At 41.2% G+C, this 72,089-nt stretch overlaps 1 protein-coding gene across 2 annotated transcripts; it reads right to left on the reverse strand.

The window, feature by feature from the left end:
• Positions 1 to 13,951: 13,951 nt before the first annotated feature.
• On the reverse strand, positions 13,952 to 55,842 carry DUSP10 (dual specificity phosphatase 10). Of its 2 annotated transcripts, none has more exons than XM_030936737.1 (4): positions 54,737 to 54,893; positions 51,861 to 52,714; positions 18,281 to 18,652; positions 13,952 to 15,234 (listed from the first exon to the last, which is right to left on the reverse strand). In XM_030936737.1, the coding sequence occupies exons 2-4, from the start codon at positions 52,669 to 52,671 to the stop codon at positions 14,969 to 14,971; spliced, it is 1,449 nt and encodes a 482-aa protein (XP_030792597.1). In that variant the 5' UTR covers positions 52,672 to 52,714; positions 54,737 to 54,893; the 3' UTR covers positions 13,952 to 14,968. The 2 variants fall into 2 exon arrangements, with proteins under 2 accessions (XP_030792597.1, XP_010364009.1); XM_010365707.2 differs by lacking the exon at positions 54,737 to 54,893 and adding an exon at positions 54,911 to 55,842 and having other exon boundaries at positions 13,953 to 15,234.
• Between the last annotated feature and the right edge of the window lie 16,247 nt (positions 55,843 to 72,089).

Raw genomic sequence — 72,089 nt, forward strand, 5'->3', positions numbered from 1 at the left:
AAATCCAGTATTACACGTTGTATTTAGTTGCCATATATCTTAGTGTGTCTTAATCATTAGCAGTTCACTATGTACATCATTTCATTTAATCCTCATAACTGAGGCTCAGAAATGTTTAAGAAACTTGCCCAAAGTCACAGAGATTGAAATCCCAGTCTATTTGATTCCAACGAGTCTTTTCTTTCCATGGTATCATCCTGACCATAATTAAAATATTACGTTCTTCTAACATGGAACCAACTATCTCTCAGAACTATCAGAGAAAAGGTTTGGTTTGTTGTCCAAGATGTATCATTTGTTAAGTGCATGATCTTGAGGTTCCCATAAAAAAAAAAAAATGAGCGTGTAAATGACTTTTGTAAATTGTAGAGCTAGAAACATAAAAACCTACCAGTGGCACATTCACACTAAGGTGTAAATGACTGAAATCAGACCCTACACTGAGTAATGACAGAAAAAATGGAGCAAGAGTTAAACAGAGTAATAAAATATTCACGTAGAAAGGTAAAAAGGCACAAGAATGGGTTGAAGATTTTGGAAGGACATGTTTCAGCTACTTCCTAACTTTTCTGAACCAATTCCTTCCCAGACCCAAGGTGCTATCCTAAACTTTTCCATATCTCTTTCCTGTGTTTATCTAAGATTCCAGAATCCATAGACTGCTCCCCTCGCCCTCCACCCATGCACACACTCACACTCACTCCCCCATCCCTGGGGAGAAGTTTCTTCCTTCTCCAAATATGTACAAAACCACCAGTCCCTAAGCCCAAGTGGGCTGGCTGAGATCAGGGCTATTCTGGGGCAGCCAGTTTGCACGCTGATAGAGGAGGATTAATGAGACAGTCTGCTCATCCATTGCAATTAGAAACAACACTGGAACTGTTCTGAGGCTATTTCTATGCAGGGAACTTGAACTGCTCATCAGCCCTCCTCACTCAGAGACCTGTGGGTAATTAGGGCCGTGTTAAATATAGGAGAATCAACCCAGAACAGCCCCATCTGTGCTGGCGCCTTGGGTTCTGAGGATACACTGTGCCCTCAGCTAGCACTCCAACAGCAGAAAAGGGGGATTTAGCTTCAACCTGGAGGATTTTGGTGTTGCTTAACTCAAGCTAAAAATGCTCCGGCCTTTTAGCCCCACATGGGCTATCAGATAAAATTCAGGAGTGAAAACCACATCAGCCCCAGGAAAGCACCTAACATTTATGGGCCCTATTTGCCAAGCCACAGGGTTGCCACCAACTCTTAAAAAGGACAGTTTAGCTTAGGATGAAGGCATGGAGGGAGTGCAGTGCGTCTGTAAACCTTATATCTGAAGAAGAACAACTAAAAAAACAAAAACAGTGGGTAAGGAAGGATGCCATGTAATTACAACACCTTCTGACTCCAAACAGTTGTGTGGACACTGGGTCATTATGCAGCACTTTTCTGTCCTTTGAAAAGACACTCATAAATAATAAGCTCATAGCACACAAGATTGGAAAATACTACACAGTCTTTATTTTCTCATGATGTTGCTCAGGGGTGGAGGTGGTGCTGAATATATTAGCTCCACTTTACGGATTTTATTTTCTAGAAATTATTGAGGGAGAGAATAAACTCAGACCCATAGGTAGAGCCCACAGTAAGTCCCAGAGAGAGCCATCCTGAGTTCCTGTGGCCACTAGTCTTCATGGTAATTACCTCGTTGCAAAATGCATCCTCTGGGACCTGCTACTCAAAGTGTGGTCCTTGGATTGGCAGCTTTGGCCTCCACTGAAAGTGTGGTAGAAATGCAGAATCTCAGATCTCATGTACTCAATCAGAACCTGCCTTTTAACAAAGTCCCTTGGTGATCCATATGAACTAAGAGAAATATTAAAGTTTAAGAAATATCCTCCAGGAGGCCCATTGCCTTGTTTCTGGGAGAGGGTGTGAGGCCATTTGTTGCAATGCCCCAGGTATTTGTTGTTTGCTTGTTTGTGGTTGGTTGGTTTGTGTTTCCTGATGTCTGAGGATTAGAAAGTCTTACAACTTCTCAGGCTTCCAGGATGGGTGCATTTGAGGGTCCTAAGGTAAAATTTTAGGCCAAGTCTTCATTCTTAAGCTTTTCCATTTCATCCATCTCATAAGGGATGAGGAGTCAAAGGTTCTAGACTGGGAGGGCCTGTCTCCTAATTGATTTAGGACATTCAGTTGTGTTTATGGTTACCAAATGTCATAGGGGCTTGTCCTGCACTGATCTAATAGCTCAGTGACTAACATCCTCAAGATGGGGAAGTGGCTTGGTGTGTTCCTGTAGCTATATACCTTGTTTCCACGGAGCCCATTTTTTATTCACGCTAAGTTTGCCTGGACTTACAAAACTTCTTGGGTGGTAGCAGGGGCCATTGTATCCTAAGCAGATCCACTGGAATCAATTTTTGGTGGAAGCTGGCTCCAGTAGAGGTCAACTTCCCCATATAAAAAAGGAAATTGCTGTTTTTCCAGGTATTTGGGGAGCTTGCTGGCCAGGCAGGTTGCTGTCAGGGTTTGCAGGCACTAAGACCTAGGAAGCAGACACTCAGCCCAGTTGTTGAGACAGATCCAGACTCTCCATCTCTGACAAGCCATTTGGACTGTCTTTTTTGAGTTCTTTATATTTTCCTAATTCATGGGCTTCAGGCAATCACAACCACCCATATGACATCCTCTTTCAGCTGCAAAGTACCATGGGAGGATGGACAGAGCACTACCCTGGAGACACTATTTCACAGGCAATTTTGCATCCACTTAGCCCCATCTGAAGCTGACTCAAGTGGACTAGTATGGGCAGCAAAGAAGCACACAGATGGTGGCATCTCTAGGAGTACTAAGCTACCCAGATGACCGAGAAGGACAGTTATGATAAGGTGACAGGCTGCATTTCTCCAATCCTGAGTAGGAAACATATTTTCATCCCACATGGTAACTCAAGTTCTATGGTTGTCAGGAGCTTCTAATGTCCCCATATTAAGAACCACACAATGTATTACACCACCAGCTATCTCATGACACATGGGAAAGAGTTTCAGAAGAATGTCTCGTTGGTTCTACTTCCTTATCCCTAAGTAATTCTCCTCTTGCCCATGGAAGCAACAGAAGTGCCATTTGCAGATTACCTTCCTTTTTGATTTGTTTCTTTGACAAAGTTAAATGCCCAGGCCAGACTATGTAAGTATTACAAGTATAGCAGTGAACAGGCAGATATACTTCTGCCTAATGAAACTTACTCCTTGGTGAGATACACAGACATTAAATAAGCAATCAGAGAATTAATGAGTAATTAAAATTATAACAAGTGTGACAAAGAAAACATATAGGATGCTGTATACAGTGGTTGTTGGTAAAAGAGCTTTCAAAAAAAGTCTGATTTGTAGCATCTGCCAATTTCTGCAGTGTAAATATATCCACAGTTAATTTCAAGTATGGGCAGATGCAGTTGCCAGCTCACACTGTTCTGGCATATTGTAGAATATTCAACAATCAGCTCTGGTTGGCCAGCATGAGCCAACTTCAGCAGACCACTGCGTCACATCAGATATTATAGAGAAGGACTAAGCTGAGCTATGCGGGGGTCAGAGCTTTTCTGATGAAGTGAAATTTAAAGTGAGCCTTGAAGGATCATTAGTAATTTGCTAGCGAAGAAGTGAGAGCAAAAGACTTTTCATGCATAAGGAATAACTTGTACAATGCATAAGGAATAACATGCATAAGGAATAACTTATACAATAGCTTGTACAAAAGAGGTAAGAAGGAACATGGTGTTTTATGTAATGGGAGAAGATCAGTGTGGGGAAGCTTAGTGTGCCTCCACACCAGATGAAATAGATACTATTATAATTATCCTCATTTTTAAGGAAACTGGGCTGCAGACAGGCTGAATAACCAAATAACTAGCTCAAGGTCACATAACTGTAAAGTGGTAGGGTGTGGATCTGAATCTTGGCAATCTTTCTCTAGAGGCTGCCATGCTATCACTTTGTGCTGCCTTTCAGCTAAGAATGAAAATGGTAAGCAAGGGCCCAAACCATGCAAAAGCTAATAAAATGACTATCTTCTACAAGCAATATCAAATTCATTTCTCAAGGCAGCTCTCCAGGCCAGCAGATCTTACTTAACCCATTTGGTTAGGAGACCATAGGAAAATCTGATGAAATATGTAGACACCCTCATCATAATGAATGTGTTCAAACACATACACAAATTTACATATTTTTTTGATGGTTCACAGATACCCTAGTCCATTTATAATCTCCTTAGTAGTCCAAACATTGCAGAAAAGCAGTCTCTGTGGGCTGCATTTTCCCCTCCTGCTTGCCTCCTGCCTCCTATCTTAGATACTTTTCTCGATTCAGTTCTTGCTCTCTGCCATCTTATAAGGAATTTGCAAGCTTCTCTTGCTATTCCAGGAACAGAAGATTTCATCTTTTACTGAAGCCCTGGGGCCATGTCATTTAAAATACCTCCAGCAAGAGTGTTGGGCTGTGGTCAGGAAATGTTGATTTTCATCTTAACCTGCTCTCTGATAACTTTCTCCTGTTTCCCTATCCTTAACATGGAAATTTATTAGCACCTGTATTTAGTGCTTTCCTTGAAGACCTGTATCCTGGCACTTCCTATGTTAAAATATGCCATGAAAATCCAAATGTATGTCTATAACTAAGTTTATGATAAGTCTACTTTTCACTGAATTACATTTGAGAGTAAAATTGTATTACAGTATTGAATTATATTTCGGAGTAAAATTCTAGTATAATTATGCTTTACTCTGACTTCTTCATAATTGTTTTTGAATTTATAGCTGATATTCAGAAAAGTGTTCTGAGACCTTTGGGAAAAAATCCCATGTAAATGCGGAGCATTGCAACTATAATAATAATTATTTTACTGCTATTTCCACCATTGATCCTGACATATTTTTCCCTCTACTTCCAAGCAGCTATTTTCTCCCTCCCATCCAAAATAAGGAGAGACAGCTTTAAATTAGCTAAAACAAACAAACAAACAAACAAAAACAGGTCCTTGAGGTACCATCTGCTGTGACAGCCTTATGAGGTAGAGGAGAGCTTTTTGATACCATCCAACACACCAGCTTATGAGAGCTGATTGTTAAATATCTTGGAGTTTTATAAGCTGACAACTGTTTCAGATATCAAAAGCCAATGGAATAAAAATGCTCTGATGAGTCAGTAATAAAATACTGAGCAATGGCTGGACACGGTGGCGCACGCCTGTAATCCCAGCTCTTTGGGAGGTCGAGGCAAGCAGATCATGAGGTCAGGAAATCGAGACCATCCTGGCTAACACAGTGAAACCCTGTCTCTACTAAAAATACAAAAAGAAAAAAAAATTATCCTGGTATGGTGGCGGGCATCTGTAGTCCCAGCTGCTCGGGGGGAGGCTGAGGCAGGAGAATGGCGTGAATCCAGGAGGCGGAGCTTGCACTGAGCCGAGATCGTGCCACTGCACTGCAGCCTAGGCCACAGAGCAAGACTCCATCTCAAAAAAAAAAAAAAAAAAAAAAAAAAAACTGAGCAATACTACAAGCAAGACACTGACCTAAGTGTCTAAGTGTTATAGGAAAGACCAAGTACATCTTTAACCTATAGTCTAAATAGATACATGGGAGGCTGTGGGCTCCTCCAGGGTAGAGTCTTCTTAGTAAACACTTGCCATAGTTTGGGCCACTGAAAGATATAAATGAAACACATGTTCGTTGAATGAACAAATAAATGGATAATGCTAAGATGCAGTGCTGCCTAGCATTGGGAAGATGACTTTCAAGAGAATCCCAGAGACTCATGCCCAGATTAGGACAAAGGAAATGTCTTTCTGATGACTTTCCTGAAATTGACATATATAAGGAATAAGAACTAATGAGTAAATACTTGTGTTCTGTTCTTTTCTTTGGGCCTTTTTCTCTACCTCTCTAACTTCTCTTCCTGACTTGGTAGACCATAATCCATTTGAAATACTGTTCAGTGGAGCCCCCAGCGGTTTAGTAGATCTGTGAAATTCGATATTATTTTCTTACAAAACTTCTCCTCTGGGGATAGTAACCTTAGTCAGTCTCCTAGTTTTGGCTTTGTTGAGCGAAGTGAACTATCGTGGATTAAAGATGGCCACAAGTTCTTTGCTGCTCTATGCGTTGAGAAGTGAAGTCTAATTACCCAGCCCTTGGATCTGGGCTTGCATTACTGATTCATTTAATATATAGAATTTGGCAGAAGTGATCCAGAACTTCAGAACTTAAGTGATTCAGAAGACTTACAACTCTCATCCATGCCTTTTGGAATATGTGTTCTTGGAAACTAGCTGCCATGTTTTCAGGAAGCCCAAACATACCTATGGAGAGGTCCATGTGGAGAGGATCCAAGGTATCCAGTAGATAACCCTGGATGAGTTCCAAGTCAACTATAAGAAGCACTTGCCAGTCATTTGAGCAAGCTATCTTGGAAGTAGGTTCTCCAGCCCCAGTCAAGCCTTCCCAGATGACATTTCTTATCTGCATGAGTTTATCAGAGATGAACTGTCCCTATTGAACCTGCCTAAAACAGATTAGTGAACAAAACAATTATTAAGTCCCTAAGTTGTGTAGTAGTGTATTATGTAGCAATAAGCAACGTGCCAAAATAGTAAACAAAAGGAATACTGAATTCTTAAAGGAGTATGAAGATTAATTAGAGCCACCAATAGGAACTGAAACAAAATGCGAGGATGGTGATTCCTACTAAATTTCCCATTTATTTTGCTGATTTGTCCCACGCAGAACACAGATGAATTTTGAAGAATGACAGTGAATTTTTAATATCTCAATCAGATGTTGGCTCTAATTGCGGCTGTTGTTCCAAATGTAGTTTCATTGATAGAACAAATCAATAGGGCTCCTGGCACCTGGTCAGGAGCCATTGCGCTGGTAAATGCTTATTTCTCTATACCTGTCAATAAAGTCCAGAAATTAGCAAATTCTAGCTCATGGGACAAATTCTGACTACTGGATTTTTATAAATAAAGTTTTATTAGAACACAGTTACATTCATCTATTTACATATTAGGTATGGCTGCTCTTGTGCTACAACAGCAGATTTCAGTAATTATGGCAGAGACCATCTGTCCTCCAAATTCTAAAATATTTATTTTCTAGCTTTTTACAGAAAATGTTTGCTAACCTCTGGTAAATACCATCTGAAGCAATTTGCTTCCAGCCAACAGGGTTAGTGATATGCCTCCACTGTCCTACTTCAGGGCTCTTTCAACTTTACAGCCCTGTGTTACAATCTAGTCCACAGGGACCTTAATTGTCTACCCATTCCATCAGATAACATGCAGGCACATTATATTAATGATATTATATCATGATTACTGTACCTGGTAAATAGGATGAAGTAACTAGTTCTAGATACGATGTTAAGATACTTGCATACCAGAGAGTGATAAATTCCACAAAATTCAGTTTATATCCAACTGAATGTTATTGAAATTTGTGGTGATCTACTTGTTTCAAGCATACCAAGATATTCCTTTCATGAACATGATGACAAGTTGCTATATCTGACCTCTCCTACTACTAAGAAAGAGGGATAATGTCTAATGGGCCTTTGTGGATTTTGAAGAGAATATGTATTTCATTGGGCATGCTACTATAATCCATTTACCAAGTAAGATGTAAGGCCATTAGTTCTGTGTGGGGTCCAGAACAAGAAAAGCCTCTACAGTAGTTCAAGGCTGCCATGCAAACTGCTCTTACGTCTAGATCCAGTAGATTCTATGGTGCTAAAAATGTCTCTGTGAGGCAGGAATCCTGAATGAAGTCATTAATTTGATAGATGAATCATAGAGCAGACATTTAGAATTCTGGAGTAAAACTATAACAACTTCTTCAGAAAAATTCTTCTTTTAATTCAGAAATTCCTCTTTTCTCTTCAAAATTCTTCTTTAGAATACCAGTTTGAAACTGGAAGTTTGATCATGGGCCATCAAATTATAATGCAACCTGAACTGCGCATAATGAACTAAGAGTTGTTGATCCATCAAGCCTCTAAGTTGTGCATGAATGATAGCATTCAGTGATCAAACGGAAGTAGGATATATGAGATCAAGCACAAGTACATTGAATAAGCAAGTGACCCAGTTACTCATGGTGTCTATTTGTGCAACAACGGCTTCAGAATCTTACACCCATGGCCTCATGGGAAGCACTCAGTGACCAGTGGACTGAAAAATATTTGGCCTTGTTTACAGAAATTTTTGCATGATATTCTGGTATCATCCAAAACCAAATGACTACATCATTGTGGCCTTATACTAGTGGTGTGGGGAAGAAAAATTTTCCCAGTAAGAACTTCCAACAGTGTACCTAATTGTTCATTTTGCCTCAATGGAAAGACAGCCGGAGGTATAAATCTACATTGCTTCATGGGCAGTAGCTAACAGTTTAGATGGATAATAAGGGACTTAGAAGAAACATGACTGGAAAATTAGTGACAGGAAAATCTGGGGAAGAGGTAAATGGATAGACCTTCCTAAATGGGCCCATATGAATGCTCATCAAAGCTCAACCTCAGCTTATAAGAATTTTAATAATGGACAAGAGGACACATTCTGCAGACCTCTATCAGATTTTTCTTTCCAGTTTCTTCTGTTCTTGACCAATGAGCTCATGAACAAAATAGCCATGATGGTAGACATGGAGGGTATGCATGAATTCGGCACATGAACTTCTACTCACAAGGCATGAAATGGCAGTATTTTGTTCTTGCTCCATAGAAACTTACTCTTCATAGGGATTTGTCTTCCCTACCTGTAATACCTTTGCCAAAATCAGTATCTGTGGACTTACAGAATTCTTACGTCTTATTTCCCTTCATGTTATTCCACGACGCTTTGCTTTTGACCAAGCAACTTACTTTACAGCAAATGAAGAATAACAGACTCATGCTTATGGAATTCATTAGTCTTAACTTGTTATCCATCACTCTAAAGCAATAGATAGGTGGAATTCTTCTTTTAACTATTTACTGTGCTAGATGGATGGAAACACTTTGCAGGGCTAGGATAATGTCCTGAAAGATGCAGTAAATTCTCTAAATGATCAATCAAGGCATGTTGCTGTTTCTCTCTTATCCAGATTTCATAGATCCAGGAATCAAGGGAGAAAAATGGAAAGGACTCCTCTTACTGTTACCCATAGTGATCCACAGCAAAATTTATTGTTTCTATTCTCAACTTTAGACTCTGCTGGTCTAGAAGCTCTGGTCCCCAAGGGAGAGATGCTTCTACTAGGATATACAGCAATGATTCCATTAAGATGGAAGTTGATACTCCCTGCTGCCAACTTTGGGCTCCTCACGCTAAAGAAACAACAAACAAAATAGGTTATTGGTGTATTGGCTGGGATGACTGGGGAAATTGGATTACTACTAGACTATAGAAGTAAAAAAAGTGTGCCTGGAATTCAAGATCATATCTTATACTCTCAAGTCTTGTAATTACTTTTGTTGCTGTAACGAACAAAGTAAGTGGAAAGTAACCCAATGCAGGCTCAATTGCAAAAGCTTGGATCCCTCAAAAATGAAAATTGACATCACCCCAGGCAAGAAACCATGACTAGGTGATGTGCTTGCTGAGAACACAAGTATATGGAATGGGTAGTGAAAGAAGGACGTTATAAATACCAGCTATGACCACAAGATCAGTTATAGAAATTAGGATGATAAGAATTATGAATACTTATTTTTTGATATAAATATATTTGGTTGTATATTAACCAATTCTTTTTTCTCCCCCATCTACCATCTAATATAAAATGGGGTAATAATGGTCTTTGTATTAGTTCCCTAGGGCTGCTATAACAAGGTACCACAAATTGGGTGGCTTAAAACAACAGAAATTTAATTTACTGCAGTCTGTATGCGAAAAGTCCTAAATCAAGGTGACAGTGGGGTCACTTCCTTTTTAGAGGCTCTGAGGGATAATCTGTCCAATCAGTCTCTTGTAGGCTCTGACGGTTGCTGGTAATCTTTGGTGTTCCTTTGTCCAATCTCTGCCTCCATTGTTACATGACATTCTTTGTGTCTGTATTCAAATTCCCCTCCTCTTATAAGTACACCAGTCACTGAATTAGAGTCCACCTTAATCCAGTATGACCTCTTCTTGATTATATCTGCAAAGACCCTATTTCCAAATAAGATCATCTTTACAAGGTCCAGGGGTTAGTACTTCAACATGGCTTTTTGACAGACACAATTCAACCCATAATATCCTTGTATCTCAGTATATTTATATGACATGACATCGAAGGGAAAGTGGATCTCAGCTAAAAAAGGACTGAATATCATTCCAAAATGGACAAAGCAACCTATGAGACTATGTATCCTTTTTTTTTTTTTTTTTTTTTTTTTTTTTGTGGCATCGTCTCACTCTATAGCCCAGGCTGGTGCCATGGTGCCATCTCGGCTCACTGCAACCTCTGCCTCCTGGGTTCAAGAGTAGCTGGGATTACAGGCATGTACCACTATGCCTGGCTAATTTTGTACTTTTGGTAGAGACAGGTTTCACCATGTTGGCCAGGCTGGTCTCGAACTCCTGACCTCAAGTCATCCACCCACCTCAGCTTCCTAAAGTGTTGGGATTACTGGTGTGAGCCACCGCGCCCGGTCGTCTTTTAAGTGTGTTTTCATCTGTAGAACTGAGAGTTGCATCATACTAGATAGAAGCATCATTTTGCTAATGTCTTCATTTGGAAGTTATATTTAGTTAAGAGAAGTGGACACGGATGCCAAGTTGGCAAGGGATGGATTTTGGTAGCATTCTACAGTATCAACTTAGCTAAATCAGGAGCTATATTTTCCAGAATTTCCTCTCCTGATTCACACTGAGTTAAGGTTAGCCTTAAAGGAAATTTGCATGAGGTTGGAAAAGCAGAACTGAAGCGGCAAACATTTGAAGGGAGCACCAAACTCTATGATGGCAAAGCACACATTTTCCCTGATGTGGTGACTCACCTGGACTTAGCGCAGCAGCCGTAGTTGAAGCTCCCAAAGCTCCGACTTCAGCTTTGCCAAGTCCTATGCGAGGAACATGTTCAGCTCCATGGCAGAGGGCACTAGATCCCTCCGGAAGTCGCCCCCATTGAGGTTGGTAAAAGGCTGATGTGGGTTCCAGTTTTTCCTCCTAATTCCAATTCTTTGTTCTCCTCTACTTCATGCCCAGCTTTTGTTACTGATGGCTGTGCTGACCCGGAGAGTTCAGACCATTATCAGACAGATGCAACAGACTCCCATTGACTTATTCAACAGATCTCACACTTGCCTGAGGTCTAATCCCTGGAATAAACCCCTCATTCTATGTCACTGTTTCTGCTTCTTATTAAACCCTGATACATGTACCTTCTATCAACACTGACAAAGGTTGTCACGAAGGAAGAAAGCAGAAACCACAGAAAGCACTGGTGTTCATATTCCACCACCTCAAAAAGGTGGGAAGTCTTCTACAGACAGGTGTGATTTGGGGCACTTCTGAATTATGACCCATCCTTCTGGGTGCCAGTGCTAAATAGTCATTTTCTAACACCCTTCATCTGACCTCCATCCATATGCCACAACTGTCTCCAATCAGAGCTTGAAACCAAACAGCAACCTATATTTCCTGAGAGTGCATGTTTCATGTTTGGGGGAAAAAGCATAAGATAAAATGTGTTGTGGCCTATTTACAAGAGCCTGTCCCCAAATAAGGTGAAGGCCATCATTGATTGGTCTCTATTTAACTTGGCTCATTGGACTTCTTACCATCAGAATATCTAGCTGAGCAATTTATTAGCATTCTATCTTAGTCAGCTTCTGGAGTGTCATTCCGGTCCTAGTTCTTTACTCTGACACAGGCTTTTTTTCTTTTCATTTTAGCCTCCCATTTTCTCCTGTTTCTCATATTACAAAAGGCCATCTTTCCCCTTTACTGCCAGCATGTGATTGTGGGGTTGTGCACGTTTCTTCTTGCATATTTCTCCTTGTACATGTTTTTTGTCAGCTTCCTTGCCCTACCTCCCATGATGCCTTTCCTTATCCAGAAGAAACTGGCACAAACTCTTTCAAGAAATGAAAACTCCCTATCCTGGTTCACATGCATTGATTAGGAAAGTATTAACTATTGAAATAAATGTAATATATAAAGCTGAAGCTGCTGTTTTGTTCAATCTAAGATAACAATGCTTGCTATATTTTTTAAAATTAATTGCAGATTCATTCTACTAAGTAATTAGATTCATTTAGTATAAAACAACCCTTTCTGGATTCTGAGAATGGTTCATGCATTGGTCAGGGACTCGGCTTTCTTGGGGAGACATAATTATTTCCCAGGGCAGCCCGATACCTCCCAGACAGCTAGTGAGGCCCAGCAACCTGTGCAGTCTGGTTTCTAGAGCTATGGCTTGGTTAATCTGTATTATTTTCATGAAGTGGTTAACATTCCTTATGAAGAAATTGAGGCTAAGTTACTCACAGCAGATTAGTAGAAAAGTCCTGAGTCCCTCTCAGAATCCTTGGTATTCTGGTTGGCAGGATTACTGTTTGCCCCAGGATAGGCTTTTCTCTCAAAATCATAAATTTCCAAAAACATAAATCATTTCAATGTGGATAAAGATGAGAAATTGTACTGATTTTTCTGTTTTGTTAGAAAGAAAAAAGAGAGAAGGAAAGTGGGAAAGTGGGAAAGAGAAAGGAAGGGAGAGGGAAGGGAAGAGGGAGGGAAGAAAAGAGGGAGGGAGGGAGGGGAACAAAGGGAAAGCAGAAGGAAAGAAGGAAGGGAGAGAGGGAGGCAATATACCTTACATGCTATCAGAAATTTAATATTTAGACTTAAAATAACAAAAAAAGTCTGATAAATTACCATGTACTTTAAATCACTAATTATATATCAACCTGACTCCTTAAACCAAGGAAGTTGTTAGCCTGAAGAGTAGAAAGCACAGAGATTTACTTTTCACCTGATTAATACTTTGTATTAAAATAATCCAAAACAGCTGTTAATTCCTGTTAAATTTAGTCTCCACTTTTCTATAAAAGAAAACTTTAAATTATTTTTGGTAGAAAAGCTATTTTTTTAATGTCAAAAATATTTCCTTATAACATTTTCAAGCCAACATACACAAAATTATTTATGTCAAATATTGTCACATAGAATCCAACATGCCAGATTCTTCAACTCTTTTATTCACCCCAGGCAAATTTCAGTTTGCCATAAATCTTCCTTATGGCCAAGTCCCACTAGACTTTTAATTTAATTAAACATTGAAAATATTTGCATTGTGTTTTTCCCATACTCCGAACCCTCCAACAGTGAATTGGGAACCCAGCTATGCATTAACCCAGAGTTATAAGGAAGCTGTACATAGGTATGGAGCTGAGTTTCAGTTTGCTGGGAAGAGTAGGCAATAGAAATTTGCTGCAATGCATTCCATGGTTAATGTCACCAAAGATGTCAAGTGAGCAAGTGACAATGGGGCGGTTGTAGGGGGAGGGGGAGAGGAACAGCAAGATCCCTAAGTGGAAGATTGTCCTAAGTTTTTATCAAATACCCACTAGGGAGATCACTGAATTCTCACCAATCAATCTGGCAGTGATTTGGTCACCAAGGCGCAAAGGCAGATGGGATCCCCTTAAGTTCACTTTATGCAAGGCTTCCCCAGTCCAAAAGGAATTATATTTGCAGAAGAGGATGACAGCATTGTGAGAATAGAAGGGATAGTGACTGGGCAGATCAATACTGGAGCTGTTTCACTTCCTTGCTAATTCTGTTTCACAGTAAGAAAACTGGATATGTTTCCTTCCTCATCTCTCTTTCCCTATATAAAAATCTGTGTTTTATTTCAACTTTATTATATATGCAAATTACCGGAGCTAAGAAAGGCTTGAACCTGAGTTAAGGTAAAAGAGGGGGGAAAAAAGACACATCCCAAACCAGTTTCATTTATGTAATGAAAATAAATTTTTACACAATCAACAGAAACACACCAAGTTTTTTTTGCGAAAAATATTTTTAAATAAATTTTTCTTTTTTTCTTACATTCTGATATACATATGTAACAAGGTTTATGGCACTGTAACCAGAATCAAATCAGAAAAAAAAAAAAAAAAAAATAGGTAAAAGGTGGGAAGGAAAGTAATTGATATATTGTTGAATTCCTTTCTACCTCCAAGCTGGCAAATTTGCACTATTTGTCTACCATTCAGCTGCCAGCTCTAACTTGTTTGCACACTTAAAACATCATATTATTGCACAAGAAGCCAGTGAAGGCATATGGTATAATGGTCAGTTCCTCACTATTTCAAAAAAAATCTCTTAAACCCAGAGAAGGAAAAAAAAAAAAAAAAAATCCAGAGCATGAAACACACAAAATCAAAGGTATCCTTTGTCTCTTTAAAGAATGCCTGAAGGATTCTTAGACCACTTAAGCTGCCCTGATCTTCTCTTTGCACCAGTGAGCACAACAGGGCTTGGTTTGGTTGGGTTTTTGTTTTCTATGTGGACAGCCCAGGTGGGTCCCAGGCCTTGGTGATTCAATGTCTTTTCTATTTACTTTTGGTTCTTTTTAATTGGTTTAAAGTGTGTAGTATCTTCGGTCTATGAACCTGCACAGACTATTTAGTCATAAACTCTACAAATAGCTTAAAAGGATAAGGGGGACAAACAAGTTGTATTATATTTTTATTGTTGGCTTTAAAAAATTACTTCTTTAACCTCCTTAATTTGTCAGTTTGTGGGAGGTGAATCTCAATGGCGTCAAAAGTTATAGTCTTCTCACACTTGTTAAAAATAAAGTGTTTAAACAAGTTTGTTTACATTCACAAACTTTACTCCCAACTAAGATAAAAGAAGAAGAAGAAGAAGAAGAAGAAAAAAAAAAACCAGAATCCATCCTCCTTCCTCATTGTCTCCTAATGGAGAGCAGCCATCCTTTCCATCCAGACCATTGTCACACAACCGTCTCCACGCCCATCAGCTTTGGTGTAAGGATTCTCGGTGTCACACCGTTGTTTAGGTCTTCCTCGAATTCTAGCAACTGCCCCATGAAGTTAAGATTTGGGGAGATAATTGGTCGTTTGCCTTTGACAAATTTATAAGCATCAGTCATGGTCATCCGAGTGTGCTTCATCAAGTAAGCGATGACGATGGTGGCAGAGCGGGACACCCCAGCCTGGCAGTGGATGAGAAGCCCCTTCCCACACTGGTGAGCTTCCTCTGAAAAAAGGGAGAAAGACAAGAGATGAAGGGCAGACGGAAGGGAGAGGCACAGAGAGAGAAACTTTTATCTAAATTTTGCAATGCCTTATTTTGTAGAGAAATAATGAATTAAAACTCTTTCAAAGCCAAGTATAATCTACTAGTTCATTATATATATTTATGTCACAACTTCCAGAACTGGCTAAAGTTGATAGTAGCATGAACAAGAAGCTATACATCTACATTTAAAGAGAGGGAACAGTTTGCTTCACAGGTGACAGTGGCCTGAAGCCAGACCTATAACACAGTTAACTTTCACGCTGAACAAGCTACTGATTAAGTCAACTCTAACAGTCATTGAACCTCTCTCTTAAATGTCTTGTTCTCTTATTTTCTGGGATTATACTACTGAAAAAAAAAAAAGAATGAAGGAAAAGGAGAGAGGGAGGGGAAAAATTATACCAACACATGAAAATATACACTTACACACATATATGTATATGTAATTGTATGTGTGTATGTATGTGTGTGTATATATATGTTATACATATATATAACAGTTCCTTTTTGGATTAAGGATGTTAATTCCAATTTTCGGTTGTGTGACTTAACAAACCTAAAGCTAGTAACAACAACTCTCTCACTTGTAATAGAGAAAAAACACTTTCTTTATTCTATAGAATTGCTTTGTACAGGAACGGGCATTAAATGGATAAGAGTTTTAGTCTTACTAAACCCTGATTAAGGTTAAAGGAATAAAGCTAAACTAGAAACATGCTATGTTCAGCTTCTCCCCAGAAAATCCAGTTGTTGCAAAGTTAACTAAAGGCCAGTAGTATACAGGCCCAGGGTGTCACCTCTCAAGCGTTCAACCCCATTTGCATCCACGTATGACATTCCAATGTGGCAATAATGAAGAAGATGGAGGAATCCCAGCAATGGCTCAAAATCCAGAGCAATTGAAAGAGGAAGACTTGCTAAGTTTTCGGATATATTAAAAGCTCAGGACAATAGCGTGTGGGCACTGCCTGAACAGATTCTTAATGACATTTCTAGACTCTAACGCATCCCTAAGCAAGCTTCCTTGAAGGCACACCAATTAGATAAACAGGTAGGGAAGGAGAAGGAGTAAAGAGAATAGCGATTTCACCTAAACTACATCTACTGGCTAGCCACCAGTAGACCAAGGAAAAAAAAAACCTGACGTAAAGTTTCATCTTAAAAGTTTACAGATGAGGTTTACTTCTCATAGTCAACAGTATTTCAAGAAAAGTAAGCATCTCTCTTTTTCAACCTTTTCCCTTCAGCACACAGTATTTAGCTCCAAGTCAAGACCAGAAAGCATGGTGGTGAGAGAATGAGCTTCCAAGTGCCTGGCTGGACCACTGGTTTCACTACACACACTTGATTCAGGAATAAATAAACTGGCATAAACACTAAACTTAGATGCTGCTTAATTTATATTAGACTCTCAGTGAAAGCTATTGCGTTTATAAAAAACAATAGCTGCTGTGTTTTTCCTAATGCAAGACTGTAAGATTTCAGTTTATCCAATAATATAACGATGAAAATAAAATTGTGCCTACGCAGGTTGTGATTTGGAGTTGTTCTTCAGGCTGAATGCTATTTGTTATTGGTCTTGTTTTCCCTTAAAAAAAGAAAGAAAAAAAAAAGGCAGGTAAGCCTGAGTAATCTATAAGGAATGTGAGAGCTTTGGTTGAAATCCTCTTAGAACAAGTATATCTTACCCTAGTCATTGAATAGAATACAATTTCCTAACTTCCTCCAACTGGAATTAAGTCAGATGGAATCTCAGTCATAACATCATGTATCAACCAGAAGTTCCTCATCTGCTTGTTGAGAAATTTTTCTTCCTCAGAGTTCCAGGTTTGGCTCAGATTTTATTAATAAAGAATCTGCAGTATCTCTGCATCCTCAGTGTTGCCAGTTGGGAATTACTTAATAGGGCATCATAAACACCACCTTAGTGTGTTGTGAAAAGGCCTTAGGCTTGGGTCAAAAACCCTGGATTCTGGCCCCTTCTTGGACACTAGAATTCTTATGACCTTGGAGAAGTCACTTTCCTTCTCTAAGTTCAGCGATCACCCTGAATTTCCTTTCAGACTCAATATTCCATGGTCCTGTGCTGACGGCATAATTAGCAAGGAAAACAGCTTGGCAAAATGGCCGCAGGTGTCAACACTACAGCAAATCCACCAGACCCCAGTGGCTGTTAAACCTAAGGCTGTTTTTTTCCTCTGGCAAAGGAACACTCCGCTCCACTTAACTGTATTCTTCCTGGAATAACAACCTGCTGTAATATTTAGGAAAAGTACTAGACCACCCCTTTACAGTGATAAAAGTTGAAGTTACTTAAATGATATTTTGAGTCTTCTAGCAGTTTGGGGCTATAGAAGTTGCAAAAATTAGGATTAGGATTAAGCTGATAGTTGCTTCCTTCTGGGGATTAAAGCCTGCTGTTGCTAAAACTTCCTCCTAGGGAACTACTCTGTCTACACAACCTGATCTTTCCTACTTCAATGAGTTTGGGGCAGACTGTCAAAGGAAAGCTAGTACCATCTCCTCTTACGCTGGATGAATAAGGATTAGTAGGGTGACCGGAAGGCATGGGTGTGTTTGGAAGGGGTGTCATGTTCACTAGATGTTGCTTCCAAGGTGCTGAAGGGCGCTAGTAGATCCAGCAGCAGTAGCACCAGCTCTGACCTCCAATTTCTTACTTTCCATCCATTTTTCTGGTTATAGAGCACATAAATGCTATCTCCTACCACTATTTCACTGAGAACTTGAGGGATGAGGATTTCTAGTTGAATGGATCCCAACAAATTCAATTACTGCCCTTTTATATCCATCCTGATGGCTTGGATACACTCGACAGGCTACGACTTAGGAGAATCCTTAGGCTGTTTCAGTTAGCAGAGCCCTTTGAAACTCCAGGACAGCTTTTTTTTTGCAACACAGGAATAAACCTTGAACTTGATATCAAAGCAAGAGCCGGAGGGAAAAGGAAGGCAGAGGATGAAAATTCCCTATGGGAGACAGTTACCAATGAACTCAAAAGCCTCTTCAAAGTACTGCCGCAGGTTCTGCTTGTTGCTGTCAGTGGCCGGCAGCCGCTTGTAGTTGAACAGGCCTTTCTCATAGTGGTAGAGGGGAAGATGAGTGGTGACATTGATGACGTAGCCAATGTTCAGCCGCTGCATGGTGTCCAGGTCCTGAGCATCCTGCTCATTGCCAAGGAACAGGAAGGGCAAGATGGGGGTGAGCTCAGCGTTCTCGATGTCAGGGGTGGTGGGGATAGGCTGAGGTAGCAAGCTCGAGGCCACGGATGCGCCGCCCCCCACCTCCCGGCACTCTTGGAGCTGGAGGGAGTTGTCACAGAGGTTTTCATGGTTCTGCTTAAAACTACTAAGTCCACCTGGAACACAAACACAGAAGGTGAGAGTGACTGAGATTTCAGAGCTGGCAGAAAATGCCATCTCCCCATTAGAATGAGTTTGCATTGTAGCTCAAGCATATTTTAAATACATACATAAATATGTATTTAAACAAAATAAAAATAAAAATAAAACAAAAAATAAAGTCCATTTAGAGACCCAAGACAAGCTTTGGGGAGTATCACTGCATGAAGCACTTTGGAAATGTGCTCTTTCTACAAATGAGGGCATGTTCCCCTAGAAAGAGTTCCACGCAGCATCAGGCAATTTCCTCAGCTGCAAATGTGACCTGCCTCAAAGAGCCATATGCTCAGTGGCCTACATAGAACCCTGCGCTTTGGGAGCCAAGAAAGGCACAGATGACCTCCTCGGGTGGAATCTCAGCACCACGGGAGCACGTCTTGCACCCTTCATAGCTCACCTCACCCAGAGGGCCAAGTTTGCTCCCAATACAGTAGAGTGGCTACAAGCAGGAACGTTGGAAGAGACAGGTTACCTTGATTATACTCTGGGTACCATCATTTCCTGACACTATGACTTAAGTTCATTTACCTCTGTGCTTCAGTTCCACCATCTGTAAGCTGAGGGTGATGGCGTCTCCCTTTGAGTGCAACTGTGAGCCTCAGATAAATGAGTATGTGTAAAATACTTAACACATCTCCTGGCACACAGTAGAGCTCAGCAAGTCGTCACTATTTTAATTTATATTATTTATATGATTGCCCACAGGTGAAACCAGCAGAGAAGTACTTGGAAAGACAAGCCAGGGTGGGGTGGGATGGATTGCTCTTATAATCTTTTTTCATATTCTCCATGTAGGTCCCTGACATTTGTCAACCCTGACTTTCAGCAGAACAGAATGTGAGAGCAGCACAGTTGCTTACTCCTCAACTTTCCAAGGCTTGTGGGCACATAAACCCATCAAGAAACCTCTTGTGGATGTGTGAATGCATACTTTTGAGCTTACGGCTCTGCTCTGCCTCCCAAGCGTTATGGGTCTAGCATAAAAAGCTTATAAACTGTGCTTGTTTCTCCATTTTTAAAATGCAAACCTTCCCCTGAACAAGTGCAATCTCATTTTGGGAATGGATCTTAGGGAAGTCATCTAACCAAAGATAGTTAGCTAGATACATGGAGATGGTCACTACAATATTATCTGTTTTACATATATTTAAAAAAGGCCACGTAAAACACAAAAACAAATTAAAAGAAAAAAAAAGTTATTACATTCATTCCATGGAGTATTATGTGGCCTTTAAAAGAGTAGTTGCAAAAAGGATGTGAAAATAAATAAAATATTTTGGTTTAATATTAAATTTTTAAAAAGCTAAATAAAAAACATTCAACAAAAGCTGAAGGACTGTACAAAAAATGAACAATTGTTTACGTTAGAGAATTTATGCATCACAGTTTATTGTTTAAATTTTCTGCTAATATTTTTATACACAATGATGTGCTCAGATAAACCCAAAGGATTATTACAAAGCTCAAAATACCTAATATACATGTAAGTGCTATAAAATCTGGATTGACATTATTAGTGCCAACTGAGCTCTAATTCTAATCAAACAGAACTAGATACACTCTGGCTTTCCCTTTGAAAAGAGGGGGAAGTGGAAAACTCCTATTAGCTGAAAGCCACCAGAACACATCTACCCTCAAAGACAGATGGCTTGTGGCTGTCTTGATAGTTCCAGGAGATAAGGCAGAAAACCCAAAGCATGAACAAGAGACGATTATGTTGCAATAAGGACAGGAAGTCTATCTGTCCACTAGTCTCTGAGCCTAGCATATGTTCTTCTCCATTTCAAGTCTCATCTTTGACAAACCACAGCGGGAAACTCCAGACCATAACCTAGACCGAGTCTCACGACTTCTCATAACCAATGGAGCCGGAGCTGGCTGCGTGAAAGAGAGAAATCATATTCTCCTTAAGGTATGGTTATGATCCAAAGAAAACTCAAAGGGCAATACTATGTTCACTTTACTCATCGCAAGTAAAAAGTCAAAACCTACCTCAGCTTTTTGAAAAGAAAAACAAGAGCTGTATACAAATTTCAGCTGATTTCTAGAATTAACCTCTGCCCTTACATAAGATAGTTTATTCTGCTAGGCAATTATGATAATAAACTTTGAACCTGAAGAGATAATTCTGAAGTAGAAAGAAAGAAAATATTGAAAATAACTTCACCAGTGAAGACTTAAAAAATATATAAGATAAAAACTACCCATTGTCATCATCACAGCCTCCACAAAAGGGATTCTGAAGAGTTAAAATCTGCTCAGCTTTGCCTCCACAGAAACCCAAATTCCACACAGATTCTGTGATGGGAACCTAATTCACTTTTTTCTTCAAAGAAGGCAGTTGTTACATTTTTCCATATAAGATGAGAGAAAAGAACAACAAAACAAATTCAAAAGAAGTCTCTAAAAGCAGGGAAACCTCTCTGTTGTTATTTAGGGTACTCAAGCTGTAATTTTTCTTAAAAGCAGCTAGTTTAAAAAAAAAAAAAAAAAACCAACACATGCTAGAAAACCCCACACACAGAAAAAAGCAGCGTCCAGCTTTTTAAAATTCTGCCTCTACACCTCCTTTCTCAATGACATCAGCTGGAGGCTCCCCACCTGCCCAGTTGCCATAGCAGTTACACAAAGACATACAATGACATCAGTTGGCATGATATCAGCTCTTTGAGTGCAAACAATACAAGAAGAACTACTTTGTTTAAGGCCTTTGGTGCAACTGTGTTCTGGGGAGCCAATGATGTAATGCTAACAGGTGGCATGGGCCTTCCATTTGCCTAATGGGGGGAAAAAACCGGGGGGAGTAGGGGGGAGGAGGGAATTTGAGACAGACATGCAGAATGCTCCAAATCACAGAGCATGCTTATGTGCAAAAGTATGTGTGTATTGTATGTTTAAGCCATGTAGGAACTCTGTTCATATACTATTTGGAGGTGGGAGGGGTGGAGAGAAAAAGGAGATATTACAATTTAAACATATAAGGTAAACAAGGAAATTCTCCTTGAGGGGTCTGAAGAAATAGTCTCCTGTTCAACTGCCAGTATGCTAATCAACTTGGGCATCAGTTCTCCATAAGGCTTATGCACAGCTACGTATTGCAGTTAAAACTCTCTCTGTGGACGGTGCTGAAAGTAAAACAAACCAGTGGAAGCTCACAGTGGTGGCTTTTTCCAGAGAAGTCTGCAGGAAGGATTGTTTTCTTCTCTTGGGGAAGGGTTGAAATTGAAAGCTGGAGGGGAGGGGGAAGAGTAAAGCTAATCTGGTTTTTCTTTTCCAGTTACTTTCCCCCGACCCTACCCCATCAAATATCACCAGAGGCCAAAGTGACTGATGAGGAACCTTGATGATGTTATATTTATTACTATTTAAAAATATTATAACATGATAATTAACAAACAAAGCAGAAGCAGTGTAGTATGGAGGTTAAGAGCAAAGGTCAGAGAGAAACACACCTAGCTGCAGTTATGATTCTGCCTCCTAGCAGCTGTGAGATCCTGTGCAGGTCAGGTTGCCTCATTAAGCCTCAGTTTACCAATCTATTAAGTGGATGTAATGTCATCTACCCAACAGGGTCATAGTTCAGGAAGGCTATGTAAAGGTTTTGATACACAACCAGCTATTCGATAAAGAATGTCTTATTACCCCCAATATTATCACCTTTGTCATAAATTCCAACTGATCTAGGCAAAAGTCTAGTCCATGAGAGCCCTATGTGCGGTGCAGTCATTCAGCGCAGGGGTAGTGAGGCTGGACTTACTGGGTTTGAATCCCCAGCACAGCCAAACACTAGCTATGAGACCCTGGGCAGGTTTCTCACCTGTCTATTCCTCTGTTTCCCTGTATACAAAATAGGGATAATAACAGTACCTACCTCACTGTACTGTTGTAACGATTAAAGTGGTTAATACAGTACTTTAAAACGACGTCCAGCACTTTGTAAGTGCTTTTTCTTTCCATCACTTTGGGAAACTACCATTTCAAAGTTCTAAAAAAAAAATCTGCTTGCTATAAAGACTCTATATAAGTAAGCTAATGTTCCTGAGTTTTTACTTTTAAAATTTGATTTAACAAAAAAGAATTAGGAACCAAGGTATCTGAGCAGTTGGAAAGTCTGCATAACATCCTTTTAACATAAAGAAAGCAGCAGCTCCCTATTTTTCCTAAACAAATATATCTGATTTTACTTTGTTGGTGCTAGCTTTCCTAATAAAGACTATGTCTTTGCACTTTTGGTTTTTCCACAGGATTGGATTTTGAAAATAAAACTGTTCTTCCCTCTTTCTTCCCTTCCTCTAATTTCTACCAAGGTGGCTAACTTCTCTATGTGCACAAGAGCCTGCAGTTATTAGTGCAAACATATTGTAGCCATGAGCAACAATGCTGGGGTGGGGTGAGGCAGGGCAGGGTGGGGGTGGGCAGCAAACATTTTCAAAGCTTATCTCAAAAGTAGGTTCTCTGCCAAAATGAGTATGGTCAGTACATTGATTCTAAATGGCAGCAACAAAGAATAGCTAGCATCCCTAAAGAACTGTATGTGGAAATACTGCCTGCCAGTTTCTGCTAACACAGGGTCAGTTCAGTGACGGTCCTACTGAAGCAATGGATTCTAGTTTTAGTGGGAAACTTCTCTTTATAGATGCATTTCAGCTCCTGTTGCTGTTTTGGCTACTGCAGTCCTGGAAACAGAAGAGTCCTCTGTAATGTGATTCAGAAGCAATGCACGAGGTGGTGAGTTAAAGAAACCACATCCAAATGCAGAATCTATAAGCAAGAGATTTTTATATTCTAAAGGTGGACAGCACTTTTTGGTCTTACGCTAAGCTAGAAAGTGAGTTGTTTCCAGAAATTTAAGGAACACTCTCACTGAAGGTCAGCAAACAGAAGTAATGTCCAAAGACCAGGGCGAGGGGTGTAGGCTAAAATTGGACTCTTCCACAGTTTGCTATAAGCATATTGATCACCTCTCTCTGTTGCCTAGTTTTTCTCACTGAGTAACTAGTCTTTTAAAGTAAAACAGTACCTTGATGATAGCGGTTAAGATCATAGACTGGAGCCAGACTGCTTGAGTTAAAAATTCTGACTCCTATCACTTACCTTGTAACCTTGAGCAAGTTATTGATGTCTCTGCATTTCAGTTTACATATCTGTAACTTGTATATAATAATATCTATCTCACAGAGTTCTCAATATGGACACAATGCTACATGAGAGTTAGGTGTTTTATTGTAAGTGGGAGAGACATTGGTGTAAGTTGGATGCTATTTTGTTTATACCAAGAATAGATGGATGCTATGATATAGTCCATGGAAACAGTAGAACATCAGAGCCACTCAAGATTCTATAAGCACAAGAATCTTGTGGAAGAACAAAGCCTGGATGAACTGGAGCTGATGTCAGGCTGCCAAGGCTGAAATATTCTTCAAAGACAGGGTCAGAGTCACTTCATAAGTTTCAGGGCAGAACATCACCTAACAGGAGAAACATGTGGTGGCAGGCGGGGGTGGGGGGCGGGCGGTACTAGCTCCATCCACAAAGATTATTTCTACTTCTTGTTTTCTATGAAATGTTCTTTATACTCCATAGATGTGATTGGGTATTTTACAGTAGGAATTGGGTATTTTACAGTAGGGTATTTTCAAGTTCACTTGAAAATCATTGCTACTGTAAAATACCCAAGGCAGTGTTACTTAAATTTTCTTATGATCTTGTCCCCACGGAACTTGTATTTCTTTCCCAAGAAGAGTGAAGGGAGGCCCTATCAAACAGAGGCAGAGAGAGTTGAATGGGAGTGTTGTCTCACTAGGTGTAAGGTATGAAACAAGAGATAAAGAAGTGTTTCTCTTACTCACGGGAAGAGAGAGATTTAGGAGGCTATGAGTCAGAAGTCTTCTTATGATCACGTCATTTGACTGCTTCCCTCAAACCAGTGTGGTCTGGCTTACATGTGAAATGCCTTATGTGTGAAAAGACATAAACAAGGAGGTATCACAAGCTTAAAATACACACACATATACATAAAACTTCAGATATATACATACAACATACTGGGATCTTGAATCCCATTGAGTATCCATCCACATTATTTGGCTTGCTGTATTATTAAGTCTTTTAGGAAGATGTATCTAAAAATATTTTAGTCCCTCCATTCAGGGGTTTTTTCCTGTGTGAAGGAAGCACAGTTATCTACAGATATATCTTAAAAGCCAGCTCTAGAAAAGACAGTGGATGATATACAAAGCAGCAAAAAAAAAAAAAAAAAAGAGCTTTGCCTTAGATTTAGAATAGTGGGTCTACCACATGCCAAGTGTGTGACTTTTTGAAAGCTATTGAAGTCTTCTGGTCTATCTTTCCCTAACTATAAAATAGGATACTACTACTTAGGTTTGTCATAATGATTCAATTATTTTGTGTGTACAACAGCCATCCTGGTATTTTAAAAAGGCAGTCAAACCCTGCAGCTATTTGAATGATTATCAAATGGAGCAGCAAAGCTAACTAGCACTGGAGATAGTCAGATGCAGGAAGATGACCAGAGACTACAGTGGTCAATGTCAGTGTTGCTAGAGATGAACTTTTGATGCTGGTACAGATGCTTCAGAGCAGTGGGGAAAAGGAGACCATCCTGCAGAGGCAAACCCATACAAGGGCATCACCAGATAGACAGAACAAAGCAGGAGCCATGGGGACAGCCTACTGTGGCTCTGCTCTGCTAAAAGTGTACTTAGTGTCGTTAGCCTAGTCTACACTCCATCACTGCTGGAGGAAGTGGCATGCAGAAGGGGGGTTGGGGCTGGTGGTTAGTGTGGTCGCCCTTGAAAACCTCTTATATTTAGTTCTTTATGTCTATGATTTTTAGAAGACTTGAAAAAAAAAAAGACATTTTTTAGGCGTATCAAATAGCCAAAAATACATTTCTGGTATATTTTCTAAAAATATATGTATATTTCTAGAAATTTTAGAAATGGACATATAGAAAAGTTATCACACACACAACTTTTTCATACCTCAATTTCCTCAATAAGTTGAGGTGTTTACAGTTTTTCTCAGTCATTCTATAAAAACTTAGTTTCAACAACTTATTATATGTATACATGCAGCCTCACTCTACAACTATAACTGCATTATTAATACATATTCTTTTAAAATATACTTTTCTTTCTGTGTATTTCCAAATTAAGAGCTTTAATAGAATTTAGATTCTTAGAGAGCAGGACTAGTCTTATTTAAATCCCTTTGTACACAGGAATTACCCCCAAGTCACATGAAGACAGGTGACTGCTGATATGTTAGATAACAACAGGAGCTACAGGGAAAGAGGTATTGAGATAGGTGGTCAATTTCTTTTTGGAAATAATTTATAAAAACTTAACAATAAAGAGATCTTCCTGGTGTTTTCCTAGTGATAAACGATAGGCTGAAATCACTTCCAGAATAGCCCTCCCAAAACAACCTTCCAATAATAAAAGTTGTTCATTTTTACTTAGTTCATCTAACCAAGTAGTATTTAGTAATGTTTTAAGAGAAAAAAAAAATTCTGAAAAGTTGATACCAGAATTTGCCTGAATTTTGAGTTAACAATAGTCTTTTCTTTGGATTGTCTGGACAAAACAGCATAATATAGAATACTGATGCTTCCATGAAATAGACATTGCTTCTGTTGTTGCCGTGTAATAACTTTGGTATCATAGTGATACGGGAGTTAAGAAGAAATTACTTAGGCAGATAGTGAGGGTAAAGAAGTCCTAAAGTTTTCCTTTTAATGAAGAGCAGCCCCAAATCATTTTCTAACAAAGAGTAGCCTGTAAAGTCGAGCTGCAGACACAGACAAGCAAACTGGTAGCCTGCACGGGTGGATGCCAGCAGGAAAGAATTACCTGGGACTAGACATGTTCAAAATGGAGGCTCCATCTTCCCTTCTCTGCCAGCCACATGTAAGGTAAGGAGCAGACAAGATGGCGCCAGGCAAGGGGAGAGTTCATTTGCATAATAACTTTAGGGTGGGGTGACCACCCTCCCCAGAGTGCTGTGTAAACCTCACACCTGGACAAACCAATCTGTGAGCCCTACATAAATCAGACACCGCCTCCACAAGCCAGACTATAAAATCCGGTGCATCCACCACCAGCCGGCGTTTTTCCTCTGGGAAGTCCCCTCTCTCTCACTAAAGAGCGAGCTGTTTTCCTTTCTCTTTCTTTTGCCTATTAAGCCTCTGCTCCTAAATTCCTGTGTGTCCATGTCCTAAATTTTCTTGGTGTGAGACAACGAACCCCAGTTATTTAAGGCAGACAAGGTAACCACTTCAACAGTTACTGTTGTTTCTCTCAGATCATGTCCCCTCCCTCCCACCCCAACATTAAAAAAATCCAGCATTCCAGAAATAAGCTAATACTTGATGATGACACTTACTAAGAACTAAAACAGTCACTTTTGCTCCTTCCTAATCTTTGTATAATTAGCAATGTGCTTTCTTCTCGATTTGTTGTTCCATATACTTCTACTTTTTCCAGTCATTAACTTGTTTATCGGAGGGGTCTTGTGGTTTTTCTTTTTTATATTTTCGAATATACTGTTCCCTTCCTTTTTTGAAGAAAACCTTTGCCATGCCCTCAATAGGAATAATTTTTAAAAAATTCTTGCCCACATATTTACCTCAAAAAAGTGAACTGAGTCAGAAACATCCAATGATTTAGGAATTGTGATTTATGAAAATTGAAAATAAAGTTTAATTGGAGGCCTTCCAAGAAATGCTGACCCTGGAAAGTTTTTGTCAGAGCTTTAAAGATTCCCCTCTGCTCCCACCACCCTCCCCTCCTGGCTCAGAAGTTGCCTCAGGACAGAATTGGTATAGAAAAGAGCTGGGGATTCTATTTCTGCAGGCTGGAGTAGCTCAGTCCACACAGAAAAGTCAGCCTCTGGTTCCTACCCCCTAAAGGGAGGTACACTTCTCTTGCCCCCCTCCTACCATTTCGATTTTAAGGCTTTAATGAATAACCAATGTTTGAGCTACCACAAGTTTAATTTGTGTGTATTTGAATAACACAGGCAGATTGTTTTGAGAGGATACCTCCAAGTATGTAAAGACTGTTTTGAGAGGATACCTCCCAGTATGTAAATACAGCCTGTTTCTTTAAATCTGTTACCTCATTTATTTACATTAGAACAGAAAGCACTGCCAGAAGCAACAGCTGATGACAGTCATGTAATTTTCCACAAAGACAACAATTAAACAGCTCTGTGTTATTTTAATGAGCAGATGACTTTTATGTGAGCCAGATTTGAAGTGTTAAGATCTCAAGAGTTCCCAGAGCCAGGAACCCCTCAGGTTTTGCAGAAGTCAGTGAGACTCTACGAGTCTGGTTTCTTCCCCACCAGGGCCTTGGGTTTGGTCTCTGTCTCTATCCCTCTTGCCCACTTCTCCTTTCTTCTCTCCCTCACCTCTTCTCCCAGGCTCTTGCTCCTCTACCCTGATCCCTCCTCCCTCCCCTCCCCTCTGCCTCTTCTCCCTCCCTGTCCCTGCCATCTCCCCTCTTCTACCCTTCTCTCCCTCTCCCTCCACCTTCTCTGTCTCTCATAAATCCATCAGCAGTAGATGGGAAGAAAACATGAGAGACATTCTACCTGGAATACATTTTGATGCTTGAATTTCAAATGAATCCACAGAATATTTGTTAGACCTATTTTTAAAAAGTCAAAGGTGGGCTGGGAAGAGTGATTGAGCACTCATTCCTGCCAGCCAAACACACAGTAAGGCTCTGCTAGTGCAGAGAATACCATCTTCAACTCACCCTCCCCATTCTGTCTCACAAAGGTTTCCGTAAGAACCATCTGAAGACATTGTGTGGGCATGGTTGACTTCAAGTCAGTCCCTCTGCCAGAGGGGTAGGGAAGTTCCTTCTGCTTTCCCTTAAGCCTAGTCTGGAATGGAAGGGTCAGAACAGATGTTTCTGGTGGATCCAGTTGTCCCCTCCATCCACACACCCTCCTCCCAGCCTGTGTAGTCTCATTTTTTTTTTTTTTTTTAACCAGGATTTTATCTACTTCTATTGAGCTCCATTCTCACTGACAAAAATGCCAACTAAAGAAAATAAGAGTAAGTATTTTTGCTTTCCAGGAAAGGGTTTTGGGCTTCAATCAAGTGGATGGCTAAGAAGGGTACCTACCAAGATCCAGTCTGGGGGTGAGGGGTCAGGGGCTGACAGAAAGACAGCCAAGTTCCAGCCCCCATGTTCCTGAAAACTTGCAAGTTCAGTTTTCTTTCTGGTTTCTCTAACTGTACATGTCTAAACTTTACCTATGCTAGCACAGACCAACCAGTTCCCAGGGAGAAAGACACACCATAAAACACTCATATCAAGTCTGGGATTTGTTAACAGACATGCCAGTTACATTAACACATTTTTCACTGTTATAATCTCTTGTATTTAAGATCAAACCCTCCCCAAACATTCTGGGAGTTGAGGAGGTAAGTGACATGCTGCAGAGACCCCTTCCCCACCCCTCCCCACTCCCTCAGGAGGAGACAGATGAAAATCATAAACACAGATTCCAGAAGGCAGTCACAAATTAGGGTAAGTCATAATGGAAGCTGCTCTCCAGTTCCTGGGTGCTATGAGAAGGGACTAATTAGATTGGGGTTCATGGACAGCCTCTCTGAGGTATGAGAGGAGACGGAATCCAGGAGAACAGAGGGAGAGGGAACACCACAGTGGGAAAGGCAGAGAACTCAGGGGATCTCTGAGTGACTCAAGGGAGCCACATGTGGGGAGGCACAATGACTGGGCAAGACGTGGGTGGGGAGAAGGGCTAGGAGAGGGGGAGGCAGGGAGGCAGGGACCCTCCTCACAGGGCCTCTTAGGCAGGTTTTATTCTGAGTTCAGTGGGAAGCTGGTGAGTGTTCCAAAGTCCACAACAGGTGATCAATATGTGTTTGAAAAGAAAAGAGGGGGGGAGGGGGAAAGAAACAGAGAGAGAGAGAGAGAGAAAACGCACTGATTTACCAAATGGTGCAACTTACCTACACTCCAAATCCTGGGCAAAACTCATACCCTTTCCTTTTATGAATGCATTTTTTGTGGCCGCTATGGACTGATTGTATCTCTCTTCCCCACATTCAAACACACACAAATTCGTATGCTGAAGCCCTAATCCCCAGTGTGAGGTCGTGAGGGTAGGGCTCCTGTGATGGGAGTAGTGCCTTTATAAGAAGAGACAACACAGAGCTTGCTGTCTCTCTGTCTGCCTTGTGAGGGCACAGCAAGAAGACAGCTGTCTGCAAGCCAAGAAGAAATCCTTCACCAGAACCCAACCATGCTGGCACCCCAATCTTGAACTTGCAGCCTCTAGAACTGTAAGAAAATAACTTTCTGTTGTTTAAGCTCTCCAGTCTATGGCATTTGGTTAAAGCAGCCCAAATGAATATAGTTCCACTTGTAATTCCCAGTGTAGCTTACTTTTAGAAATATAACGTATAAAACTTACTTTTGAAGAGCAACACCAAAACTTGTGGGCTGCCTGAGAACAAAGCCCCTGAGAGCCAGCCCAACTTGGTATCATACCTTAAAGCCAAGCCAGAAATGGTCCAAGATCAGAATGGGGGTGGCAGGGTGTTGGGGGTGGGGGCTGCAGGGGGTGGGGGTGTGCTGAAAGGACCAGCATGCCTATAAAAGGCAAGCCTAGTAAGCTTTGCAGAACCTTAGTTCCATGAACCAGCTGCATGCATGCACAGAAGCCCACTCCTCTCCCAAAGACACTTCCCTCCTCATTAGATATATACCCTTCCAGATCAGCACTGGCACATGACCTCCATGTGGCATCCTCCCGGGCAGAAGAATATTTTAGCTGGAGACATTCTGTGTACTGTGGAGGCTACTCTGTACCATGTTAGGGCTCCACCGTTTTTGCTCACTGGTTTCAAACTTAATACTGGTTAATCCATCAAGACAGATTAAAGGAGGGGGAAAAATCCATGAGATCATCCTGGGAGGCTGCAGAGAGAGGAATGTTAACAGGAGGAGAGTGCTATAAAACACAAAGCCATATTTCTCCCAAGAGCTCAACCAGATATTCTGCATTATTGTTTCTCTAAAGAGAGGGAAAACATTCTTGCCTTTCAGTGCAGAAGTTTAAATAATGAAGCACTGCTAAACAAACAAACAGAGGAAAGCCCGGTAACGCTATTCATTAAACAAGCCCGCTGTACAAAAGGAAAACTGTTGCTCAACCATCTACCCCGAGGACCAACATTTATCCTAGACCCCAAATTAAACACATCACAGCTTCACAGCAAAAGTATGTTTCCCAATGGGATTTAAGTAAAGTCCAATTAAATAAATCTTCAGAAATGTCACGCACGAGCCTCACAGGAGAGCATATTTCTACTGTGAAACATTCCCATTGGAAGTTGCATTCACAAAAGGTCCTCTAGACACATCTGTGACAGGAGGGGTGGGAGAAAGCAGGAAGCTAGCAAAGTTACAAAAGTGAAGCCTGGATAGGGTTCCATTGCTAAAATCATGTATGGAAGTGCCCAGCCAAAAATGCTGCATCTGAGTTTGCTTTGAATGAAACCCCCATGTCCAACAAACAGCATTTATAACTGTATATTTCAGTAGGATCTGGAGGTCAAGGAGTTGTGGCTTAGGGAATTCAGGAAGTGGTAGGGGAAAGGATCAAATGTCAGTATCGAAATTTGAATTGTTTTCCTGAACCCATGTTTTCACTTCACAAAAGACATAGCAACAACTTCCTCAAGTCACTGAGCTGGATTCTATATTTGGCGAATATAATGAGCAAGGTTGAGTACTAAAGGATCAACTTCCAGAAAGAAAAGGCATGGGCTGTCCTTAAACATGGATTCAGCCATGTCCAGTGATCACACCATACCATGAGAGCTGAGCTTCGACAGGTCCACCCGAAGGAAGGTGAGGTCTCCATGCACTAAGAGACATACAAAGTTACATTGGGTTAAAAAAAAAAAAAAAAAAGGCTAGCATGTCCTTGCCTGGGTGACCACCTTCTGAGATTAGGGGCAAAACAAAACAAAAACACTGCTTGTCTCTGAGGAGGTGGGCTGGAATTGCATATTGTCAATGTGGACTTGAGGCTAAGTGGAGGACCAGCCAAGTAATGGTCAGTTCAACCTGGGGCATGTGTAATGAAGCGCTGACCTGGGATGCACCCCATATCTGGCACCATCAGACTTTCGACCATTTCTCCTGAAGCCATGTCTAACTTTGCGCAGGGTAACAGAAGCCCTGACCGCAAGGACTCAGAGGGCAGCCCTTCCTTCCACACTAAAGAGACACTGGGTTCTAGCTCTATGACCTCTTTTGCCACCTCTATACAATCAGGACTTAGGGTAATCTTTAAGTTTTTCCCAACTCGGGTGTTCTATAACTTCAGTATAGCCTTGATAAAGTATATGATATATGATATATATGATATGATATGGTATGATATGACATGAACAAACAATGGCAAGAACAAAATCAGCTGTCAGAGGGTGTGTAAAGTCTGGGTGCTCTGCTTCCCACTTCCAGGCCTTTGCATTTGCTGTTCCCTCTTCCGGGAACTCCCTTCCTATAGATCCTCACTGTGACAGTGTGATATGAAAAAAATATACATTTGATCTCTGCCCCTAGTTCCTGTAGCATAGCTTCTAAAACTCTTGGAATCTCTGAAGTTATGAGTGTTTTTTGAATGCCAATGAGATGACTAGTGGCTGGGGGCCCCTAAATAGCTCCAGGAAGGGAGCTGGTCACCAGAAAGAAAACAGCTTAATTAAAGGGTTGGGACATTCAGCCCCATCCCCCAAACCTCCAGGGAGGAGACAGGGACTGAAGGTTGAGTTGATCACCAATGACCAATGATGTCATTAATCTTGCCTATGTAATGAAGCCTCCATAAACCCCATCCATCTTCTTCATCTGACTATCCATCTAGATTCTTTGTAATATCTTTTATAATAAATGTGTAAACACATTTCCCTGAGTTCTGTGAACTGTCCTAGAAAATTAATGGGACCCAGGGGGGCTGCAGAAATATTGACTTATAACCAGTGTTGGGAAGGTGGGGTAATCTTGTAGGACTGAGCCCTCAACCTGTAGGGTCTGAGGCTAACACCAGGTAGAGTCAAAATTAAGTTGTAAGACATTCTGCTGGTGTCTGCTGGAGAACTGCTCTGTGTGTGGGGGGGAAAAATCCACAGAGGTGTTCTGAAAGTATGGTAGGAGAAAAATTTATTTTTCTTTAGACTCACATAGGTGATTCAGACCTCAGACCAGATGTGTTCTCAGAAAAGTCTTCCCTGACATTCAATTTACAGCCACCCTTCCCATTCTCTTTTTTCATATCATGAAGTTTTTAAGAGTTTCATTGTCTTCAGAACACTTATCACTATCTGAAGTTACCTATTTATTTCTTCCCTGTTTATTGTTCTTATTAAAATGTGGACCCCAAGAAAGTCAAGATGTTCTTTGTCTTAGAGGAAATAGAGTATAATGGTTTGGTGCACTAGGGCCAGACTGTCTCCACAACTTTCCAGTATGATCTTGACAAAGCTGTTTAACCTCTTTGTACCCTGAAATGGAGCTAATAATAGTACTAACAGGCAACAATAGTTATTGCAAGAATTAAATCAGCTACTACATTGTAATTATTAATAGAAATTCTAAGTATTCACTGTTTAGCATTTGAATTGTATATAGTAAGTGCTCATTAAATATTTTTAGATTCAGTGAACATTGGAATGAGATGAGAGAGGACCAGTTTATTGTAAAGCATCTGTTATATGCTGTTCAGCATTATGCTATGTATTTGCAAGATTTGATTGAAAAAATTATCCCCAAAGATAAATCTAATGAGGGACAGGAAAGAACATTAGGGAAATTCAGTGACAGGACTGGCAGAAGAAACATTTTCAGAACACACTGAAGATTGATCTGAACAATGCCATCCAGCTGTAACTCACACAGGCAGGTGCAGGACTGGCCAGGTGAATTCAGCACAAGGATTTAGAAATCCTGGCATTCCAAGGCTGGGAAGGAGGGCTGACTAGGCTTATGAGGAAGAGGCAATTTACAGGGGTGCTGGGCCTCCCTTAAATGTGACAAATAGGCACCTTCCAGGGAGGGCTCAGATCCAAGGCAAATCACAGTTGGTGGCCTCTTACCCCTTCTCGTCTCTCCTCGCCCCTACTCCTTGGACATTCTATATGAGTGATGAATGGTAGAGATGGATGGAAGGTAGTCACGAAAGAGAGAAGATGACTCAGGAGGGAAACTCACCCTGAGGGATGTCACTGGGCAGTAGGAGGGGCCCTCAATTCAGTTTAATATGCATTTATTAAGCACTAAATATGAAATGGAGGCACAGTACTCAGTATAGGGTATACACTAGCCAAGATCTAGGTGGGCCCTCCCAAGAGCTTGCTGGCCCTCTCACTTAAATGTGGTAAGCAGTAGCAGATGATTCCAACAGTATCTTCACCACCCCCAGGTGGCCCTGTTTCTTCTATCTCCTTTTGAAGGGATACAACACTGGATCTGAAATCAGTAATTTGGGGTTCCTCTTATCCCTCTTACTAACTGTGCACCTTTGGGCAAGTTACTTGACCTTAAGACCATGTGAAACCACACGATCATATCATAAGAGCTATTTCTTCAAACACAGGAGTTAGTTCTCTCTTTTCTAAAAATAAGGGCTGTTACAGCCCTAGATCTCTCCAAGAGCAATAGCACACTATAATGCTCTTGAAAGGTAGAAAAAGGGCCTTGAAGCCTCTGGTCTTCTGGAAGGTGAGACACTCAGGGACTGTGTGAGAAGTGAATGCCTCATGTTCTGTACCTCTTCGGCTGGTTCTGATGAATTTGCTCTCCCCCTGTCAGAAACTGGGACTGAGACTTCCAGTCATTGAGTGGCAGAGAACACTGCCTCATAGTTATCTGGTGTGCACTGTTCACAGTCTCAAAGCTGAACGCCTCTGAAGAGCAGGTCTGCGTGGTGGCAGATGAAAAGTGCCCAGGGCTGGCCCATGTTAGAAAAAACAAGTCATATGGATTTCTTTTCAAAAGAGGCCTCTTTTATACATTCCAAAATCTTGTTTTATTCCTGGTTTTCACTGGTGAAGGAAACTTTCTTCCCAATAACCACAGAGTTCATGTTGGACTTTTCTTAGAAATCTGCATTCTAAGGTGGCCCCAAGAGGTACGCATAGGAGTCAACTTTCTAGGAGCTGGTGGCCTAAGAGGGCCTTGCAGAACATGGGCCAGGCCTGACTGAGCAGGAAACAGAAGAGTAGTGGTTACCAGGACCACAGACAAGAGGCAGTGTCTATTTTAAGCAGGAATGAAGAAACTAAACCAAAATAAATAAAACACACGGATCTTGGCTTAAAAATTCAAACAAAAGCCCCAAAAGAAAAAGCAACAATTGAATTAAATACCTTGTTTATGAAATGCAATAGGACATACCACAAAAGAGTAATTCCAGACAAGGCAAATGATAAAAAACACAACAAAAAATCAAAATATTCCTTACCCATAGTATCACCCTGTGTCAGCTTCCCATGAAGATCTCAATCCCAAAACCAACATTTAAGAATCCCTGGTATCAAAGAGGGGCCAACACATATGTTTGTCACCACCACTAACATGATGCTAATTGGGAGATGAAATAGAGAGGTCCAAGAGACTATAGCCTGAAGGGTTTTGAGTATGAAGGTCTCAGAGGCCTGCCTGCCTCCCAACTGATCCTAGTGGTCAAAAGCAGTTGCTCAAAGAGTGAGTCATTTTCCAAGTCTAGAATGCAAATGGCCATTGTCACCAAGGAAATGGTGTTACAGAGATAAGCAAGTTAAGCTGCAGCACTTAGCTCTCTCAGCTGCTGTTTTCCTAATACATACATCCAAATAAAAGGCAGTCTATTCTTGCAATACTGCAATATAATTTTGAAACTGACTAAGCAGAGTCAATGCAGACTCCACAAGTCAAGGCCACAGTCTCAATAAGAATGCTCTCACTTCCAGATGCTAGCCACAGGTTCAGGGGTTCCCAGGCCACTTACATTTCTAACCAGCTGGTTATAAATTCTGTGGCTTCTACAATGCTTCAGGTTTGATAATTCACTAGAATGACTCACAGAACGCAAGCCCTATCCTTATGATAGCTTTATTATAAAAGCTACAATCAGGAAGAGCCAGATGAAGACACACACAGGGCAAATTCTGGGAGGGTCCTGTATATGGGACTTCTAGGCCCTCTCCCTGTGGGATCAGGACATGTTACCCTGCTGACAGAGCAATGTGTTCACTAACTAGGAAGTTTAATTGAGCTTCGGTGTCCAGAGTTTTTACTGGGATTTCATTACTTAGGCATAATTAATTAAATTATTGGCCTTGTGATTGAACTCAATCTTCAGTCCCACTCTCCTCTGCTGAGGAAGATGAACTAATACAAAGCCCTGACCTTCTAATCATGTGGATGTCTTTCTGATGACAAACTCTTGTCCTGAGTCATCGCATTAACATAAACACAGGTGTGATCCAAGGGGCTCATGATGCATAACGAAGACACTCCTAACATTCGGGGAGTTCCAAAGGTTTAGAAATTATTTCCCAGGAACTGAGGACAACAGCCAGACAAATTCTCTATTATGCAACAGTTTCTTAATGATGAAGAGTGCGGGCTCTGGAATCAAGCAGGTCTGAATTTGGCATTCTGCTGTGAGACCTTGGGCAACTTACCTAACCTCTCTCAGCCTCAACTGCCTCATCTAAAAAGTGGGGATAATAATAGTTATTACCACATTGAGATTGGCAACATTTGATAGACAAGTGATTCAGGCTACTATAATAACAAGATTTTTTTTCCAGTAGCTGCATTCAAGAAAGTAAAAACAAACAGGTAAAGTATTGCTAATATATTTTTCTTAACATATCCAAATATTATCATTTCAAGAGTCAATATTAAAAAATTACTAATGAAATATTTTACATTATTTTCTATATAAAGTTTTGAAATCTACTATATATTTTACATCTACAGCACATCTCCATTTGGACTGGTCCCATTTCAAGTGCTCAATGGCCACGTTTGGCTTGCAGCAAGGCTACTATATTGGACACTGCAGTTAGATTTAATAATACTATTGCTATCCCCATTAAATGAGTTAATGCTCAGTGTCATAATTGTTCCCATTCTACAAATGTTAACTAAAATATGCATTTGTTTGCATGTGAATGTGTGTGCATGCACGAGGAGAGGTAGTGACCAATGACTAAAACCTAAGGTGCTATAAGCCACACTACACCAGATGTCATGCGGTTCCCATGGAACGTCATCAAATAGCTACTCTTTTCAGGAAAAGAAACACTTCAGCTTGGGGAAGAGAGGCTCTCTGATGGATTAACCACAGCATGCTCTTTTATTTCAGCACTCCTACATCTCCCAGCACATGTTTTAATATGAGCCAAATCAAGCAGCCATGACAAAAGCTTTGAATGAGAAAAGACACCCCAAAACCAGTGCGCAGATACATGGGGATGCCTGAAGAAACTCAGAATGGCTTAAGGAGTGGAGGAAAGAAAAACTGCAGAGAGGAGCTTTGACTCATTGAGTCATTGAGCTGTTCCATGCCCTCTCAGGCTACCTCCCACAGCCACTGCCCAGCCAACAGCTAGCTGCACCCAGCCAATCACTCACTCCACTCCCTGGAAAAAGCTCCACATTGGGAAGCCAGAAGAATGTCACTAGCAAGAGATTGATTTCAAGGTAATTATTTAGGCAACTTTGTAGCATCTCATTCTCAGACCTAAAAGTGTTCTCAAAGTTTGTTTTAATAAGTGCATATATTAACATGAAATCTCTGTGTCTTTTAATAGTGATATCCCACATTCATCTCCACCCAATCTTTGTAAGAGAGGGCTTCATGGATGCCATCACCACAGCATTCATCCAATTCTTTCTATTATCACTGGAGGAGAAATGGGGCTTTCTAGCCACCCTCAAAGTAGGAATGAAGAGACTCACCTAATAAGTGTACATGAATAGATTTTTACATAATATGCAAAATTAATTATAATAAACTCAACCAATTCATGTATTTTATCAAGGAAGACAAGCTAATTATCTGTCAAAGAATTATCTCCTATTTAAAGGGCACTTTACCTCAATTTGGCAAAAAGAACTAATGGGGATTATCTTTCCATTCTGATGTGTTTTTGCTGCCTGTGTTTGCTTAAGCCCCCAGAAGACTTCAGCACTGCACAAAAACCTCAGGATTTAGAAAAGCTGGGAGGGAGGGAGACACAAACACATCTACTCAACATCTCACTAAGTCTACCTCTTGTGGTTTTTATTGTCCCTTTAAGAGTGTTTTGTCTACAGTGTAAAACTAGGAGTGACTCATATTTATGAAACAAGGAGCTGTTGTTAGCCTTGCCAGATCATTCACTTCCATAATAGCTTCTGATTTTTAATAGTGCTGAGTGGTGCCTCCACATGTCCTCACTCTGCCCACCAAAGAGGTCCAAGATCTGCAATATGTGCCTTACAGGACATGTGGTAAACACACACATTCAGGATCAGTATCAAGACCTGTGGTCAAGGATAAAGATGTCCCTACAAACTCACAACTTTGATAGGTAGTTGAATCTTACATTCAAGAAAGTAAAGCAGAAGTTAAAAAGTGAAAGAGAATTGGGAGGAAAAATAAACTCAAACTGGCAACTAGCACCCAAAATGGCAGCTAGTACCCATTTCTCTAAATGGGGAGTGCAGTTAGGTGGGAAGGTGGAGAAAATTCCAAACAAGGGTTTCCTGCAAGAGGTTTCTCTTGTCATATCAAAACGTTGGAAACAATCTTAATTTATATCAATAGGCAAGTAAGTAAAATGTGGTAATAAGACAGGTTACAGCATTAAAGAAGAAAATCTATGATGACAACACAGGAAGCAGAAGTACATGCAATATAAAGTGAAAATGAATTTCAGTTTCTATATGAGAAAGCCTGCAAAACATGCACATATATGGGTAAAGAACAAAAAGAAACATAAAAATGAAACTAGGCCAGTCAGGGTGGGATTAGTAATATCATGTTTTTCTTTCTAAAATGTTCTTAATATCTTAACAATAAGTATACATAAAGTGTTTCTGCTAAGACTTTTATAAGATTTCCTTACAGAGAAATAGTATATAATTTTTCAGCACAGCACTATTTCAGGGGGAAACAAAAAAAAAAACCTACGTAGTTATCTATCCACCCCACAAGAAACGTTGGGTTTTTCCAAACTTTTAAACAAAAAGATCTACTATGCACCAGAAAAGTATTTCCTACTTGTACTGCATTAGTGGTGACATCAAAGCATTTTACTGAACTATACCACTCATATGTCAGTTGAATATAAGCAGATTATGAATTATTATTGTAGATATTCAATATTATTATGGTTAATTTTTAATAAATGTTAGCTAGTATGCATTAGTTATTGTCTAAAGCACTTATACATATCTTACCTAATTCTCAATTGAGCACATGAGAAAAGAGCCATTACCCTCCCCATTTTATAGACAAGCAAACGGAGGCACAGAAAAGTGAACTTGTCCAAGTTCAAAATTATAATAATTGGCAAAATCAGAATTCAAACTCAGCAGCCTGGTTCCAGAATCTGTGCTCTTAACCTCCAAACTATACTCCCTTCAGTAGAAAATATATAAACTCCTTATAGGAAGGCTGAATACAAATATAAGGGAGCATCAGCCAGCTCATTCAATCAGTCACTAAATACTCTCATAAGAAAGGTAATGAGAAAAATTATGGAATGACCTGGCTGAATACTTGCACCCACAAGATTTGCTTATTTAACAACAACTTAGATACTAATCCAAAGGATTATATACTGGTTGGGCTTTTAAACATTCTAAACTGAGTGTTAGGAAACATGAATCCTATGCCAGTACTGCTACTAGCTACTTATATTCTCTTGGATAAGTAATCAGTTTCCATGTCTGTAAAATGGAATGTTTAGATCAAATGCTTGATAACATCTCTCACAATTCTGCGACACCATGTTCCTTGAAAAATGTCCTTCCTTTCTTTTTTAATTCAACATCGAGTAAGTGAATGCTTGCTGTGCAATGGACTATAATTCTGTGGTTTTTTCAACATTTCTAAAGTCATCCTGGGGTGGTTGTGGTTCAGAAAACTCCCCTTGCCATGTAAATGTGAGAACTTATGATCAATGAAGTTAATCTCCTTGAATTTAAGCTTTCTTAAAATTGATTACTCTTACATTTCAGAATAAAAAATGCTCCGAATTTTGTTCTCCATTCACTAATTCTATCACCTTGATCACCCATGTCCCCCACCCTTCCCCTCTTACTGGAGGACCTGAACGTTTGGGGTGGCCTGACTGCTATGGTTTGAATATGTCCCCCAAAGGTCATGTATTGGAAACTTAATTGTCCCTGTAGCAGTATTAAAAGATGGGGACTTTAAGAAGTGATTAGGTCATGAGGGCTCCACTCTCAAGAGTGGATTAAGGCCATAATCACATGGCCATTCCATGGAGCGGGTTATCACAGGGGTGGGTCCTAAGAAAAAGGATGAACTCTTAGCCTCCATTTTCTCACTGTCTTGCACACTTGCTCATCATGTGATGCCTTCCACCATGGGCTGATGCTTGCCAGATGTTGGCACCCCGCTCTTGTACTTCACAGCTTCCAGAACCATAAGCCAAATAAACTTTGGTTCTTTATAAATTACTCAATCTCAGGTGTTCTGTTTTAGCAGCATAAAATGAACTTAGACAGTGACGAAACTTTATAGTTGATATCTGAGAGGACAGTCAGATACTTCCACTGTGTGAAGCTGGGTGCTCTGTCAGAAGACAGATTCTGCCTCCATGAATGCTGCCCCAACACAGGATTCCAAGGGGTCCATCCTGCTGTCCCTTAAATTGTTCATTATTATTTTTCCCAGAGTCTGTCCTTGCCACACCCCCAGATTACCTGAGCTATATTTGTAGGCTTAGACTGTAGAAGGGAAGAACAGAGATAAGAAAGATTAGGAAAGGAGAGGAGAGAAACTAAACAGTAAATGGTTTGATAGGATCTGTTCACTTATCCCTGAGAATTAACCTTCCCAAAGGGCAATCATAACCTGCTAGAGATCCTTTCTTCACACACTTGAGGGAAAGCAATCTATAGTTTTCATTATCATCCACACTAATAAGACAGATAATGAATATAAAGCATAAACAATCAAACACCTTTGGCATTAGAGTCTTTAGGATGTAGTCATCATACTCATCACAGATTCTTTCTTGCTCGTTATACCCAACTTTGTACCTGTACTTTTCTTTACATTCACTCATCTACTTCCTACTCTAGAAAGTGGGTTTATTAATGTGTGCAAAAGCAGGAAATATCATCCTTCTATCCACAGGCTACTAGGAGAATGAATTCTAAGTTTCCAGACATCAAAAGCACACTAAGCAGAAGTATACCAGAGCTACACCCAGGATCCACTAGGCACCAGCTGAGTGACTCTGAACAGGTATCTGAACCTGAGTTTCAGTCCCTCATATGTAAATTGGAATGTGATCACGAGACATAACACTTGTAGCACTGAGTGTGGTATGTAAGAAATACTTCATATACGTTAGAGAGAATTATCACAGTTTCAAAGGTTTGTTTTGCTCAAATTGTTACTCCTTAAAAAACTGTCATGACCAAAACTTAAAGTATCCAAAAGCTGGGATATAATTTGAGGCAAGGTTACTGGGAAGCCAGTCTACTCTAAGGACACAGCATAAGCTACTCACCTTAGCACTGGAATTTTTATTTGAGGATATACAAGAAAAATGGGGAAAGAAAGATGGCATTATAACTAAGGCACTGCAGAGGTAAAGCACAACTAAAGCCACCATAAGGAATGAGACTTGCAAATAGATATGGCCAGCCCGAAAACAACTTGGGCTTTGAAATCATAAGAACTGGATTTCAATTCTTATTCTCTCATTTGCTAGTAATAACAAGGGAGAAAATATTTAATCTGTTCCTCAGATTCCTTACCTATAAAACTCAGGATATAAAATGACGTTCACAGAGCTTCTCTGAGAACTAAATAAGACACATATATATGACAGCCCAATGCTCAGCATCTAGAAAGCATTCAAGAGCTTTTAACTTTTTTTTCTTCCAGACTATCTGGAAAATAATTTTCTAATTTCAGGGATGATAGGTTAGTCAGAGCCAGAGTAGTTCTATGTGATTAACTGATGTTCTGCTGGCAGATTAAAATACCACCTCATGAGAACCATAAGATCCGTTCCTTTAAAATCTTATCATAAAAATACAGCATTTCAATAAGAATGTAAATTGAAAGAAAAGATTGAAAATATCCCCTATCTCTTCAAGGAAGGCCCTCTTAGAAGTTTGTGTCTAGTCTTATTATTGTAAGCCAGGAAGAAACACTGTAATGATTGAAGAAAATGACTCACAGTCTTCAATACTGGAGCCCAGAACTCAGGTCTGGGAGCTAGAAGATGTGTTGCTGTCACCCTGAGACCCTCTACGCTCATGTTATTCTTTTCTATCTACTCCCCCACCCCTCCTCTTTCTCCTTTCATTTTTTGCTTCTCTCTTGCCAGTAGCAACAGCTGGTAATATTTAGCTCAATGGTAGTGAAGCTTAGGGCTGTGATACAAATAATGTAAGATTATTTATTCCATAAAATAAATATAAGATATGAAGGAACCGGATAGTGATGCTCTGATGCAAAATGGTGACTGCCTTCTTACCTCAGCACACAAAATAAGATCAGTCGAGTTCACATTATAACACGAGAGGTTTAAACTCCTCAAAGGGAGGACAGGCCTGATGCTACTCCCAGGCTCAGGCAGTTTAATCTGTTTACTTGATATGTGCAATGGACAGCAGATGCCTGACGGTGGTCCTATCTGAAGTGGTAAGCAAGAAAGCAAAATCCCGTTGTGGAAGCACTCAGGAAGAGTTGTGCTTTGTTTTGTGTTCCATTAAATTCAAGTCAGGGATCCAGGGCTGGGGGCAGCGGCCTGAGTAGGCCTTTACCACACATAAAACATTAAGGGCGGCCGGGCGCGGTGGCTCAAGCCTGTAATCCCAGCACTTTGGGAGGCTGAGACAGGCGGATCACGAGGTCAGGAGATCGAGACCATCCTGGCTAACATGGTGAAACCCCGTCTCTACTAAAAAAATACAAAAAAAAAAAAAAAAAAAACAACTAGCCGGGCGAGGTGGTGGGCGCCTGTAGTCCCAGCTACTCGGGAGGCTGAGGCAGGAGAATGGCGTAAACCCGGGAGGCGGAGCTTGCAGTGAGCTGAGATCCGGCCACTGCACTCCAGCCCGGGTGACAGAGCGAGACTCCGTCTCAAAAAAAAAAAAAAAAAAAAAAAAAAAAAAAAAAAAAAAAAAAAACATTAAGGGCCATGCAGGTAATTTGATGCATCCACAAATCCTTTTCTTTCTGTAAGTGATTCTCTACTTTGCCAGAGGCAGAGCGTAGGGTAATAGCCTTTCTCTTATATGAAAGCACTAGGCCTGAATAGCTCATTTCCTGATCCAAAAACAGATGCTCAAGTTTTCTTTTAAGTTACATAAAATATGGATGTTGCTTGGGTGGGGGACTGGAATGAATAAAAAATTACATATATCTGTATCTCTCTATATATCTATATATCTACATGTAACTCCAACTTTTAAGTAATAATAGATGATGTACACATAACCTGGAAAAAAGTGATGCCAAGATCTCGTTCTGGGGTTATGGATGAAAACATCTAAAGAATCGAAGACTTCATAATTAAAAGATTACATCAATTTTAACATAAAATGTACATTTTAAAATCTTTTATAATGAAATTCAGGCTACAGGTCATACTCATTTTTCTCTTCCTATATTTTTCTGAATTAGTATGATTACACTCGTGAATACAGAGTCTACAGTATATATAATAGAAACATAATCAATGAAAATTTGTTGAAGAGGGATTCAAATCTTCCTCGAAGGGGATTTAGGGGAAACAGCACAGGTTTGAAATCTTGGAGACACATTTTCATCCCACCCCTGTCCCTTATACTGGTTTTTAATTGTACTTGCAAACATTTTGTTTTAAAGCAGGCCAAAACCTTGCCTCTGAAATATTGTTTACAATGCTTGTTTGCTTAGCACATCCTCTTTCCTTAGAGAGTATGCAGTGAAGATAAACAAAGCCCTTATTCCTATCAGCAACATGTACAAAATTAGGGGGGTCAAAATTACAAAGTTTCACTCTCCCACACAGAGGAGACTTGTCAGCCCTGAGTTTTTGAGGCAGAGAGGGCACATATATTTATTTTTTCATTAAAAACCAGCAAATCATTTCTTTTCAGATCAAGACATTGGAAAGAAATCCTATTGGCCCATGACGTATTTAGAAAAGGCCAGGCTATTTCTTTTTATTTTTTCTTTTTGATATGGAGTCTCGCTCCGTTGCCAGGCTGGAGTGCAGTGGCACAATCTCGGCTCACTGCAACCTCCACCTCCCAGGTTCAAGCAATTCTCCTGCCTCAGCCTCCCAAGTAGCTGGGACTACAGGAACGCACCACCACACCCAGATAATTTTTGTATTTTTAGTACAGACAGGGTTTCACCATGTTGGTCAGGATGGTCTCGATCTCTTGACCTCGTGATCCATCTGCCTTGACCTCCCAAAGTGCTGGGATTACAGGTGTGAACCACCACGCCCGGCTGGCTATTTCTTAAAAAAGAAAACAGAAAAAAAAAAGTACAAACATGTGCTTCACAGAACAAAATTTCCTGAAGATGAACACTCCCTAAATAAGATTGTGTGGTGGAAGAGGATGAAGAATACAAACATGAACATGATTTTTGAGATAGAAAGGATCTGGAAGCCTGGTCCCATCCATATATGTTGTCTTTCTTGTATTTGAATGAGCATTGTGATACAGATTCCCCAGCCTGCAGATTAGTGCCTAGCACACCAAAGGCATTCAACAATATTTATGGAACAAACAAATCAATCTCCTCTACCTACAAGTTGGTACATCTGTGGAGACCACCTACCAAAAAGTCCCTAGAAGCCTAAGATGGTTGGGCTTCTTTGATACCTGTTTCGAAACCTGTTTTGATAGCTGTTAACAGCTTAAACCACTAGATTAACAGCTTAAACCACTAGGTTCCCCAGATGAAGAGATTAAATCAACATTAATATTTGGTCCATATTATAATATCCAGGTAAATATATAGACCATGAACTGCTGGTTTTGAAAGTCCTCAGACTTTGGTCTTTTTAGGTCTGAACTGAAATCTCAAAATTCAAGAAAAAAGGCATCAGTACTAAAAAATGTTAATTATCTTATATTTTATGCTATATATTAGATTATGATGTTATTAAATAATAATACATACAAATACATCAATCTGTTGATAACTGTTGAATCTATTGAACCTGGCAAGACCTACTTTAACATTAAGGACCAAATCTCTAAAATCAATCATGCATGTGACCTTGGACAGGTCATAAACCGCTCCAGGCCCCTTTCCTGTAGTGGCATAATGAGAATACTTGACTAGATCAATGGTTCTCAAACTTTGCTACCTGTTAGAATCACTTCGGGAGCTTTAAAAAAATCTTGATGTGCAGGCTGCACCCCAGACCAATTTAATCAGGCTTTCTGGATGCAGGAACTGGGCATCAAAGGTTATAAATCACCTTCAGGTGATACCAACGAACAGCCTGCAGTGAAAACTACTGGATTAGGGGCCCTCTAAAGTTACTTGCTCTTTTCAAAGCTGGGATTCTTTGGTTCCACAAAGGTGAGATGACCTCTTCTGGAATTAGAATTTCTCTCCTTAGTATGTAGTCTATCTTTTTCAACCAACTTGGATTAAATTGCCTAAGCACTCCGATATATCACACATTCATGCCCAAACTGCTCTTCAGCAATGCTGGGGCTTGAAGGTTCTGGCTTCTGATAATGCTGGGTTTAAGGAACTAGATTTTGCTACTGGTCAAAAGCTCCCACCTAGTCCCTGAGGGTGTATGCACCAGGAGTATGTGATGGAAAGTTTTTCTGCTCCTGTAATTTTGTCAGACCTCCAGATGGGTTTGCCCAAAGGACCAAGTAGGAAAGTGTACATATTCACCATTCTCCCTTCTCCTTTCCCCCATACACACGTTTTGAAAACAGAATTAGGCAAAGTGCTTTATCTATTCAGTTTCCTTCCCCTGCTTTGCTTTTTCTAATCTGAAATCATATCTACTACTGCCAGGAGAGGAGTTTCTTGAACTTGTCCATGACAAGCTGAATGTTCTGAATTGGTAAGGGCAAGAGTATTCATACTTAACATGCTCCCACAGCACTGTGCTTAGAACGACTTGCCCATCCTCTCCAACAACCCCGGTCCCTGCAATGTAAGAGGTTCTTACATTAGGGCATGAGAGTAGGAGAGCAGGGTCCAGAGGCTTGATTTATTGAGAGCCATCAAATGCCAGGTACTTTACATCACCTCATTTCATCCTAGGATGCTGGAGCTGTCCCTGTTTTGTTTTGTTTTTTTTGTTTGTTTGTTTGTTTGTTTTGTTTTTTTGAGACGGAGTCTCGCTGTGTCTCCCAGACTGGAGTGCAGTGGCGCGATCTCGGTTCACTGCAAGCTCCACCTCCTGGGTTCACGCCATTCTCCTGCCTCAGCCTGCTGAGTAGCTGGGACTACAGGCGCCCTCCACAACGCCCGGCTAATTTTTTTGTATTTTTAGTAGAGACGGGGTTTCACCGTGTTAGCCAGGATGGTCTTGATCTCCTGACCTCGTGATCCACCCGCCTCAGCCTCCCAAAGTGCCTGTTTTACCATGAAGAAAACTTGGCCTCTGAGAGATCCCCTGATTTGCCTAAAGGCATACAGTTGGTCAATGGAAAGGCCTAGATTTGAACCCAGGTATGAGTGAGCAAAATTTTACTCTGCTGAGCACATTGTGAATGAGGAACAGATGAAGCAAGAACATGGCTGGGAGAGAGAGTTCATTTCTATTATCTGTTCACCGACACTTAAATTAGGAAGCAGGAGAGTGTACCCGAAAGCTCAGAAAGAGGACAGCCAACAGTGTAGCAGTTCAGAAAGAGGTTTCAGGACTTCTTGAAAGATAGGAGCAGGCCATTCAACTCCTTCCCTCCTTTTTCCTTCACATTCCAAGCTATCACAACCCCAGGCTCAGGAACCAGCTCACCCCTCCTTCTATCTACCCTTTTATATTCAGTCCACAATCCTTATTCCAAAATAAAATCCTCCTGATGAGATGATGAGAAGTAACAAAAAGCAAAGCTAAAAAGTTTTATACTTTTGTTATGGGACTTTAGTTGGACAGATTATCATGTTTTTACAAATTTCCCTAAAACAAGTAATTATGGGATATACCAAATTACTCCAGCCTCCTGGCCCAGTATGTTTTTGCAATTACTTTGGCACTCCAACTCTATGCTACTTAAATTAGTTAACAGTCACTAAGTTATTTTTAGGCCATAGCAACACACACTCTTATTATACCTAGCTTGTTGTTTGTACTCCTTAGGAGCAAAATTTGCCTTTTTACTGGCACTATCATTTCCTTTCGATCAATATCAATAACATTTTACCATATTTATGGAGTACTTACCATGTATGTGTGTAAAGTTCTGAACACTTTGCACACATTAATTCATTTATTTCAGAAACTAACACTTGGAGACAGCTATTGTTATAATCTCTTTTGGTTAATGAGGTAACTAAGGAACTGAGGGATTGGGCAACTTGCCCAAGGGCACATACCTAGTAAGAGGGGAGCCAAGACTAGCATTCAGACTGACTAGATCCAAAGTTCTGCCTTGATTTCCCCATCATTTGCTACAAAGCTAATGTTTGACATTTTAGCCTTGGATGTTAACCAGAGGCACAGAATAACAGCATGTTTGTGAATGTAGATATGTCTTTATTTCAGATATCATTTTAAAAATCCTTATAACATCTCTGAGAGACAAGGGGAGACTTTTATTCCCTTCCCCATCCCCCAGAAAAGGCAGAAACAGAGTATTTTTCACAGGGTCTCTGATTTCTAAGCCTAGCCATCCACTTTGTCATAGAACTCTACATTGCTAACGAGTATATTTCAGAATCCTTTTCAACTAGGGAAAAGTGTGCAATCTATGGTGCTCAATTCTAAGAAGTGATGAAATTTTACAGTATAAAGGCCTAACTCACTGCATGGTCAAATCCGCCCCATGGATCATCCTCTTAAACCATTTCCCTCTTCTTCTCTCGTTCCCCAGTAAAGGCCTTTGGTACAGAGCAGGCCTATAAAGATTGTAGCAGTTGGTCATTATTTGTTTTACAATAGCAGAGAGCAAGTACAGGCATGGGCTCTGACATACCAGGGGAGGAAGGGGGAGACACAGACCCCAAGGAGGCACCTGGAGCCCTCCCACTCCCAAGGAGGGAAGCTCCTCTGTAGACCAGACTGCTGGTCAGTCACAGAGGAATTCTAGGTTGAAAAGCACTTAAAAATGGGTACATGACACTCAGGTGTTTAGGAGTGAAAATGTTGTTCTTGGTATACTATAAAATATTTCTAGCTTTATTGAATTGGAAACATTAAGTTTAAACACTAAACATACTTAAATACATTAAAACATTATCTATATTTTTAAATATTTCAACAGAAAAGAGAAAGCAAATAGGAAAAATAAAATTGTTTAATCTGGTTGACAGGTATATGGGTGTTCATTACACACTTTTCTGCTTTTCTATATGCTTGAAAATGTTTATAATAACATTTTTGGAGGCATGTATTGTCTTTAAGAAAAAGGGGCAGTAAACTATTTTTTCCTACCTAAGTAAATGACAAATTATTTCTCTGGACCCAGCTTTACTGAAAAGAAATGGAGCCCAAAAAACTTGATAGCAAAAACGATAGCTCTCATTATGGATGGTCTAGCTTTCTTATTTTTAAGAATTGTTTAAAATTGTTAAAAGAATTTTAAAAATTGTTTAGCTTTCTTATTCAGTTTGACTAGAAAGCAAGTTTTAGTTGATTAAAAATCAGCTTTGAGTAAAACAGAATATAATTCTTTCAAAGACCTCACAAATCCCTAAATATTTATTCATCTGGATCATTTTCACCAAGTTGAAGGGAAGCACAGGTCTGATGCCATTTATTCTTCAGAAGATGAGACTAAAACATGGATTCTAACATAGGTCACAACAGGGAGGGCACCGTAAATTAGAACAGTAACTTAATCCCAGGGGCTGCCATGCCTCTGATCGGTTTCTTCCCAGCCTGACACAGCATTACTAAAATGGCAAGGTAGCAGCCGCTCTACTTGACAGACAGCACCAAAAATGGAGAGCATGGCATGGAGACAGGGGGACAAGGAGCTTGGACAGGGAGGGTAGCAACCAGTGTTTACAAACATAAACCAGAGCATCAGATGGGCCAGCCATAAATTAGCCAAGATTGTACTGAAATCTCTGAAAATAAACTAACAAGCGCTTAGAAGTTTCCTCCTTATGTTCTAACTATGCCCCCCTCCCAGCAACTTCCCTACAAAAATTACTCCTTCCAAAATGGTACCACTACCACTGTTGCTGAAATACAATCTTATCACCAAGGGAGGGGATTACTCAAATAAATCTGAGAGGAGAAGCCAGACCAGAATTCTTGCCTGACCCACTCAAGAATTTGGGAGAAGTCTGCTGGTCATACCTTTGGGGAATGCCCACCCCGCCTTTCACCACAATGGTGCTATGGTATTAATCACTGGTTTACCGAGTTGAAAGGATTATGAAGGACATTCTAATACTGACCCATTCCTTTCCCTTCTTTTCCATCTTGGTCCCAATTTTAGGCCATTCTCCCAAAAGATACCAAAATGACAATGATAATTATAAAGTAGAATATAGACCCCTTCACTCCTGAACTACATATTTTCAATGAAATTCCCAGATATTTGAAGAAAAGGCCCCCGAAACTACAAATAATCTAACCTCTACCACCAGAGCGTCTTCCAAGTCGACCAACGCGGTGTCTCACCAACTCAAAAATGACGAGGCCTCGCAGTGGCTGCCCAGGGCGCCCAGTGGTGAGGTCAGCAGTGTGTCCGGCCCCGCCCCATTGAGGCAATCTTACTCTCTGACACTGAAGAACAAGCCCAGGCTGTCTGGAATCTCAGCTGCATCCACAGGAAAGGGAGAGAGGCACCCCACTTTCACCAGTAGCACCCAGGAGATTCACTTTTCAGTGACTGACGGGTCACCCCTATCCACAACTCCACCCGCTGCAAAATAGAGAGTAGGGTCCACAACTCCTTCTAATCATCCTTATGATTAGAAGGTCTAGGGTCATGATTAGGAGGTCTAGGGTCATCTTGATCCACGTTGTTTCCTTTCCTCAGATCATGCAGACGCAAAAGATTTGCTTTTAATTGTGAACACCTGCTCTACATGAGCAAAGAGGAGATCATCAAGATCGTTAGCTATCCTCCTCTTTTCTCCCCAAGACAAACTATTACAAATGGGAAATTCCTAGGTAGGATTTTCTCATTTGTAAGAGGCCAGACACACCAAGATTATGGTAAGACAATAGCAGGGTAAATATCTTGGGAATCACTCAAAGTCAACCAAACAAGAATACAGAAACAATAAAATATAGAGCTACGCAGAGGAAATCTGAACATATTTGTGACCCCAAGAAAACCCACCACCACAACCACCACCACCAGGAAACGCCTAGAAGCTTCTGGAACTCTCTACATACAATTCCATCATGTTCTCCTTCCCAGCAAAGCCCACCAGCTCTAAGGAGAGATGTGCCTTTATGGTAGGGGAGCCCCATGAGGACAAGTTTGAGGAGAGTAGAGGGTGGGAAGAGGAGATTGTGTCAATGAAATTCAGAACTATAGTTCCCAGAACGCTGCTTAACAAAAGGCAGAAAGCCTCACTGGGAAGACAAGAAGGAGAATGGCAAAGCTGTCCCGTAGAGACAAAATAACTAACTTGCTCACCCACATAGCCTATTGCAATTTAAATATGCAATGTGTTCAAACTCAGCAACACTTTTGGTCAACACACTTTAGGAGACTGGTTGGAGATGTGACCCAGAAACTGTGTACCTTGGCTCACAACACAAGAGGAGAGAAGAAGATGACTATCTCTCACTACCACCACCAGGTAAAAGATGCCGAATGAGAGTGATGTACGGTGCCCCAAAAGTCAGTATCTGAGGGCAAAGAGGTGCAACTAGGCTGGACACAGGATGCAGGCTACTTGGGAAGGTTAGGCAACACGGTATGGATGGTGCTCCGAGAAGAGTGGGTGAATACTTCCTTCTGCCGGAGCTTAGTTCCACTAATCTCAGTTATTCTGCATTCAGTATACTGGGGCAAGTGACCCATTACTCCATCTTGGGAGGAGCCATGATGCCAACTGTTGTCAGGTGAGGCCAGAAAAAACAATGGGTTGGGGAGTGTTTCATAAAAACGTCTCTGTTCCCTTGGAGCCTTGGCAGAGGAATGGATGTAATTGGTGAACTTATACCTTATATGGAACCTTAGAATAAGAAGCTCTGCCCTTCTTCAAGGTCACTTTATAAACCACATAAAAGTCAAGCTGGTCAGAAAGGTGAAAAAGAGAAAGAATTTCCCACAAAAAGAACTGGTACCTGTAGGTTTACTTGTAGTTCACCATAGTTGCTCCTTCCTCTGTTCCATCAACATTGGTTAAGTCTGAGAGACAATAACTTTCCAACTAGTGATTGATTGGAATAGAGCTAGCAGACCAGGCATGACTTGAGATACCATCTGGTGTGTATAAAGCCCCTTTTTAGAAAGATGAGAAAACAGTCCCAGAGAGGTGAAATGACTTGCACAATGCAAATTAGAAGCCGAATTAAGGGTAGAACCCAGATCTTCTGGCTTCCAGTTCAGTGCTGCTGGGTTTTTCTTACTAAACCAACATAATAAAGAGCATAGAAGGGAAGACAAGAATAAAGTCTATTTTGGTCTTTGGTAGCCAGGGTAAGGAGAATGCTGTCACTTCTATGAGAAAACCCAAAGTGAACCCGGCTAATCAGGACTGTGCTTGGGAAGGGAGCAGGGGCATTACCTTTCAACACCAGAGGTTCTTTGCCTTCTCTCTTCAGGGACTCGAGGACTATGTGAAGTGGCTGGGAGGGCATCACTCGGCTTGGCTCATTGGTATTCTCATCATAAACTATAATTTCTTTGGAAAAGATCCTCTTGAAAGAGTCCTTGCCTTCCCTACAGGAAATCAAGTCTAGGACAGTGATCTTGCCCTGCTGCAGTCTCCGCCGGCTGATCTTATCGGCACAGTTAATGTGGACAGCTCCTTGGATGTGACTCTTGTTGTACTCCATGAAGGGCCTGCAGTCAATGATGACAGGGCCCTGACTCGGCAGGTGACTCTTGCTGCATTTGGTCATCTTCTTTGCCAAGTCATTGGGGTAGATTATTTTGATGCTGGCTAGCTGCTTGGGGGTCCCTGACACAGGGCTGCCCACCCCACCTGATGGACTTAAAGAGCCTGTATTCTCATTATTGTTGACCATCTGGTTAGCAGGGCAGGTGGTAGAGGTTCCGATGGCAGTGGTGGTGGTGCCAGCAGCAATGGCTTGGGTTTGGGCCTGATTGTCCTTGTCGTAGGTTGCCACAGTGCAGCAGCTGGCACTGCTGCATCCACAATTCAGGGAGCGGGCAGAGCCGCTGGATGAGGGCATATACGTCAGATTCGCAGCCTTGAGGGACACAACGGTGGTGGCGATGACAGGAGGGTGGCTGTTACTGCCTGGGGTGGCAGAGCCAAGGTAGCTAGAGTCTAAACAAAGGTTGAGATCCTGAGGTCGGACGGGCCTAGATAGTGCCACTACTACCCTGTCGTCTAAAGGAGATGGAGGCATGAGGAGGCTGAAAACTGGCAATTCAAGAAGAACTCAAGACAGTCTGTAAAGAACGGGGAAGGGAGAAAGAAAGGATAAAGTCACGTGACACAAAAGGCAGTCTCATCCAATCCCTAGGAAAGGCCTTTGCATCCCTCTGAGCAAAGTCTTCCTAATTGCCCTTTATCATACCACTATCAAAACTTGAAACTCAGTTTTATGTATTCAAAGAGGATGCAAACCTGAGGGCCCCAATCAATTTGGTTGCTAAATCTAAGGTTAAATTTGGATGTAATGTTGTAAATGTTAATGAATATTTCCTGGATCTACATAAAAGTTCAGCTGTAGAGAAAGTATAAGCACAAATAATTAGAAAAGCTGAAGACAGAAGGGAGGCTCTTAAGAGGCATCTATTCTGAACCTCAGCTCTTGAGCAGAAGTACACTGCAAACATCTGAGAAAGACCCATTTGTCCACCCTTGCATGCTTGCCATTTAATTCCCTCACTCACTGCAAAGGCAAAGGGGCAACCAGGAGCACTGGCATGGTTCACAGAAATGTACAGCAGCTAAATATACATCAGAGTGGATGTCAACTTTCTGCAAATCCCCTTAAGTGAATCTCTTTAACTTGGAGCTATTCTTGCCTTCCATCCTATTGGGGTCCTTTGAAACGCACAACATAGTCATATTAAAACCTCACATGTTGTCTTTTGGCTTCTTATAAATTAATCTGCATTTCCCCTTTTCACTACTAACGGGTGTCCTAAAACGAAATCTCAAGCCGTGGAGCCAGATCTGGAAACCTGGAAACCCCAACCCTGGCAGATCCATCACCCTTTGCTCTCCCACCTACCCCTACCCTCATTCCTGCCTGGAAAGGACAACTTGAGCTCACCTCCCTCTTCATCTCCCTGCCTGGCACAGGCTGTGCATCCCAGAGCTTCTCTCAATGGGAGGCAGCCACGTTGTATAAGGTTTCAATCCCATACAGATATCCCCTCTTCAAGAGTACTGACTCCGTAAAGAGGACCTCCCAATTAGCCTGTACCCGTTGAAAGGGGCAGTGAATTGTTGCCCACTGGATCTATCTCTGATTTCAAATATTGTCTGCAAAAAGACGGCTCCTTCCTCTTGCAGGCACAGGGACACTCCACAACCCAGGCTTGCTAACTGTTCTTCTTCTATTAGACACGCACACAGCAAAGACACCAAACCCCGCGCCAAGAGTCGCTCACCTAAACGAACTTTAAGAGCTGTCTGGAAAAATGCCATCTATCATTCGTCTACACACGACCGTCACCATTCTCATCCGTCTACACACGACCGTCACCATTCTCTGACACAGAACCAAAGTGTCACAGGCGGAATCCACACTCACGCGCGCACAAGGGGGCACGCACCCATCACGTCGGCAGATCTCCAACGACTCGGGTTTCTCTCACCCACCTTTGGATGGGAGCGAAGAAGCCAACCCCCTTCCCTTGCGTAGTATTTTTTTCTGAAGAGCGAGTACTATTCCAGAAGCTATAACTGTTTGCCGGTTGGTCCAAGCGCTGAAAGTCTTCGCTATGGTGTTACCTGGTAGGACACGTCCAGGATCAACAGACCATTTCTTTTGAGAGGGACGCATAAGCGTGTTCAGAGACACACGCTGGGACCCACACCTCCACACAGAGTGCGCGGCTCACACACGCACGCACGGAGTGTATAGAGAGATCTGCATCCCTGCAGCAGAGGGTCGGGCGTATATACTGCCCGTGAAACCATTCAGTCTGGCCCAGAAAATCTCCCGGAGAAATACTGAGCTATCCCCTCTCCCTTCCACCACTAGGCAAGAGCTGGAGAGAAAATTAAGTGGTTAGAGAATGCTTCTTCCCCACTCCTGGAGCACTTAACATCCCACCGTCCCCCCCACCCCCCTTCACTCTTCGGCACACAGCGCACTAATGAATCTCGGGCATTTAAAACTGCCGCAAAGCATCCCAACAAAGCTCATTTTTTCTTCGCCCCAAATCCAAGTAGACTGCAGAGAGAGTAAATGCACAGGGCAGCAGGAGCCAACAGCCGGAACCTTATAACCCTACCTGCTGTAGCTCCTCCATCAGCATCGCATCTCTCTCTTTCTGTCTGTCTCTGTTTCTCTCTCACACACATACACACACACAAACACACACACTCACACTCAGGCAAGCACCGCCTTACAATCCTCCACCTCCAGTCCCGGGCTCTCAGGAGTAGTCGCGGTGACTTCCACTTACTTCATAAATAAGTGTAGTCCTCCACCATCTGGCGCTCCGCTTCAGCTATGGACTCTCACATTCAACCCCCATTCACTTGGCTTCATTGATCTCCAGCAGCAACATAGTTACTTTCTCTTTTGCTACACTGTAAATGTAAGGTTCTGAGGGGGCGGACTCTTCACCGACGGACGGCGCGTTGGACCAATAAGAATCCGGACAAAGCCGACCGCTACCTCACAAAGCCCCACGACCAATGGGCAGCCTAGGGGGCGGGGAAGAAGGCGTGGCCTCATCTCTTTTAGGAGGGTTTATCCGACGCTGCTCTGGGTCCTCGGTGTTATAACACGGGCGGTGATGTCATTGGCAACCAATCAAAAACTTAAAAAGAGCCAGCCGGGGCCGCGCTGAGCAGCTGCTCTCTATTTACTTGTAAACCGAACCGGCAGGATGCAGTTAACCCTTTACCAGGCTGAAGCGTCAGCGGACTGGACGCGCCGCTCCGCTAAAACTGGCTCTTCCCACTGGACGGGATCCTCCAACACTCCCTCACCCGGGGGCAAACCACGCTATTTTTCCTCCTTAATATGGACTGATGATCAAAAGTGTCGGAGTAACTTTCTAAAGGAAAGAGACTGCGATCACCGTCCCTAGTGGGAAACCCGGGTTCTCTCCGAGTCGCTCGAGGTGACTTGACAAACCCTAAGCCAAAATTCGCGGACCTCGCCGGGTCTTCTGCGCTAGGACCAACCAGAGGGCGCAGGCAGGGGCGACGCTTCCGCTCCGAGCCGAGGCCCGGGGCCAAGCGCTTAGGGCCAGAGCTTGGCAGCCGACAGTACCGGACAGGGAGGCCCTTCAGCCTCGACGCGGCCCGAGTCCTCCGGATGGCCCTGCTCCGCCCGGGAAGCGTCCGCCTCCCGCCGGCCCGCAGATGTCGCTGCCCCTCCGGCTGTCCCGGCCTGACCGCCGCGCGCCGCCCTCCTGCTCACCTACTTCCGCGCCCTGGTCACGCCCCTACCGTCCCCAGGCTAACTCTCCCGGGACTCGACCCGGACCACTAAGGCGGCGCCACTGAGGGCTGCTCGGAGGAGGAGACCTGAGTCGACGCCAGAGGCGACAAGGGACGCGCCCTGAGCAGCGGTACAGAGGCCAATCCCCTGGCCGGGCGTCCTGGGGCTCGCTACGCGCCCGCCGCCACTCCGGAGCTTGGATTCCCCCGCCACCTCCCCCTTTCCCGCCTGGCGCGCTGGGTCCCCGCGCCGTGCCAGCCGCGCGCAGCCCACCCGCCCCACATGCCTCGGCCGATCCCCCCGGTCCCTCACGGCCCCTTCCGAGGCCAGGACTGCCAGCCCAGCGCTTCTGAAACAGCCGCAGCTGGGCAGAAAAGAGCCAGAGCCGAGTGCAAATAGCTAGATTGGGGCCGGAGGAGCGTGGAGGAGGCGACGCCTCCTCTCCCGGCTCCCCTAACTTTGGCAGGCACCAGGTAGCTGGCAGCAGCGCGCATCCCGGGAGACGACTGGGGGGCGGGGCAAGCCACCCAGTGCCTAGTCCGGAGAATATTCGTGTTAGGGAAACTGCAGGAAAGTTGCCTTGGGATACAAAAAGAAGTGGAGATGAACAACCCCAGATGAACTGTGGAGAGTCTATGTCCAAGAACCCTAAAGAAGTAGAGCTTTTTCTTATCTGTGAGAGGAGGGATAAAAAGTGAAATAATTATAATGGAATAATACATTATGAGCACTAGGGAATGCTGGGCTATCATTTTTCTCCGTTACCTGATTGAATGGGGTTTGGAGGTCTACTTCACACTCCAGGCCTAATAGTATACTAAGTAGCAGGGGCATGTTCATGTAATTGTTTTCAGGGCAGCTCTGAAATCACCAGGTGTCAGACCCTAGCTAGCAGGTCAGCTGTACTCAATGAGCTGTGAAGAGAAATATCTTCGGGCGCTTCCACTTACATGCAGGCACATACCCCCCAGTCCAGCTTTTCACACCAGTGTTACAACTGGCATCACGTACATTTGATAGTCTTATGTAGGGGAGGATTTTCTGTAACGTCTGTTGATGAAAAGAGTCAAACTCTGTAAAATATTTGAAGATATTTATTCTGAGCCAAATATGAGTGACTACGGCCTGTGACACAGCCCTCAGGAGGTCCTCAGAACGTGCTCAAGGTGGTTGGCGTCCAGCTTGGTTTTATACATTTTAGGGAGGCATGAGACATCAATCAAATACATTTAAGAAATACATTAGTTTTGTCCAGAAAGGCTGGACAACCCTAAGGAGGGGGTGGGCTTTCTGGCTATAGGTAAATTTAAACATTTTCTGGTTGACCGTTGAGTTTGTCTAAAGACTTGAGATCAAAGAAAGGGATGACTGGGTTAAGAGCTTGTGGGGACCAAGGTTTTATTATGCAGATGAAGTCTCCAGGCAGCAGGTTCAGAGAGAATAGGTTGTAAAATGTTTCTTATCAGACTTAAAGTCCATGTTGATATATAATGGGGTGCATCCCACCCTCACTTCCCCTCATGGCCTGGACCAGTCTTTCAGAATAAATTTTACAAGAGTCCTGCTTCAGAAATTAGTCCATTCAGATGGTTGCCTGGGAAGGGGGGTGAGGGGCTTAGAATTTTATTTTTGGTTTACACCTCTCTCCATCCACACACCAACACACACATCCATTCACCCTCCTGATAACAGCAGAATGCTTAGGGCACACCATTTGGTTCTTAAATGTTTGAAGATCAACAGGTTATGGTCAGGAAACTTGGGTGCTGGGTAATTTCTATACAAATCAGAAAAGAACTTCCCAGAGGTTCTACCCTTGATATATCTGGAGCTGAAAGGCTGCAAGCTTACCTTTCCCTAATCGTAGACAATTATTGGAAAATTTTTCATTAACTCAGAGTTTGAGAGTTCTAAGTTCTGATTCTGACTCTGTTATATCTGTTCATCCAGTCTCTGTCTTCATTTATCCATAAAATGGTAATACCCCAACTCAGAAGAAAAAGGGAACTCATTCAAGTGCTCAGGGGGAAAAAAGATCCCCTGCTGATAAAAGGCATTCAGTGGAAAAAAAATTAATTTACTTGCTTTAGGAAATAAGGTGCCTATCTTTAAAGGTACGTGTAATCTATAAATGATGAAGTAATTGCTACTGCCTCAATATCTAAGCCCAAAGTATAGATTTATACAATTGCAGAAGAGCTCTTAACAGCTTTTCCCACAAGGCCCAAAAAAGAAAAGTAATTTCAAAAAGAAAGGTAACTCTTGTAATGAGATGATTGTTTTATTACAGTTTCAGACTAGTAGATTATTATAATTTAGTTGACTAAGAATCTAAGCCATCCAGGCTAAAACATTGGGAAAGATGGCAAAATTCCTTATCATGTATCAAACCTGAAACATGAATAATTACTGAAACATGGAATAATTACCAGATTGTGAATATAAGCAAAGCTGTAGTTATTTTTTAAGTTAGGCATCTCTAAGCTTATATTCAAGTCATAAGACTGGTGAACAAAATCAGATTATAGATGGAATTTTTTTCCATTCACTACTCTTCAAAACATCTTTTGGACAAGAAGAGGTGATTTTGTTCCTGTTTTTGAGTCATAAATGTGAAAATAGTACACCGAAATATACTGCCCTGAGACTTAAATTTGTAATGCTAGTCAGCCAATGGCTACAAACCTGATCTGTATGTCAATAACCAGCAGCAGAGCCTTAATGTTAGTTTCAGTCCCAAAGAAACAGTGAAGCATCTTCGTTCAATTTGGATGTTGTAACGTGATTGTATTGAATCATATCTTTGTTCCCACAAACATCATAAGAAAAATATTGACTGTTTCAGTGCAAAGTACTATGTATTAAAGACGAAAGCTGAAGATAACTTAGGCCAACATGTAAGATATAATATGGATAGTATTAAGCAAATGTATTAATTAAATTACTTCTTTTTTGTGCACTCAAATGGTTAGGTGTGTGGGTTAATGACAGAAGGTGTGGTCTTCAAAATAATCCTCAAGGTCAAGGTAGATTTCTGGAGGTACTAGAATTAAGGCAAAGAACGGCTTGGAGAAAACTTAAAAAATAATCCAGGCTAAAGATGATATCATACCAGAAGGAGTAGGGAATAAGCTGAAGAATAGGAAAGTGGAGTGGTAAGTGTTTGAGGTCATTGAGGCCAGTCTGGCAAAACATCCAACAATACTCGCCAGTCCTAGGGAAGGGCTGATTAAAAGGGTTCCCTGAAGGGAGGAGCTTCTATGGTTTGAATATGTTCCCCCAAAATTATATGTTGAAACCTAATTGCCAGTGTGACAGTATTAAGAGGTGAGGCCTTTAGGAGGTGGTTAAGTCGTGAGGGCAGAGGCCTCATGGAAGGGATTAGGGCCATTACACAAGGGCTTCAGGGAGTGAGTGAGTTTTCTTCCATTCCCCTGTGGGGACACAACTTTCATCCTCTCTGGAGGACACAGCAACAAGGTGCTATCTTGAAAGCAGAGACTGGACCCTCACCAGGCAGTGAACCTGCAGGTGGCACCTTGATCTTGGACTTCTCAGCCTCCAGAACTCATGTGAGCAATACATTTCTGTTCCTTACAACTTCCCCAATCTCAGCTATTTTGTTATAGCAGCACAACTGGACTAAGACAGTGGCTACTGCAATGATGGAAACAGAGGCAGGGCCATGTGCTTGTCCCACTATCCACATGTTTAGACACAAGAGGCCTGCAGTTCTTTCCTACAAAATTCATGGGCAGGTGTGTTTGTGACTCAAGAAAAGACTCTGAGGCATTTAAGGCTCTATATCTGTATTTTCCAGTGTGGTGGTCATTTGACACATGTGTCGGCCACTCGAAGTGTGCCTAGTCTGAATTGAGGTGTGCCATAAGCTTAAAATACAAGTGGGGGCAATAGAAATGGGAGCAGAGGTGAACTGGTAGAGCCTCTGTGACCACAATCTTGTTCTCCACACCTCCACACTTGACAGATGTAGATATAGCTATGGATAGATATATGTCTTATTTGTGGGGTTCCGAAGTAAAATTTCAGTTAAAGAAAGGATCCTGGTTGGGATTTTTTTGTTGTGGTGGTTCTGGTTTTTTTATTTGTTTGATTTTTGTTTTTTTGTTTTTGAGACGGAGTCTTGCTCTGCCACCCAGGCTGGAGTGCAGTGGCACAGTCTTGGCTCACTGCAATCCACGCCTCCCAAGATCAAGCTATTCTCCTGCCTCAGCCTCCTGAGTAGCTGGGACTACAGGTGCACACTACCACGCCTGGCTAATTTTTGTACTTTTAGTAGAGATGGGGTTTCACCATGTTGGTCAGGCTAGTCTTGAACTCCTCACCCCAAGATCCACCCACCTCCACCTCAGCCTCCCAAAGTGCTAGGATTACAGACGTGAACCACCACGCTCATCCTCTGTTTTGTTTTTTAAACCTGTTCCTTTTTTTTTTTTTTTTGTCTGTAAAGCAATTTCACTGGATGGCATGGCCAAAGCATGGGTGACCTCAGGCCCCTTTTCAAGGTTCACCCTGGCCTCTCCTGATCACACAGAGGTGACTGGCTGGTTAGGAGAATTAATATGCTCCCTATCTTCATTTAGGCAAGTGGATCCCTTTCAGTTTTCTCTTCTGCTTCACTGGTCCCCTATTTGTAACCCCACAAACATCTGCTGCTGTTTCTCAGAAGAGGATTCTGCCTCAGCCCAAGTGTGTGGACCATGGATGTAAACTTATTTTCTTTATAACACACACAAAACATTCACTGGCCTTGGGTCTCCAACAATGCCCCCCTCAGTGGCGGATGACCTGTTATTATTATGTGTTGCTACATCAAAGTCTGTTAACATTTTCCTCCTCACTAAACTGAGCAATCATGTTTTATCATTACGATATGCTGTCAGCGCCAGTTTCTCAACCCCAGGAGGCTGGGTCTGACTGTGTTACTGAGGGATGAAAAGTTGTAAGGTAAATATGCACGCAAAGCATTCCTAAACCCCCTCAAGACTTGTTTCAGGTCTAACACTAAGGAATTAATCTAACGTTCTCAACATCTCCTAGTAGGTTCACACTGTACCACTTCTACATGTAAGAAGTTCCTTTAGATGACAAAGTGCATCATAATGTACTTTATAATTGAATGTTAACTGAACTGATTTTAAAGATCTAGAATTTGGGGAAAAATAATCATAGGTAACATTTACTAAGTGTTTTGCTGTGTGCTAAGCATTGCTGTAAGTGGTTTACATGCATTAACTCACTTAAATCTTCACAGTCACATCAATCTGTAAGTAAGTACATTTTGGTTAGCTTAATTTAAAGATGAGAAAACAGAAATACAGATGGGGTAAGTAATTTGCCCAAGGTCACAAAACTAGAAAGCAGCAGAGTCAGCATTTAAACCCAGACAATCTGGCACCAGAGCATCTGCTTTTAACCATTGTGTGTTATTTCATTCACTCTTGTTGTGATTTTATAAACTTCTATCGTGTCCCCCTCAGTCTCCAGATTGCAGTATATTTTTCATTGCCTCTTCATAAGAATTTGCTGTTTTTTTCTTTTGTTTTCTTCTAAACTTTTCTAAGTCCATTATGATGTGTATCTCCATGTGATCTCAATCTTACAACTGCAGCCTCCACATTGGGAAATAGATCCAAACCTCCACTTTATTTCCAGAACAGTCTCAAATATTGCCCTAAATCATGTCGAAGGCATGGTTGCTACTGCAGATTGGACTGGTAAATTCAAGGAAGAGTCTATGACACCTCTATTAGCAAAACCATGTCTTGTTTGCCATCCCATCCCTAGCAGGTGGCCCAGGAGCTAACACATAGTTTGAACTCATTAAGCTTTGGTTCAGTGAGTGGGTGAATGAATGAATGAACTGAGAATGTTTTTTAAACATACTGTCTTTGTCCATTCAGGCTGCTATAACAAAATATCATAAACTGAATGGCTTACGAACAACAGAAATTTATTTCTCACAGTTTGAAGTCTGAAAGTCCAAGATCAAGGTGCCAGCATGATCGGGTTCTGGTAAAGACTCTCTTGCAGGTTACAGACTATTAACTTCTGGCTGTGTCCTCGCATGGTGGAAGGTGCGAGGGGTCTCTCTAGGGCCTCTTACAAATCCCATTTGTAAGGGTTCTGCCCCCATTATCACCTTGGGCCTTAGGATTTCAACATGAATTCCGGGGGGACACAAATATTCAGGCTGTAGCACGAACGTATCTTTGAATTATTCTTTTTTGTAGAGGTATACCCTGGTCCATCTGATGATAGCTTTCCAGCTACTGATTTGGCCTTCTGTAATAGCTGGAAACTTAGAAACCTCCAAAGTCCCTAAATTCAATCCTCTTTTGAATAATTTATGCAGATATTAGCCAAGTGTCTATCTCTGGGGAGCTACACTGATTACACATCACTCATTTTGTTTTGTTGTGACCATATTTCCCTCTTTACAGTTTAACTCCATTTTTCCCCCATAGAATTTAGAAAATATCAACATCTTTCTCGTTATAATCCTTCTCATTATACTCCATACCATACCTGATTTTTGTTAGGTCAGTGCTCTTTGCAGTTATGATTGTCTTTAATGCTTAGAAAAAATTCCTCTTCTTGTTCACTGAGTTTCAGCAGGATGATGGTATCTTCCTTTTCTCGTTCAACACCTTCCTTCTTGTAATTCTCAAAAGCATGCATTTTCCATTTCCCAGTTTTATCTCCCTGACAAACGGATTGTCCAGTGTTTATTTTCTAGCATGTGACTGATGCCAATAAATAGCTTTCTTCAGAAAGGCATTTAATCAAGGACCTGAGCCTGGACATCAATGAGTTCGTGTTCCTCATGGATGTGCTCTGAAAGGAAATGCCACTACTGATTCTGGGTTAGGTGGGGAGCAGCACCCCGAGAAGTCCTGTTTCTAATGCTCTGTGAACAGGCCCAGGTCCACCTGGATTCCCCACCCAGGGGAGGGTTCAGTGTTTTCCCTGGTTTACGTGGTAAATAAAGCAAACACTTTGTAATTACTCACGACCAGCAAGGGCCACGAATGTATGAACATGGTGGATGAAGCCCTCTCTGGGTGAATGTAAGCATCTATGCTGTGCTAAGTACTGAGCCCACAGTACCACTCAGGCATGTAGTAAGTACGCAAATTAATCCAAATCAGGTCAGGTTTAGTCAATTCAAGTTATTCAACAGGTAAGAGAAAAATCCCTATTGGAATTGGCTAAAATTTTAGTTCAGTTGGAAATGTTAGAAAAGAAGGAAGTGTTATTTTTGCCATTAACTTGCAGCTCACAAAAATTTAGAATGCAAGGAAGATAAATAGATTGGATTAGAAAGTAGCTAAACAGAGAGCTGGCACTGTGCTTCATTCATCTGCCAGCGCTCACCATCACAGGTATGGTGACAGAAAAACTGTCATTTTTCTACAGTAGTAAACTAAGATGTATAATTCACAAGGATTCTTAGCCCCCTTCATGCTTCAGTTTGCAATTCCTATTCCCAGTAACTAGGAAAACTGATGCAACTCTATGAACCACCATTCTAAACCTTAAATTGGATTAATAATAGCAAACAGTCCAATGAAGTGTCTTTTCTATAATCTACAGAATAGAAATGCCAATAGATTTGGACTCCCTTTTCAACACAGTCCTAATCTTCGTGTAACACATGAGTCCTCCCGAATATGGATTAGAGGAGTTAAAGACTTAGACATTTTAACTCATCAAGATTGCCCAGCATATTAAAGAAGGACTGAAAGAAGTAAGGTAGACAGGCAAAAAGAACAGTGGGCTGATTGGGTTTTTTGTTTTGTTTTGGTTTTGCTTTTTTTTTTTTTTTTAATTTAGTTTGTATTTTGACTCCAGGATTGGGAAGGATGACTCTGTGCAGAGAGAAGACAAGGAGTGGACAAGTAGAGGGAATTTTGCTATTTCCAGAAATTTACAATTTCACAAGCTATTAAATAGAACAGGATCTGGTTACAGAGGGGTTGTTGAATGTTTGCTGGCCAAAAAAAATATTGATATTACTAAAACTCATTCTGATTGACTTCAGCAGACACTGGGCCCCACCACCCAGGATAGGAAAGAAGGAATAGGGCTGTCCCCGTTGGTGCATGTTAAGGAATGCTGCACTAGCTTAGACAGGAGCCAACTGCTTTTGTACAGTTGAGGGATGTCAAGCATATACCTGGGGCCCCTCTCTTTAAACCCAGGAGAACCTCAAAGACAAGTTCCGCTAGCCCCATGGTATGAGGAGTAGTTTGTGTCTCTCTCTGTGTCGATGCAGAACTTTTCCCTTTGTGTGTTTAAGCTAGTGCAGTCTTCCTTTCTCATGGTTGATTCTGTGGCCAACTTGACTGGATCATGGCATATGTGGTCAAGTGTTATTCTGCTTGTTTCTGTGAAGGTGTTTGTTTCTGTTAGGGTGTTTTTGAATGAGATTAACATGTAAAGGGGTGGACTTTGAGTAAAGCAGATTACCCTCCATAATTTGGGTGTGCCTCATCTAGTCAGTGAAAAGCCTGAATGGAACAAACAACTGACTTCTCCTGAGCAAGGGGAATTCTGCCAGTTGGCCTTCAGACTTGAACTGCAATGTTGGTTCTTTCCTGGCTCACCAGTCCATTTGCCTGCTGTGCAGATTTTGAACTTGTCAGCCTCCATATTGCATGAGCCAATTCCTTAGAATAAATCTCCATATATACACATACACATCCTATTGATTCTGTTTCTCTAGAGAATCCTAATACACCCTTCTTCCTCTTTGGCGGACAGAGCAAAGCATAGCCTAAAAGATGAGCATTGTACCAAGTGGCCTGCAATCCTTTCCTGTATTAATAAAAATGTACTGAATTGAGTTCATCTTCATCTTTGAGTAACATAATTGCCATGAGTTTAAAACTACCCTAAAAAGGTGATGAGGATACACTTAATAGATCTAAGATAGAATTATTGATGCCAAAGAAAAACAAATTTGCCCCCTACAATTTATTAAGGAAAAATAGAAAATCCCAGTTGAAATTTCTGGCTTTGGGATTCTAAAGAAATCTAGAGATTGGAATGATAAAAATAAACCTAAGATACAGTTAGTTTCTGGGCCTCTGATTTGTGTCCACTCAGCCTGAAGGAAGAAATATATGAATATTTTTACTTTCTCCCAATGCATATTTAATCTTTTTCTAAACATCCTGAATTTTGAGACTGTCAGGAGTTTTCATAGTAAGAATAGATTGCTTTCCCAATTTTATAGCCTGTATTAAGAAAACCATTTTAAATCTCAGTAGTAATGTTGACATCTTGTTGAGGTTATTTATTTGTTACTTCTGCTTTCCCAAGTTAATTGACATGTGGTTGAATTATAAAATCTCAGCTCAGAGCCTAAGGAGTGGATTTCTCAAGAAGGGTTCACAGTTCACAAAAGCAAATCAGAGATAAAAATGCATGCCATTTTTGCAGCTGCCTTATGTTTTTGGTTTCCCTGGCTCTTTATCAGAGATATGTAGAGTGCTTGACTGTGAATATGTAGTTCTCCATGTCATTCTCCCTCATTTCTAGTAGACTGAAAGCTCCCTGCCTGTTAGCCAGACCAGCATTGCTCCAACTCTAAAGGCACACAGATCCCTGGGGGCTTGGTTCAGTAGGTTTGGGATTGGACTGGAAATTCTACATTTCCTTGCATGCTTTCCAGCAATTCTGAAGCAACTGGACCACATACCACACTATGCTTGTCTAAATCCACACCCTCCAATATAGTAGCCACTAGCCACATGTGGCTCTTTGAGTCCTTGAATTGTGGCTTGTCTGAATTAAGATCTAGTCTAAGTATAAAATACATACCAGATTTCCAAGATTCAGTAGGAAAAAATGAACAAAATATTTCATTGGTAACTTTTTATTGATCACATGTTAAAATAACATTTTAGATATATTAGGTTAAATAAAACATATTACTAAAATTTATTTCACCTGTTTCTTGTTATGTTTAAACATGTAGTTACTAGAAGATTTCAAATTACTTATGTTGTTTGCAATTGCCAGTTACATTATATTTCTTTTGGATAGTGCTCCTCTAGATCAACAGAGCTAGACTTGGAGAGACTGTGAGGGAGAGTAACTTCTCTGCTCCTTTGTTCACTTTTCACCAGGTACTCGATCCATCTCTTAATCTATCTCCTCTGCTCCTTGGAGCTGCTGTGGAACTATTTATTTCTGCATTCATCCTCTAGGCCCCTTCATGGTTGCTCCCAACACTACTTGGCCATCTAGGATGCCATCTGACAGGATATACACCTTCTAGCAAGATATAGCCAAAAATGACATGAAAGATATCTCAAAAATTCATTAATGGGGCTCTCCTTTGTGTTCCCAAAAAACTCTGTGACACAAACGTTGCATTTATAAAGGACCAAGTCTCCTAGGAAACAGGGCATGGGCTTTAGAATCAAGAGACCCTGGAGTTTAATTTGATCAATTGATTGATTAGATTGTTCAGTAACCTACTCTGTACCTACCTCTTAAGTGCTAGCGATTCAGTAATGAACAAAATGAACACTTTCTCTGCTTTAAAGAACCTACTGTTTAGAAGAGAAAATAGACATTAAACCAGAAGGCACATTAATAAATATGTAATTAAAAAACACAACCCCAACTTATCTTTTTTCTTGTATAAAAATTCCTTACTCTTTGAGCCTCAGTTTATTTTTTGGTAAAATGGGAATAATAACACTGCCTACCTGAGTATTGTGAGGACTGGAAATAATGATTCTATTTGTGTACTTAGCATCATGTCTGACACAGAGAGTAGGTGCTCAATGAATGGTTTTTGGATGGCTAAAACAACGAGCACTCTAACCGTATTTAGTTTTTTATTTATATGCTGCCTCTTTCTACAAAGTGTTTTCAGTAGCTGGTTAGGTTATTGTTGCATGGCAGATTGTAGGTGAATTTTGACTCCTGATGTAACTCACACTTCTTGAGTATATTTTCTAAATCTATTCTTGGCACATATAAAACATGCAATAAGTGGTTCTTGAATCAAACTATACCTGGAATAGACTTTGGAAGTGTCACAACACAACCCTGGTCATTTTGTGGAAGAAAAAAGGCAAAGTTGGAGTGACTTACCCAGAAACATACTTTCAATAGTAGTTTCAGAAAATAAACTCTTTTCAGAAGAAACTATACCAGGAACATACTTTCATTAAAAGTTTCTATTTTCATAAGAAACTTATGCAGGAATGTACTTTCAATAATAGTTTCAGAAAAGAAACTCTTCAAAAGAAACTATTTTCAAACTACTTTCAAAAACTATTTTTGAAATAGTTTTGAAAACTATTTCAGAAATTAGTCATATCTGCTAGGCATTTGTGGAAGGAGAAGAATTTGTGGCCAAGTGGTCAGAGAAGTGAGGGAAAAACTGGGAGAATGAGGACCTTAGAAATGAGCAAGTTTCAAGAAGAGTAACTGATGTTTGACTAACATTGTAGAGAATTTTAGTAGGTAGAAGATGGAAAAAGACATGGCCATAACAACTGAGAATCTCACCAAAAACAGGTTGCAGAGAGGGAGGGAGTTGTCCCCTGAGGGACAGTGGAGGTGAGGACATAGAGACAGACAGACAAAAACTCCTCTTTTAAGACAGTGTGTGATAAAGGAAAAGAGAGAGCTAAGGAGCTAGACGCAGTAGCCAGGGGTACCCAGGAGATTTCCTGTTTATTTTTTTCCGGAATGGAGGACTTGAGTGTATTGGAGGCTGTGTTGAGGAGTTCATGGAAATGAACTCTTTTCAAGACATGGAAAGTACAAGGGGGAGATCATTGTCAGCACCATGTCCTGAATGAAGGAGAATGAATGAATAGATCAGCAGGATCGGGGGCAATTATTGTATTTTTTATTTTTATTTTTTTGAGATGGAGTCTTGCTCTGTCACCCAGGCTGGAGTGCAGTGACTCAATCTCAGCTCACTGCAACCTTTGCCTCCCAGGTTCAGGTGATTCTCCTGCCTCAGTCTCCCAAGTAGCTGGGATTACAGGTGCATGCCACTACACCTGGCTAATTTTGTATTTTCAGTAGATATGGGTTTCACCATGTTGGCCACCTGCTTTGGCTTCTCAAAGTGCTGGGATTAGAGGCATAAGCCACCACACCCGGCCAGGGGCATTTGATAGCCTTCAAAAGTGAGGAGGCACCTTTGCTTCTAAGATGAAATGAAAATATGGATAAACATTTAGCTATATGTTGAGAGGAGAGAAGGGCAGTTGAAGAGGTGAAGAAGGAGACAAGACCAGCTATGGAGAGTGAAGACAGCGTCATATGTGGATGGTCTACCTGAATATCTAGTCCCTACTTTCCTGAACTCCTAACCTAGACCTGAGCTTCTCAAAGTCGGGGTCCCTTGGGCCAGTGTGGGACTACAGATTATTTGTTGCTGGCTCAAATTCAGAGAAGAAGCTTGTGTTGGAATGCAAGTAAACAACTGATTTTCTTCTTCTCTTTGAAAGAAGCACAGCATTAATTTAACTTCTGGCAACACTCTGTTTCTCATCACAGTGCCCAGAGCAGGTACTTTTGGGAAACACTGATCCACACAATTTCCTACTGACATATCAATTTCAATACTTCAGAGATGTCTCTAACCAACCTGAACTCATCACCTTACTTCCTATACTTTCTTCTGTTTGTTTACTCTTCCTCGGTGAGTTGGTGCCTTCCATCGCCAAGGCATCAAGCCAGAAATATGGAGGAGTATTCCTCTTCACCTGCCTTGACTAATCATTCACCAGCCTAGTTGGTATTCTCCCCTACATAGCTCTCAAATCCACCCTCTTCTCTCTATCCTTATTACCACCAATCTAGTCTAGGCCACCTTGAAATTTTGCTTGGATATTGCCAGGTAAATCCAAGCAAGGCTTTCTGTACACTGCTGCTCCAGTGAGCTGTCAAAAGTCCAAATCTAAACACTTTACTCCACTGGTTGACCCTCCGCTGGTTCCTTATAGCCCATGTAAACACCAGGCATGGCTCAGTTAACTCTCCATAAGCCTGGCATTTCGAACCACTGGAATCTGTCCTTTCCTTGATCTCTGAGTTTTTATGCATGTTGTTTCCTTCACGTAAGATTTTTGGCCTATATTTCTGTTGCCTCTTAGTTCCTTAACACTAAGAATAGACATTTGGTCATTCCAAACACCCAGAACTGTGCCTGGAAAATAGTAGGCATCTAGTACATGTTTGTTGAATGAATAAATGAAGCCAAGGAATAACGGTTGATCTCATACTGAGCAGAGCTCATGAAAGTGGTGTCATTAAATGCTTCCTGATTATGGTCAAGGTGGTTTCAGATCCCAGAGCCTATAGAGAAAGTCATAGAACCCCAACAATGGATGTGGAGTGCTGTGGAGGCTGAAAGGTAGGAGAGCCACTACTGAAATGCATCTATTGGTTGTGGCTTCCTTCATTGAATCTGGTACATTCATGAAAGTGTTCCTGGATTACATCAAAATCAGCTGTGGCTGAGATCATCTTTCAGAATGAGAATCTTACCATCCATGCACTTTGTCTGCTACTCTTCATTTCTAGGTTTCCCTGGCTTCTCTCTCTTCCAACCCTGATATTACCATTCCCCTTCCCCATCACCACAGACACCACCACCATTTTGGCTTCTGTCCTTGACTTACCATTTAATTTTTGTCTTTGCATTCCTATAAGATACAACTTGCAAAATTTGGCCACAGACACCAATGTAGCAGAGATAGTAAAACAGACCCAGTTCTGACATTCTAACCTGGTCTTTAGGACTTCACCTGCTAGGTTGTCACTTTATGCCAAAAGAATGGTAGGTAGGACAGAGAGGGAGTGGGGGTGGGGAAACTAGCACAACCACTTGGAGCTAAATAATAGATTATGGCTGGAAACTCCCGTCTTGATTTGGCCCAAGGGCCACAGCTATATTCGGCTGGCCCCTGATTGACATAATTATTATTGCCAGAAAGTAATTTTAGAAAGAACTTAAAAGGAGGACATGGGTGATTAAACTTCTAATAATAACATTTTTTAAAAGTCTGGGTTAATGAATCTGTAACTTAGGTAAAAGAAAAGAGGCTTCAAGTGTTCAGGGACTAGTACCTGGAACTAACCTTGGGAAAAAAATATTCTGTTGGGGAGTCAAGTAGGGCAAGAATAGATCACATGCCCCTAAGAAATCCTGGGGAAATATAGAGAGATGTAGCTCATTTTATACTGGAAGTTCTTCTAAAAATGTTGTGAGCAAAATAAAGTTTCACAAGGCAGACAATGTTTCGAATTAATTCACTGAGCATACCTTACATGCAAGGCACTAGTCCCTTTGGAACATTCCCATGGGCATGCGCAGGGCTTTTGTGAGCATGGGCTTAGGCATTCTGGCTGTCCCTAGCCAGTGTCTGCTTTGATTAGGCCAATGTCCAGTCTGATTGGTTGATGCCCTACCAGTTGTTAAATATTTTGAATATAATAATTTTGACTATCACCTGGGTAAGGCAAACTTCTTGTTTTGAAATAGCTTATAGTTTAGATGATAAGATATGCTTACAAATAACTATAATGCAATGCTATGTCATAACAATTGTCTTTGCAAAGTGCTTTATACATTTTATCTCATTTGAACTCCACAGCAACTCTGTGGTGCATGTTCCTATTCTCATTTTGCAGATTAAAAAAACATGAAGTTCAAGGAGAGAGGCAGTCTTTCACATTTCATAGAGCAAGAACTTGCCCTGATTTCTCAACATTTTATTTCCCCTTTAGTGCTCACCCCACAGTGCCCATGGCTTTCCCTGTTTAAAAACAGCAGATTTATTAATGCAAATAATTATTTTATGAATTAATTATTGATTTCTAAAAACAGATTTTCATACCCAAATAACCCTATGAAGATTAGCCTTTTAACCCCGTCATCCTGATAGGAAGTTTAACAAGCCTCATTCTGAGAAACAAAGAGTCACAGAGCTCAGTTGATATACATTTGGGAAAACATTGAGTTGCCTTTAAGCCCTCTTCTAGGCAGTGAGGTATAAAACAAAAAAATACAAAATAAAACAAAAAGGCAAGGGCAAGTAAGAGAGTGGACTGCAGAGGAAAGAACAAAGACAAAAAATAAGCAAGCAAACAAACAACAAATAAAACTTTAAAAATAAAAAGTGCTCCATTATCTGGGTTCAGACCTACACACCTGAACAAGCTGTAGCAAGTCACAGTAGCTCAGCACAGAACAATGTTGGTGCTCCTCATACTGGCTCTGAGTAAAATAGGTTAGAAGCTGCTGAAAGGAGTGCTAATGTTTCCAGAAATAAGCCCAGATTTTCTGGGAACTTACTCATGTAGAGCACCATGTTCTCTAAAGGGCCACATATACATATGACTGCTTTTAAAACACCTCAAGTCTTTATGTACAGGGCCACATACAACATGTAGATAGGGCACAGGGAAGAAGACAATATCTCCCGAGGGAGTGATACCTAGTGTTTATATAATAATTTGTCCAGTGCTTCTGATACAGGAAGATACCCAGATCTAGGTTTTAAGAGCTGGGATCCCTGGTTAATTTGACAGCTTTTCCTCTGTATCTAGCATGCATTTAGCCATGTTCCATCCATTCTACTCCCCCAGAAAGATTTCTTCCATGGAAGCATACTGGAAAGTCTATGTCATAATGGAAAGAGAATTTACAAATTGTTTAATGCACCTTCTCCCTCTTTTTCCAGGAAACGCAAATGAAACTTACAAAAGTAAACTGACTTGTTCAAGGTGACAAGAGAGGCTAGTTATGAAATCAATACTAGCAACTCTAATTTATGGTTATTGTTACTAGGCCTTTCTTATTTCATGTGATTTCCATGTTTGAAATAATCTTACTATGAAAAGACTTGTGGAACTAGGAACTCCACTAGGTATTACAGTGTCAGTCACAGAATTAGGCCACCTTATTAGTACCTGCTCACTAGAACATCCTGCCCTCTATATGAGGAGGGTTTCTGAAAAGTTTGGCATAAATTCACTTTTAATTATTTAGATTCTGTTTTGCACGTATTCAGGGATCTCTCTGGTGCATCTCTGAAAAGACTCCAGAATAAACTTTTTTGTGTGTATGAAGCAAAGAAGCTTGTTACAGGAAATATTTGCTGCCTGATTAATTCTTTTGA

This window comes from Rhinopithecus roxellana, chromosome 8, assembly GCF_007565055.1.
Source record: "Rhinopithecus roxellana isolate Shanxi Qingling chromosome 8, ASM756505v1, whole genome shotgun sequence".
NCBI lineage: Eukaryota > Metazoa > Chordata > Mammalia > Primates > Cercopithecidae > Rhinopithecus > Rhinopithecus roxellana.

Bases quoted from the DNA above. Each gene is read 5' to 3' on its own strand.
- DUSP10 (XM_030936737.1), bottom strand. From the start codon at position 52,671: ATGCCTCCATCTCCTTTAGACGACAGGGTAGTAGTGGCACTATCTAGG. The intron at 18,653-51,860 runs GTAATGCCCCTG...TTTGTGTTCCAG, and splicing joins AGAACCTCTGGTGTTGAAAG to GTGGACTTAGTAGTTTTAAG. The intron at 15,235-18,280 runs GTAACTGTCTCC...CCCTTTTTTCAG, and splicing joins AGAGGCTTTTGAGTTCATTG to AGGAAGCTCACCAGTGTGGG.